The following is a 71,169-nucleotide window of genomic DNA, read 5'->3' as shown; positions in this document are numbered from 1 at the left end:
CACCTACCAGATTCTCCTACTTAGGAATCTGTGTCCCCAGCCAGAGGGGTGGCTCATGTATTCTGATGGATGCCCTGCCCGACTAAACCTTGCTGTCTCTCACTGCTACTCTGTCTTGCTTCTAAATTCTCTGTGTGTGAAGACAAAACGTCTCTTCAGCCATCTCCAGTAATACGTTTGGCAGTACCAAGGAAACACTCAACAACAGTGGTAAGTTATGACCAACTTTGCTTTGAAGATGCTCCATGTCCAGCCTTCTCTAGTGGCAGCCAAAAATCTCTGTAATCATGACTAGTTGAAAGTTTTGTCACCCACAATGTGGTTCTCAAAAATGTTTATGCCTGCTAACAAAGCATTGTTGGTATTATTCTTTTTTTTTATAAGATGCATTTATTTGAAAGGCAGAGTTTACAGAGAGAGAGGGGCAGAGACAGAGATCTTCCACCCGCAGGTTCACCTCCAAATGGTTCATCTCCAGTGGCCAAAGCCGGGCTGGTCTGAAGCCAGGAGCTTCTTCCAGTTCTCCCACATGGGTGCAGGGGCCCAAGGACTTGGGTCATCTTCTGCTGCATTCCCCAGGCACATTAGGAGAGAGCTGGATTGGAAGAAGAACAGCCAGGACTAGAACCAGTGCCCATATGGGATGCCTGCTTCACTGGCAGTGGCTTTACCAGCTATTAATGCCACAACCCCGGCCCCTGGTATTATTCTTAAATAAATTATTTTCTAGGCTAAATATTTCCCTGAGGCTCCTAGGGTTTGCAACACCTTGGTAAAGTAACTTAAATTCTCCAGTGTTAAAAAAAACTGCTTTAATGTTTTCAAAATTCAAACGCTGCTTTAAAGTACCTGTGGGTTAAAATTCTGCGTGTTCTCTTACAAGGTATTTTCCTCTTAATTTGGAGGCATTCAGGATTGTTTCTGATGTGAACTGAAGGAACCAGTAGGTAGCAAAGAGGTTGTGGAGAAAGCTTTAAGCATGAGAATGTTTTTTTTTTTTTTTTGACAGGGAGAGTGGACAGTGAGAGAGAGAGACAGAGAGAAAGGTCTTCCTTTGCAGTTGGTTCACCCTCCAATGGCTGGTGCGCTGCAGCCGGCGCACCGCGCTGATCAGATGGCAGGAGCCAGGTGCATCTCCTGGTCTCCCATGGGGTGCAGGGCCCAAGCACTTGGGCATCCTCCGCTGCACTCCCTGGTCACTGCAGAGAGCTGGCCTGGAAGAGGGGCAACCGGGAAAGAATCCGGCGCCCCAACCGGGACTAGAACCCGGTGTGCCAGCGCCACTAGGCAGAGGATTAGCCTAGTGAGCCGCGGCGCCAGCCGAGAATGCTGGAAGATTAAAAGGATGTTCTGATAGGAAGAGGAACTGAAGGAATGAGCATGCCGTAGGAGGATCTTGCAAGTTGAATGCTGTGTGAGATCAGTTTGGATGAGATTAGAAGGAAATTATTTTAAAGTTAGCTTTTCTAACTTGAAAGATAGCAGGATGCTCTACTTCTTTGTTCCATGACACACTTAAATTTATAGGTTCCTATGCCCATGTCACATGCTAACTCTTTTCATTCAAGGTTTTCCCATGTTTGTAACTGACCTAGGTAACAAAATTGAGTCTCAAGGAAGTTTCATGTGCTTTGTGTTGTCTTTATTTTAATTGCTTGGGCCCCTGTACCCATGTGGGAGACCCAGAGGAGGCTCCTGGCTCCTGGCTTCGACCTGGCCGAGGCTTGGCAGTTGCAGCCATTTGGACAGTGAACCAGCAGATGGAGGACCGATTTCTCTCTCTCTCTTCCTTGCCCTCCCCAACTCTGCCTTTAAAATAAGTTTATATATATGTAAAAAGGGCCAGCGAGACTTCTCCACTCTCCTGAGGTTTCCCCGAGGGGAAGCTCCATGAAAACCGGAGCCTGTGCAGAATCGAGTCCCCTGGACGGATGTGGCCCTTGTCACTCTGAGGATGGTCCCACTTGTAAATGTCACACACAGTTGGTAGCCACGTGCCTCTGGAGATTCCACTGGGCCAATGCCAGAATCCACTCAAGCCACCCAAGAACCAAGGTCTGAAAGGGGCTCTTTTGGGGGTTCAAATGCAAAGGGGAGAAAATTATCATGGAGAGGCTCCCATAGATCCCTGAGGATTGTTAAACTTAAGGGTCAAGGCAAAGATGTACAAGGAGACTCCTGTGGGGCTGGCGCTGTGGCACAGGGGGTTAAAGCCCTGGTCTGAGGCGCTGGCATCCTACATGGGTACCGGTTCTAGTCCTGGTTGCTCCACTTTTGATCCAGTTCTCTGCTGTGGCCTGTGAAAGCAGTAGAAGATGGCCCAAGTCCTTGGGCCCTGCACCCACATGGGAGACCTGGAAGAAGCTCCTGGCTCCTGGATTCAGATCGGTGCAGCTCCGGCTATTACAGCCAACCGGAGAGTGAGCCAGCGAATGGAAGACCTCTCTCTCTGTCTTTACCTCTCTCTGTAACTCTGTCTTTCAAATAAATAAAATAAATCTTAAAAAAAAAAAAAAATGGGGAGACTCCTGTAAGAGAACACGAAGAAGCAGGCTAGGGGGAGAAAAACTGGAGACCCTGCCTAAAGATGGTAACCTTACACGTTGGACCAAAAGCCAACACTGGAAGTGTCTAATCACGGGACTGTCAGTTAAACCAGCCCCAGCAACCAGGAGTCAGGTCAGGAGGTGTCCCAAGAAGTCTAAGACTTTATCATTGGATTAATCCAAATATATTCCACATTGAAGCTATTGGGCCTGGACTCTTGCCTAGAAAGCCCCGGGAAAATTACAACAGTAGGGGCAAAAGTCGCCTGATCGAATAGACAGACCTAAGGACCCTGTGCCGGACTCTGGGAGGGAAATTAATGTGCACAGGAGCACACGCAGGGAAATAGAGGCACTTGGGGAGTGTAGGGTCTTCCAAAGGTCCGAGGGAGCCTCCTCGGGGAAAGCCCCCGGTACTCGAGGGCAGCCCAGGAATCTCAGCTGTCAAGTCAGAAAGCCAAGGGGAATCGGTGCATGGGTGTTACAGAACCCTGGAGTGGGAAACTCCCTTCGTTCAAACAGGCCCCAGAGGCAGTGGAGGAAGGAGAGCAGCTCTTTAACCCAGCGGCTCAGTGGGAATCATTTCTCAAGGCCGAGCCCCGAAGCTAAGTTTCTTAGAATATCTGCAGATTCTTCAGCATCGTGCCTTAGCCGTTACAGCACAGGCGAGTTTAAACCGCAGCCTGCGTGCACTAGGACCACTTAGGGGGAACTGGGCTATGTGACTTGGGACTGCACTTCCAACGGTCAGTGGGTCTGGGATGTTTACCAAAGAGATTCCTGGGGCCGATTTATGGGACAGATTTATGACTGGAGTTACAGAAGGCAGAGCTTAGGGCATCTCCCCTTCCCCCCAAGACAGGATGACCGTGGGCAGCTGCTCCACCAGATAATTGTAAGCAGCCACTTTTCAAGGTTGGGCTGGGAGCCTCGCTTTCCTTCCTTTGTCTCTGGATGTGGCCTTATTTCCTCTTCACGGGCACTCCATAGGGCGGTCGCTGTCTGGAATTCTGGGGGTTTCGGATCACACCGAGGAGTAGCCTCGGCCACAGACCGTCAGTCCTCCTCCAGGATACCTCCAGTCACACACACCCACGGCGTCGTTCCAGAAAGGAACATGGAGGAGACAGGAGAGAGTAAATAGGAGTGACAGCCATTGGTGGTCTCTTAACCGCTCGGAAGGGACATCCTGGGCTTGCCCCAATAATATTGCAGGAAAACTGGTGGAGTGAATCCTGGGTTGTGTCCTTGTGTTGATGACGATTTATGAGACCAGACCCAATGGTGAGAGTAGAAGAAGCGAAGTTTTATTTAAGTACGAAGAAAAAGACTGAACAAATGGAGGGGCTGGTGCAAAGGAAGACCAAGCTGCTGGGGTCTTTGTGTGAGGTATCCGTATGTCCCCACCACGTTACGTCCGAGGGAGCAAGGAGGCGCTACCACACTCAGCTACTGCGAAGGCTGGGGGCAGTCCCAATGGGGCCTTTCCAGCTTGTTTTTTATCAAAACGTAGATCTTGTCATGGTTGCTAAGTATTTGTGACAGGGGCCTCCATGCTGTTCTGTTCAGCGTGTCCGTGCTAGGAAGGTTCTTGGAAGAGCAGTGAAAGTTTCCAAGAGTGACCTGGACCCAGAGTGGGTTGTTGGACAGTGCTCGGGTCTGGGGGATGGAAGGACAGGGCCGCGGACAGCTGGGGCGCAGAGGTTAGCGCCTGCACATAAGCTACAATGCTGGCCCCTCGATGGAGTGTCGGGCCACAGCACCCACTCTAGGGAGTGCTGTTTCTGAGGTCGCTGTATGATTACTAACTATGTGAGGAATAACTAATGAGGCTACTAACAAGCTATATGGCCATAGTAAGGGGTCTAACCATACCAATCCTGCTAAACAGTAATCTTGAATTATTTTTTTTCTCTATATTTTAACTTCCCGAGAGGCTGGTGGCTATGCAGAGGCTTGAACTGGAACTAGCTTGTGAATGGAGGTCAGTTGCCTCCTCTGTGGCACAGGAATCCCCTCAGAGGTGAGTGTGGCTGTGACATCGGGTCCCAGGATAAACATGGAAAAGCCCTGGGGCTTCCCAGGGGAACTGATTGGATGGGGAGGCAAGGAAAAGACCTCACATTCCCTGATGAGTGTACTTCAAAAAACTTGTGGAGCTGGCAAGGACATGGGGGGAAAGCTACCCTAACCCACTGTTGGTGAGAATGTAAAGTGGTGGAAGACAGAATGGAGATACCTCAGAAATCTGAATACAGATCTTCCATATGACCCAGCCATCCCACTCCCGGGAAGTTAGCCAAGGGAAATGAAATCAGCATAGGAAAGAGTTATCTGTACCCCCATGTTTATAGCAGCTTGATTCACAATAGCTAAGATATGGAATGAACCCAGATGTCCATCAACTGTTGACTGGATAACAAAATTATGGTGTATACACACTATGGAGTACTACTCAGAAATCCTGTCTTTTGCAACAAGATGGATGCAACTGGAAACCATTATACTTAGTGAAATAGACCAGTCCCCCAAAGACACCATGTTTTCCCTGGCCCAAGGTAATAATGCAGTACCTAAAATGTCGGGTATTGGCCTGAAAGGGACATTCTGAGAGTCGTGTTTACAGCCCTGTCTCTTCCGCTGAGGAGCAGTGTTTTCTTCTTCATATTGTTTGTCGAACTCTTTTACTTAGTATAGATTAACTTTGTGGTCATTAAATAAAACTGGAAATAGATCTTCATAAAAATTAAGAGTGGGAATAGGAGAGGGAGGAGGAAGAAGGGCTGGAATGTGGGCGGAGGGAGGGTAGGGTGGGAAGTAGCACTATGTTCCTAAATCTGTATCTATGAAATATATGAAACTTGTGTAACTTACATAAAATTTAAATAAAGAAAAAAAATTTGTGAAAGAGTGGAATTAAAAGATGTCTATTTTGACACAAAAACTTTTTTATATTCATGCATATGAGTCTTCAAAAAATCATGAAAATGCTTATTATGAAAAAACTGTGTGGACTTAAAAAGCATTTTTGCACCAAAGTAGAATCACTCTTAGTTCCATTTTCTATGGTGTCCCCTTGCACCAGTGTTCGCTATGCCGGGTCTCAGGCCTGCGCTGAGCGCTGGGACCAAAGGAAGACTGGCTGCATGGGGTCCCTGCCACCAGGATGTTAGAGTGTGTGTGTGGGGGGGGGGTGCACCGTGCTCTGCAGAGAGCCTCCCTCCACAGTCTCTGTGTCCATGCCGAAGTTTGAGTGTATCCCCAGAGCTCATGTGTTAGAAGCATGTTCCCCCGTGTGTCCGTGTTGGAAGGTGGGGTCTCTAAGAAGTGATTGGGTCATCAAGTGGTGCTTCCGGGGCGTATTGATGCCATTATCATGGGATGGGCTTGTAACCACGGAAGTGGCATCCTTTGTGAGGATGAGCTTGGCCTCTTCTGGTTTTGCTCTTCATGTGATGCCTTTTTAAAGATTTATTTTATTTATTTGAAAGATAGAGTTACAGAGAGAGGTAGAGCCAGAGAGAGAGAGAGAAAGAGAGAGAGGTCATCCATTCCACTGGTTCATTCCCCAAATGACTGCAATGGCTGGAGCTGAGCTGAGCTGAAGCCAGGAGCTTATTCCAGGTCTCCCACCTGGGTGCAGGGGCCCAAGGACTTGGACATATTCTGCTGCTTTCCCAGGCCATAGCAGAGAGCTGGATCAGAAGTGGAGCAGTGGGGACTCGAACCAGCACCCGTATGGGATGCCGGCATTGCAGATGGTGGCTTTAACCCGCTGCGCCACAGCGCCGGCCCCAGTGTGATGCCTTTTGTATATTGTAATGCAGGAAGAAGGCACTCACCAGATGCCAGGGCAGCCCTGTGGGACTTTCCAGCCTCCAGGACAGGAGCCACTAACTTTTCTTCTTTTATAAATGACCCAGTTACAGCACGAAACAGATGGAGACAAGCTCCTTCATGGCTCTGTCTGCCTGCCTGATACCTGGACTAGTAGCTTCGCTCTAAATCAACTAGTATCTTTTAACATAAAAGGAAAACCAGCATTTTACTACTACAATAAAATAAACACCTAAATGTTGAAATAAAAAAAGGTCACCTATGGAGTAGTCTACACCATAACTAACTTGATAAACACTAGGGACACCTCTGGGAAAGTGAACTTTGTAATGAAATGCTCATGACATATCTGTGAGATTGTTTTTATAAAATGATTTATTTATTTGAGAGGCAGAGTTACAGAGAGAGATAGAGAGAGAGAGAGAGAGAGAAATCTGAGGCTGGCACTGTGGTGTAGAGGGTAAAGCCACCGCTTGAAGTGCCGGCATCCCCTATGGGCACTGGTTCAAGGCCTGGCTGCTGCACTTCCGATCCAGCTCTCTGCTGTGGTCTGATCCAGCTCTCTGCTGTGGCCTGGGAAAGCAGTGGAAGATGGTGCAAGTCCTTGGGCCCTGCACCCACGTAGGAGACCCTGAAGAAGCTCCTGGCTTCAGATCGGTGCAGCTCTGGCCGTTGCAGCCATCTGGGGAGTGAACTAGCGGATGGAAAACCTCTCTCTCTCTCTCTCTCTCTCTCTTCCTCTCCTCACTGTGAAATTCTTTCAAATAAGTAAATGAATCTTTAAAAAAACTTCCATTTGCTTGTTTACTCCCCAGATGGCTGCAGTGGCCCAGGCAGGGCCGGGTTGAAGCCAGGAAGGAGCCTGGAACGCCAAGTCGCAGCCATCTTCTGCTGCTTTCCCAGGTGCATTAGCAGGAAGCTGGACGGGCAGTGGGCAGCCAGGACTTGAACTAGCACTCTCAGGTGGTGGCTTAACCTGTAGCATCCCAATGGTGGCCCCTGTGTGTTCTTTTAACTTCAATTGTCCTTTTGGAAAAGTTGGGGTTAGGGAAAGGGAGGTGGCATTAGGAATGTAATTAGGGGTAAGAGCTTACAAAGTTACTTCACTGGGTCCAGAGAAGGAGAGGGTGCAATTGGGAGGGCCTAGGGTGGGCCAGCGAGTTCCGAGAGGAGCTGGCTCTCCATGCTGCCACTTCTGCAATGCCTAGCTTGCCTAGCTACTGTGTACAGTTAGCTACATTTTCAGGGAACACTGTCAGGCTTGTGCCATGGAGGTAAGCTGTGGGTGGCTGTGTGGTAGAAAGAACCCTGTATTTTTTCAGACCAGAGACTGTACTAACTTTTTCATAAAACCATTTTACTTGCTGGTTTCAATGACCGATGCTCCACCTGCTGAGGTTCACAGTCTGTTTTCACAGTAGGAAAGGCCTATTGGTAATGTTTTTCATTTGCTTTTATTCCTCAATTGTTCTTAAAGAAGAGACACCAAGAGGGAGAAAAGAACGAGAGCCCTCAAATTAGTGTCATTTATTCCAACCCACTGTTTTGTAATAGGGATGATTTCCAAATTATCAATCAGAAAACAAACAAAACCTGACCACCCACAATAAAGATTGAATTATTTTCCAGTTCTCCCTATGGAATGAGACATTACAAAATCATTATCATGTGAAGAACATGGCCAAGAATATGTGTTACACATGACATTATACATGGGGGCAGCATTACACAGGTGCATTGGACAGCTAACTGGCACATTATGTTTTTTCAGCTGTTCTATGTTTGTGCCATTTTCTAGCTTTTTAATATTTGAAATTGTGATTTTTTTTCATTCTGGTATTTACTTTTGTTCTTTATCTTGTGTCACACAGATCTTAGTTTGTTTTCTAATTCTTTGAAAAGTGTTACTGGGACTTTGATGGGGATTGCATTGACTCTAAACCACTTCTTTCCATTTTGTGTCCTCTTACATTTCTTTTACCAACGATTTATAGCTTTCCCTGTAAATGCCTTTCACCTCTTTGGTTAAGCTTATTCCTGGTATTTTTTTCTTTAGCTATTGGAAATGGGATTAATTTCTTGATTGCTTTTTCACTATGGCTGTGTACCAGTGCCATTGATCTTCACACATGGACTTTGTACCTGCAGCTTTGTGGGATGTACTGGTTTTTTATTTTATTTTATTTTATTTATTTATTTATTTTTTTTGACAGGCAGAGTGGACAGTGAGAGAGAGAGAGAGAGAGAAAGGTCTTCCTTTGCCGTTGGTTCACCCTCCAATGGCCGCCGCGGCCGGTGCGCTGCGGCCGGTGCACCGCGCTGATCCGATGGCAGGAGCCAGGTGCTTTTCCTGGTCTCCCATGGGGTGCAGGGCCCAAGCACCTGGGCCATCCTCCACTGCACTCCCTGGCCACAGCAGAGAGCTGGCCTGGAAGAGGGGCAACCGGGACAGAATCCGGCGCCCCGACCGGGACTAGAACCCAGTGTGCCGGTGCCGCAAGGCGGAGGATTAGCCTAGTGAGCCGCGGTGCCGGCCTGATGTACTGGTTCTAACAGCTTTTTGGTGGGGTCTTGGGGGTTTTCTATAAATATGATTGTGTCACCTGCAATGACAATTTGACTTCCTCCTTTCCAAGTTGGAGACCCTTAATCTTTCCTTTTGTGTGATTGCTTTAGCTAGGACTTTCCATGCTATGTTGAACAAAAGTGAAAATGTTCATCTTTGGTTCCAGGTCTTAGAGAGAAATCCTTCAGATTTTCCCCAAAGGATGTTACCTGTCACATATGGCTTTTATTATGTTAGTATATGTTCCTCTAATGCTTAATTTGGTCACTGACTGTATCATGAAGATGTTGAATTTTATCAAACCCCTATTCTGCATCTTTGAGTAGATGATATGAATTTTGTCTTTCACTTTGTTGATGTAGTATATCACATTTATTGATTTGTGTATGGTCAACCAAAACTGTATCCCTGGGATGAATCCCACATGATCATGGTGGATGACATTTTAAGTGTGCTGTTGGATTCAATTTGTTAGTCTTTTGTTGAGGATTTTTACATCCATGTTCATCAAGAATGTGGGCCTGTAGCTGTATTTTGTTGTTATTGTTGTTGTTGTGTCCTTGACTGGTATTGGTAATAAGGCAATGAAAGTCTCAGGTAATGAATTTAGGAGAATTTCTGTCTCTTCTATTTTTTGAAATAATTTAAGAAGGATTGATGCTAATTGTTCTTTAAATGTTTAACAGAATAGAGCGGTGAAGCTATCTTGTTTTGGACTTTTCCTTGATGAGAGTTTTTAAAATTATTATTATTGATTCAGCCTCACTCTGTTTAGGTATTTTATTTCTCATGCTTAAGTTTTGATAACATGAATATATCCAGGAATTTGTCCATTTCCTGTAGGCTATTGAATTTGCCACCATGCATTTGTTCATAACAAATTCTAAAAATTTTTTGTATTTCTGTTGTGTCAGTCATAATGTCTCCATTATTATTTCTGATTCAATGTATGTTTTTTTTTTTAGATTTTATTTATTTTTTTTTACTTGAAAGAGTTACAGAGAGGCAGAGGCAGAGAGAGAAGTCTTCCATCTGCTGGCTCACTCCCCAGATGGCCACAAAGGCCAGAGCTGAGCTGATCTGAAGTCAGGAGCCAGGAGCCATAGCAGAGAGCTGGATCAGAAGTGGAGCAGCCGGGACTCGAACTGGTGCCCATATGGGATGCCAGCACTGCAGGGGGGTGGCTTCACCTGCTATTCCGCAGCGCCCACCACTTGTTATTTTTTTAAAGATTTATTTACTTATTTGAAAGTCAGAGTTACACAGAGAGAGGAGAGGCAGAGAGACAGAGAGAGAGAGAGAGAGAGAGGTCTTCCATCTGATGGTTCACTCCCCAATTGGCTGCAATGGCCGGAGCTGTGCCAATCTGAAGCCTGAAGCCAGAAGCCAGGAGCTTCTTCCAGGTCTCCCATGTGGGTGCAGAGGCCCAAGGACTTGGGCCATCCTCCACTGCTTTCTCAAACCATAGCAGGGAGCTGGATTGGAAGTGGAGCAGCCGGGTCTCAAACAGGTGCCCATATGGGATGCCAGCGCTTCAGACCAGGGCGTTAACCCGCTGCACCACAGTGCTGGCCCCCCCTTGTTATTTTGTTAGGATTTATTTATTTATTTGAAAGTCAGAGTTACACAGGGAGAGGGAGACAGAGCTCTCTTCTGGATGCTGGTTCACCCCCGACTGGCCACCACGGCTGGGGGCTGGGCCAGGCCAAACTCAGGAGCCCAGAGCTCTGCACAAGGTTGCAGAGGTCCAAGCCACTGCTTTACCAAGCACATTAGCAGAGAGCTGGATCAGAAGCGGAGCAGCCAGGACTTGAACCAGCACCCATATGGGATGCCGGTACTGCGGGTGGAGGCTTAACCCACGACCCTGGCCCCTTCTACATATTTTTTCTTGGTTAGTCTAGCTAAAGGCTCATCAGCTTTATTTTTTCAAAAAATAAACTCTTCATATTACTGATTTTTTTATATTTCTTAGTCTCTATATAACTCATTTGTGTGCTGAGTTTTATTCTTTCTTTCTACCAATTTTTTTTATTTGATTTGTTCTTTTGGTAGTTTCCTGAGGTACAAAAATAAGTTATCTGAGATCTTTCTGATTATTTTTTTTTTTGGTGCAATCATTGATTGTTTTATTTTCTTCTAGAGATTTATTTATTTATTTGAAAGGCAGAGATACAGAGAGCAGAGGCTGAAAAGGAGACAGAGAGAGAGAGAGAGAGAGAGAGAGAGAGAAAGACTTCCATTTAAAGTTCATTCCCCAGATGGCCGCCATGCCTAGAGCTGAGTTGTCAGAAGCCAGGAGCCAGGAGCCTCCTCCAGATCTCCCACATGGGTGCAGGGGCCCAAGGACTTGGGCCATCTTCTGCTGCTTTCCCAGGCTATAGCAGAGAGCTGGATTGGAAGTGGAGCTGCCAGGACTTGAACCGGTGCCCATATGGGGTGCCGGTGCTGCAGGCTGGGGCTTTAACCTGCTATACCACACCGCAGGCCCCTGATTGTTTTAAACTTCTGATTTAGTACTGTTTTAGCTGTATCCCCTAGGTTTTGGTATATTGTGTTGCCACTCTCATTCCTTTCAAGAAAAATTTAAATTTTCTCCTTCTTTGATCCATTGGTTGTTCAGGAGTATGTTCTTAAATTTCTGTGTTTTGTGTAGTTTCCAAAGTTTTTTCTATTATAGACTTCTAGTTTTATTGCATTGTGATAAGAAAAAGTACTTGATATATAAGTTTTATTCTTTCAAATTTGCTGATACTTGTTTTTGACCTATCATATGACCTATCCTGAAAATGGTTACATGTTCTTTTGAGACAAATATATATTCCGGATAGAAAATCCTCTCAAAAAGAGTGGAAAGTTCTAAAGATGTGTGTTAGATCCAGTTTATCTAGGCTATAATTTATCCCTGCCATTTCTTTGTTGATTTTCTGCCCAGATTGCCTGTCCATTTCCGCCAGTGAAGTGTAAAGTCCTGTGTTATCACTGTGTTGGAACCTAGCTCCCCCTGCAGGTTTATTAGTGTTTGGCTTTGCCCTGTATTTGGGTGCTCCAATATTGGGTTTATATGTATTTCCAAGTGTTATTTCTTCTAGCTGGACTGAATACTTTACCACTATATTATGATCTTCCTGGTCTCTTTGTTCTGCTTTTGATTTGAAACCTATTTCTATCTGAAAGAAGTATTGCTACTCTGCTTTCTCTTGGGTTCTGTTTGCATGGAGTATCTCGTCCCATCCTTTCACACTCATTCTGTGTGTCATTAGAGGTGAAGTGAGAGTTTTGGTAACCAACAGAGAATTGGGTCCCAATTTTTAATCAGTTTAGTCACGCCATGTCTTTTAATTGGAGAATTTAGAACACTGATACATATTTTATTGAAAATATCTCGTCCTAGCTGTTGAAGTCTCAGACTTGCATCCAGCTTGATTTGCTCCGGCTGGCGTGAAACAGCCTCCTTATGAGGAAGCAGGACAGTTCCGAGCATCCTAACGGTCTGAAAGTAGCACCTGTTGCCCGGTGGCAGCTACACGTTCCCTCTTGAGTGTGATGTCAGCAATGAAGAACTCCAGGGAAAAGGGTTGGGGTGGGAGAACAAGTCAGAGCCTGTTTGGTCTCATGTTTCAGAGCCCGCCAGGCCACAATTCTCCACAGCTGTGCAGACAGCAAGGTGGTGAACTGCCCCAGAGAAGTGAGGAGGCTCTGAACTTGCTCCCTACCGGGAACTTGCCATATTTCCCAAGACGGAAGGAACTTCTTCCTCCCTCACAAGGTACCAGTGGAATCTTTTATACTAAGCATTGTAAATCACAGGTTCTTTTTTCCTTTTTTGTTTCCTTTTTACCCTTGAGGACTAGGGAAAAGGAATAAGACAAAAAAAAATGGAAGTCCTGCCATGGTAAGAGAAAAAGACACCAAGGAATCCAGCATTTGACGTTGAGGACTATTTCCACTCACAACCGCATCCGACTTCAGAAACTGATCTTTCCAGCTTTGTGGGCCTCGCTGGTACTCAACACATGCCCTAAAAACACTCTGCTTGCAAATTAAGGCATCCCTCATCTCACTCCAGAGGTCGTGCCCCTGTGGTGACAGAAACTGAAAACACAAATACTGTGTTACATCCGGTATGAAAGAAGAAAACCTGGAAGTGTGTTGGAGATGGAAGCTTGGCATGCCCAGCCTGAGGGGCAGCAGGTGGTTTTGACCTTGGCTGTGGGCTCTGCCTCCTGCTCTGCTCTATCTCTAGGAGGCTCATTTTCTACACACAGGTCCTTTCAGGGGAGTTTTGCCTTTGTGTTTTGCATGCAGGGCCTTGTCTTCCTCTTCACTGGAGGATCTATCATCCCAGTCTTCATCACTGCTGGCATCCAGTTGCCCCATATCCTCAAAATGACTCATATCACTCTCATCCATCCCCTTATCTTCCACAAATTCTCTTTTCCCCGCATCTTCGTCATCTTTTCCCTCTCCGCCTCCTGTTGCTCCAGGGCCTTGTGGAAGGCATGAATGGGGAGGTTGGAGATGCTGCCATACGTATCTTGTTGCAGTCTTTCCAGTATTCCTTTTCAATGGCATTGTCCAACCAGGCAGCGACTGATGCCTTTTTCTCTCCTCTTTTCTCCCTACACCCACCTTCCTACTCAAAGAAGCAAGTTCCCTTTGTCGTCTTAGTGTAAGTTTTCTAACTTGACTTAGGCACTGGGTTTTCTTGGTGAATCTCTGCTTACACTTACGTCAGATGAAAGGGACCACTAAACGAGATTCTTGCCTTATTTGCCCCAGTGCTTTCTTGTAGTTCTTACTGAGCCCCACATTCACCTTGGAAAAGCTGTTCCTTCTCGCTCCTTCATATGCAAGTAGCACTGTCCTTTCTCTCTTTGAGAATAGCATACTGGCTATTTGCTAGGGAGCAAGGTGACTGGTTGTGTTAGGTAGGAAGTTAGGTATGAGCTTCTGTGTGTGTGACAAAGGCCTCCGGAGAAGACTTCTACATCCAGCATATATATCTACATCTCAAAGTCATCCTGATAATGCTTCAGGGGCAGCCCAGTGTTTGCATCCTGCCCTGCCCCCTTCTACCTGATAACCTGCCAGGTGGGGGTCCCAGCCCCTTCTGCTGACAAATCTTCCACAGTCTCCCAGGTGCAGCCCAGTATCTGCACTTCAAACACCCTGCTCTGGATCCCCATTCTCCAGGGGGTCCTGCTCACCCTTCCTCTGAACCCAGGATGGCGCCAGCTAGGCTTCCTCCTGTCTGGTACCTTCAAGAGAAAGCTCAGATAGGAGCTTCTTAATATTTACAGCCATAAAATCCTTTGTTTCAGGAGATGTGTGAAGACAAAGACCCATCTCCTTAAAAACCCCCGGCCTCAACTGGGCAGCACGCTTAGCCCTCTGCCTCTATGCTGAGTTGCCCGCCTGGTCTGGCCAGGTGTAATCTCTCTACTCAACCATGTAACTTCGCCCCCCCCCCCCCAATTCAAGCGACTGGGCACCCTCTCAGGCTCTGTCTGGAGAGGTGCCCATCCATCCTTACGGATGTCCCTTCCCTAATAAACCTTGCTATTTTACCTCCCACTACTCTGAATTCTTTCTTGCGCGAAGACAAGAACCCTGCAGTTTCTCCGGTAACAGTTGCATGGTCCCGTCATGCTGTATTCATTTTGGCAAAAAGCCTGTGTCTTGGTTCTTATTCTGAAGGAACAAAATCGCCTGTTTCCTAGTGTATCTTAGATAACATCGTCCAGCTGCACGGTGTTGGCTGCTCAGTGTGCGGTGCCTGGCCAGACCTGGGATGCCCACCTGCAGTCAACTGAGAGCTAAGGCACTTGTTTATAGGAAGATCTTCCCACTGCCATTTCATGCTTATTGGTATTTTTGTATTTTCTGTATTTCTTTCTGACTCTGTTAATAATCTTCATGTGGTTACTTTTTTTCAATGTATTTATTTATTCATTTGAAAGGCAGAATTACAAAGAAGCAGAGGCAGAGAGAGAGAGAGAGAGAGAGAGGTTGCAATGGCCAGAGCAGCGCCGATCTGAAGCCAGGAGCCAGGAGCTTCTTCCAGGTCTCCCACACAGGTGCAGGGATCCAAGGACTTGGGCCATCTTTCACTGTCTCCCCAGGCCATAGCAGAGAGCTGGATCAGAAGTGGAGCAGCTGGTACTTGAACCGAACTGGTGACCACATGGGATGCCGGCACTGCAGGCAGCGGCTTTACCCACTACGCTACAGCGCTGACCCCTAAATGGTCTTACTTATTTCCTCTAGCTATGTCCTTTGGTTCTTTGCTTATTATTTTTAGTATTTTTTTAGAGATTTCACTCTTTGGTTACTATGAGTTTCACAAAAACTTCTTTTGACTATAATAACTCTCTTGAAATGATAAAAACTTAACATTGATTATAAATATAGAGAAAGAGATAAGGACAAAAATAAAAAGTCAAGAAACCTGGGGTAGGCTTTGTGGCACAGTGGATTGAGCCCCTGCGTCCCATGTCACAGTGCCAGTTCGAGTCCCAGATATTCTGCTTCCCATGCAATGTGCCTGAGCAGCAGAGGTTGATGGTTCAGGTACTGAGTCCTTGCCACTCACGTGGGAGAACCATATGGGAGTTCCTGGCTCCTGGCTTCAGCCTGACCCAGTCCCAAGCTGTTGTGGGTCATCTGGGGAGTGAACCAGCAGATAGAGGATCTGTTTCTCTCTCTGTTACTCTGCATTTCAGTTGAATGGATAAATCTTTTAAAAAAAATCCCAATCATGCATTTTACATTTTGAAAAATGTACTCTCCACATTTTGAATTTTTGATGTTATGTTTGGCCCATTTCTGTATTGCCAAACTCCCTTTAAAATTTATTATTGTTAACAATAGTTTACATATTTATGGACTATACTGGAATACTTTAATACATTTATACAAGATGTACTGATCAAAACAGGGTAGACAGTTTTTCCTTCCTTTGACAATACTTTATGATCGGATACATGGAGATTATCTATTTTTTCCTATAATATATACTAGGCTGCTGTGAATTATAGTCTTCCCATTGTGCTAACACCAGGGGTTTATGCCTTTGACCTGACTCTGATTGGTGCCTGCTATTCAGTCTTCTTCTACCCTCCCCCTCACCAACCTCTAGTAACCATTCTGTGTTCATATTGAATTTATTTTACCTCTCACATATGAGGGAGAATATGTAGTATTTGTTTTTCTGCATCTGGCTCATTTCACTAAACATGATGTCCTCCAATATCTCCACATTTCTGCACGTAACAGGATTTCATTTTTAAACAACCAAATGGCATTGTGTGGGTCTAGGTGTTGGTTTTCATGCCAGTACCATGCTATTTTAATTACTGGAGCTCTTAGCACTCTTCAAAATCAGACATTGTGATTGTAACACATGAGTCGTACTTTGGAAATTTATATTCATTAAATAAAAGATAAAAAAAAAAAAAAGCAGACATTGTGATTCCTCCAGTTTCGTTGCTTTTTCTTTTGCTGAGGCTCACTTTAGCTATTCTGGATCTTTTGCGATTCTATATGAATTTTAAGACTTTTTTTCTAATTCTATAAAGAGTGGTGTTAATAGTTTTACAGGGATTACACTGAATCTGAAAATTGTTTTAGGGTATATTGACATTATAATGATATACTCTTCCAGTACATGAACAAGGGATTTTTTTTCTTTTTTTGGTGTCATTATTTCTTTCATTGATGTTTTATAATTTTCACTGTAGAGATCTACTTCTTTGGTTAAATTTGCTCTTAAATGTTTAATATCCTATATCTACTTTAAAAACAAAGATTTATTTATTTATTTGAAAGAGTTAAACAGAGGAGAAGTAAAGACAGAGAGAGAGAGAGAGAGAGGTCTTCCATCCGATGGTTCACTCCCTAGATGGCCGCAATGGCCGGAGCTGTGCCGATCCGAAGCCAGGAGCCAGGAGATTCTTCTGGGCCTCCCACATGGATGCAGGGGCCCAAGGACTTGGGCCATCATCCAGGCCATAGCAGAGAGCTGGATAGGAAATGGAGCAACCAGGTCTTGAACCAGCGCCCATATGGGATGCCGGCGCTTCAGGCCAAGGCATTAACCCACTGCGCCACAGCGCCAGCCCCTCTTGTACCTACTATGAAGGAGATTTCTTTATTGATTTTCCTTTCAGCAGGATCATTACTTTTTTTAAGATTTATTTATTTATTTGAAAGGCAGATTACAGAGAGATCGTCCATCTTCTGATTCGTTCCCCAAATAACCATAATGGCAGGGGAAGGGCCAGGCTGGAGCAGGAGTCAGGAGCTTCATCCAGGTCTCCCACACGGGCACAGGCGACCAAGCACTTGGGCCATGTTCTGGTGCTTTCTCAGAAGTGGGGCATCTGAGACTTGAAGCAGTGCCCATGTGGAATGCTGGCATTGCAGGCAGCGGTTCAGCCTGCTGATCACAAGGCCAGCCCAGCAGGATGGCTTACAAAAATGTTAAGTTGATTTTTTGGTCTTGTGTCCTTACTGAGTTGCTTTACCATTATAACAGCTTTTTGGTGAAATAGTTAGTTTTTCTTTTTCTTTTTTTTTTTTTTTTTTTTTTTTTTTTTTTGACAGGCAGAGTGGACAGTGAGAGAGAGAGACAGAAAGGTCTTCCTTTGCCATTGGTTCACCCTCCAATGGCCGCCGCGGCTGGCACACTGCGGCCGGCGCACTGCGCTGATCCGAAGGCAGGAGCCAGGTGCTTCTCCTGGTCTCCCATGGGGTACAGGGCCCAAGTACTCGGGCCATCCTCCACTGCACTCCCAGGCCACAGCAGAGAGCTGGCCTGGAAGAGGGGCAACCGGGACAGAATCCGGCGCCCCGACCGGGACTAGAACCCAGTGTGCCGGCGCCGCAAGGCGGAGGATTAGCCTAGTGAGCCGCGGCGCCGGCCTGTATTGTTTTTCAATATGTATCTTTTAGCAGCAATACAAATATTTGCTTCTTTAGAAAATGTTCAGAGACTGGTGGAATAGGAACAGAACTCATGGTTCTATTTTATTGTATTTTCTGGAACAGAAGCTTATAGTTTCCTAGGTGATTCTTTGCAGATGAATCCAGAAAAACAAAAATGACGCATTTTTAGATGTTGCTACATTCTGTGTTTAAAAATTTTACCTCCTAGAAGCATTATTATTGGAAGTCCAAACACTAGAATGTGTCCAAGTTTAGCTCAACTCATATTTACATTTATAATATCAACATACCTACCCATGTAGCTAATTAAAAATGTATCTGTGCATTATTTGTGTAGAAAAAAAACCCAGGCCGGCGCCCTGGCTCACTTGGTTAATCCTCCGCCTGTGGCGCCGCCACCCCGGGTTCTAGTCCCAGTTGGGGCGCCGGATTCTGTCCCAGTTGCTCCTCTTCCAGTCCAGCTCTCTGCTGTGGCCCGGGAAGGCAGTGGAAGATGGCCCAAGTCCTTGGGCCCTGCACCCACATGGGAGACCAGGAGGAAGCGCCTGGCTCCTGGCTTCGGATCAGCGCAGCGTACCAGCCATAGCAGCCATTTGGGGGGTGAACCAACGGAAGGAAGACTTTTCTCTCTGTCTCTCTCTCTCACTGTCTAACTCTGCCTCTCAAAAAAAAAAAAAAAAAAAAAAAAAAAAAGAAAGGAAAAGAAAAAAACCCAAAAGATTCTTTATTATTTGTTTTAAAAATAATTATTTATATTTGTTTGAAAGGCAGAGAGACAGAGACAGAGAGAGAGATCATCCATTCACTGGTTCTCTTCCCAAATGCCTGCATCAGCTGGGGTTGGGCCAGATCAAAGCCAGGAACTTGTAAGTCACCTGATTTCCAGGTCACAGTAGGAGACCCAAGTCCCTGAGCCACCACCTGCTGCCTCCGAGGGTGCGCATTACCTGGGAACTGGAAGCAAAACAGCCACGTCACTGGGGCTGTGGCATCCCAAGCACTGTCTGAACTGCCGCACCAAGTACCCACCCTGAACCGTGGCTTCCTGAACAAAGGAGATAACACCACTGGTAGCATGCTTACTTCCATCCAAGCCAAGGAAGTACATTTTATTAGGTTCTGATTTTGGAATAAATAAATAACATATTTAGACTTGAGATAATGTTGCAGAATTTGATGACCAGCACTGCAGGGAAACTGAGGCACTGGGCCCTCAGAGCAGACGGGGCGTGGTGGCTCTCGGGTGCAGGACGCGGCCTCCCCAATCTGCCAGGATGGACGCCCCTGCTGTCTGTCTCTGCTCCATATTGAGAGTTCTCACCACAAGCAAATCAGAACCTGCAAAACACGTGACAGGAGGCTCTGACTAGGAGCGGTCATGGCCTCACTGAGCGGATACCTTAAAAAAAAGTTCCAAAGCTGTTTGCTGGAAAAGTAAATACAGCGTGTGAGAACAGCCCAGAAAATGAGCTGTACTCGCTATGTAAGAAAAACATCTCCGAGAGCTGTAACAAAGCTTCCTCTTTAGCCATCCAAAAGGGTGAAGGAAGATTTTTCCCCTGTGTAGACAGGACCCCCTCAAAACATCCAGTGGGAGAGGGAGCGCTGTCTCCACCGTGGAGGAGCGAGCAAGCCGGGGAAGGTCGGTTCTGTTGCAGTTTGCCTGCTGGCCTCCAGGGCACGGTGCTGGATGCCCCCAGCGCGCTGCTTCGGAGTGGGTCCCCCCCCCCCCCCCCCCCCCCCCCCCCCCCGCTTACAACCGCTCCTCTGAGTCAGGGAAATTCAGTGCACAGACCCTGTGATGCAAATGCGAACCTGAGTGAAGCCTGCTACCCCAAGCCTTGATTAGAATAGCGCCCTCCAAACTGAAGCACTTGAGTCTAAACCCAACAAAATACGAACAGATAGGCATTCTAGAAAGCACAGAAACCAAGTTGAATGAAATAAATCAAAATTTAAAGAAGTGCAGAGATATTCCTTGTTCATAATACTAACGAGTAATGAAGTTGAAGAACTTACACACCTGGATTCCAGGGCTTACATTACAAGGAAAATGCAATATTGGTAAAGGAATGGCTACATAGAAAAATGAAACAGAATAGAAAGTACCGAAATAGACCAACGTAAATACGGTCAGCTGATTTTGTCAAAGGAACGGAATCTGTTGAACAGAGAAAAGATATCTTTGTTCACTAATGGTGATGAAACCAGCGAGTGGCCACATGTAACAAGGTGAATGTAGAAAATAAACTTCACGGCTTACACAAAAACGTATCGAAATTGTTCTCAGATTTAAAAGTGCAAAGCTGTAAAAATTCCAGAAGAAAATCCCTCTGACCGTGTGTTTGGGGATGAGATTTTACATACAACCCCAAAGCCAGTCCCTGAGGGGCTGGTGCTGTGGTTCAGTGGGTTAAGCTACTGCTCGCAATGCCGACACCCCACACTGGAATGCCCACACCCCCCAGGGGAGTGCGGGTTTGAGTAGGGCCTTTCATCCATGTGGGAGACCAGGATAAGGTTTCTGGCTTCTGGCACTGGTCTGGCCCAGACTTGGCTGTTGCAGCCAGCTGGGGAGTGAACTAGAGATGGAAGATCTGTCTCTATTCCTTTCAAACAAATAACTAATAAATAAATAAAATTTTTTAAATTACCACCCATGAAAAGTACAATGGATAATGTACACTTCATTAAAATGTAAAATGCCGGCCAGTATTGTGGCCTAGCAGGTAAAGCTGCTGCCTACTATGCCAGCATTCCATATGGACACCAGTTCATGTCCTGGCTGCTCCACTTTCTATCCAACTCCCTGATAATGACCTGGGAAAGGCAGAGGAAGATGGCCCAGTGTTTGGGCCCCTGACACCCACATGGGAGACCTGGAGGAAGCTCCTGGCTCCTGGCTTCAATCTGGCTCAGCTCTGGCCATTGAGACCATCTGGGGAGTGAACCAGCGGATGGAAGACTTCTGTGTCTTCTCTGTAGCTCTTTCAAATAAATGATAAAATAAACCTTAACAATGCAAAATGTCTCAAAGATCCTGTTAAGAGAATGAAAACAAGTAATAGACTGGAAGAAAATATTTTTGAAAACTTGTATCTGAAAAAGGCCTTATCCAAAATACACAACAAAACTCTAAGACTCAGTGAGCAGAAAACAATCCAATAAAAATGTATAGCCATATGAGCAGACATCTCACCAAAGAACTCAGACAACACACAAGGGGCCAGGTGCTATGGCATAGCAGGTGAAGCTGCCGCTTGTGGCTCAAACTGTCGGCTTGAGTCCCGGCTACTCTTCACTTCCGATCCAGCTGCACATGTGTCTGAGAGACAGCAGACGATGGAGTTCCTTCCACATGCACGAGAGATCCAGATGAAGTTCCTAGCTCTTGGCTTTGGCCTGGCCTAACCCCAGCTGTTGTGGGCATCTGAGGAGAGAACCAACAGATGGAAGATCTCTCTTCCTCTGTCTCTCACTCTCAGTCACTCTGCCTTTTAAGTAAATAAATTTTTTTTAAAAAAAAAAGTAGAGCAGAACGAAACTCAACAGCATTTGTCATTAGGCAATTGAAAATTGAAGACAAAAGTGAGAGCTTGGGGAGGCCAGACAGCTACTGAAGGTGCTATTGAGGGTGCTTGGAGAAAAGCATTTCAATCAATAGACTAAGAAGACAGGTCTTCATCAACATTGGGTGGGCATCACTAATTCACGGAAGATCAGGTAGAACAAATAGGGAGAGAAAGGACAATTTTTCCCTCTCTCTTCTTCAGGTGAGGGGTTCATCCTCTCCTGCCATCCTGGTTGTTGGGCCTTCAAGTCTTTTTTTTTTCTTTTCTTTTTTTTTTTTTTTTGACAGGCAGAGTGGACAGTGAGAGAGAGAGACAGAGAGAAAGGTCTTCCTTTGCCGTTGGTTCACCCTCCAATGGCCGCCAAGGTCGGCACACTGCGGCCAGCGCACTGCGCTGATCCGAAGCCAGCAGCCAGGTACTTCTCCTGGTCTCCCATGGGGTGCAGGGCCCAAGCACTTGGACCATCCTCCACTGCACTCCCGGGCCACAGCAGAGAGCTGGCCTGGAAGAGGGGCAACCGGGACAGAATCTGGCGCCCCGACCGGGACTAGAACCCGGTGTGCCGGCGCCGCAAGGTGGAGGATTAGCCTAGTGAGCCGCGGCGCCGGCCAACGATGCTAGCCCCAAACTTTTCTTTTGATTTCATTTTCCACAAACTTTTGTTTGAACTGCCCTCCAGCACTCCAGTAGTTTTCTTTTTTCCTTTTTTATTTTTTTGGAGAACTCTAACAAAGATAATATTTCACACCTATTAGAATAATGCAAATCTAAAAATGACAGTAACAAGTACTGTGGGGGATTAGCAACAACAGGAACGTATTCACTGCTGTGCAAGACATGATGGTACAAGCCACTGGTAGTACCAAGGGTGCTTTTGTCTGAAAGCTAAACATAGTTCTATTGTAGAATCCAATGACTGTGTTCCTAAGTATTTAGACAACTACTCTGAAAATTTATGTGCAGGCCGACACAGCAGCTCACCAGGCTAATCCTCCGCCTGTGGCGCCAGCACCCTGGGTTCTAGTTCCGGTCGGGGCACCAGATTCTGTCCCGGTTGCTCCTCTTCCAGTCCAGCTCTCTGCTGTGGCCTGGGAGGGCAGTGGAGGGTGGCCCAAGTCCTTGGGCCCTGCACCCCATGGGAGACCAGGAGAAGCACCTGGCTCCTGGCTTCGGATCAGCATGGTGCACCGGCCACAGCGCACTGGCCATAGTGGCCATTTTGTGGGTGAACCAATGGAAGGAAGACCTTTCTCTCTGTCTCTCTCTCTCTCACTGTCTAACTCTGCCTGTCAAAGAAGGAAGGAAGGAAGGAAGGAAGGAAGGAAGGAAGGAAGGAAGGAAGGAAGGAAGGGAGAGGGAGGGAGGGAAAGAGAAAGAAGAAAAGAAAGGAAGGATGGAAGGAAGGAAGGAAGGAAGGAAGGAAGGAAGGAAGGAAGGAAGGAAGAAAGGAAGAAAGAAAGAAAGAAAGAAAGAAAGAAAGAAAGAAAGAAAGAAAGAAAGAAAGAAAGAAAGAAAGTTTATGTGCAAACAAAATCTGCATTCAATTATCTACAGCAGCTCTAGGCACAACATTGTAGGGTATTGGGTTAAGCGGGTACCTGCAGTGCCAGCATCCTTTATGGGTGCTGGTTCACTTCCTAGCTGTTCCAGTTCTGATCCAGCTCTCTGCTTTTGCCTGGGAAAGCAGTAGAAGGTGGCCCAAGTCCTTGGGCCCCTGCACCCGCATGGGAGACCCAGAGGAAGCTCCTGGCTCCTGGCTTCAGGCAGGACCAGCCCTGGCTGTTGTGACTACTTGGGGAGTGAACCAGCAGATCTCTCTCTGTCTTGCCTTTCTCTCTCTGTAACTCTGCCTTTCAAATAAATAATTCTTTAAAAAAGAGATGAATGATTAATCAAAACATGGTACAACCACACACAGGAACACCATTCACTGCTAGACAGGAACGGACAATTTAATCAAAGACACAGAATGACTTTAAATATGAATTACTAAATCGAAGACGCCAGACTGGCAGAGGCTACATACTGTCTGATTCCATCTCTACGTCATTCTGGAAAAGGCAAAACTACAGAGCTAGTGAACCAATTGGTGCTTGCTGGTGGCTTATAAGGGCGAGTGATGACCGGGGGAGCAGGATGGCTGGGGGTCCGATGGACTCCCCCTGGTTGGTATGTGTGGGGAAGCTGGGATGTCAAGGATTCTGTGGAGAACAAGTAGCTTGTCTTCCATCTCAGGTGGAGGTCTTTCAGGGCTCTGTGTGATTCCTTTGCCCCGAGGGGAGGTGCGCCATCATGGCCAGCTGTCCCTGTCAGGAAGGGGAGGGCTAATATCGGGACAACTTCAGCCTCTGGTGTTCAGTTTTTTTCCAGGCAAGTCAAACAGCTCCTTTATTGCATTATCTATTTTCCAATTTCTTTTATCTTTGTTTCCTGCTCTTCAGGGAGTCTCACATGGTCGAAGCAGTTCCAACCGCTGGGACCCATCCCAAGTACCCCTCGCCTGTCACTCTTGGTTTCCATGGTGATAGTAAACCAGTGACTTATCGCTCCCTTAACCCTTTACTTCCCATAAGTATGGCAATTATGTCTTCGTTGGCCTTAGTTACCATGGGTTTTTCTGGTGGGTTTCTGTTTATTTTAATCTTTATTTTAGTAGCAGATAGTCAAATTTGTCATGATGTTTATTAATAGCAAGGTAGAAGGTGATGAATACGTCACAAAAATCCTTATGCTTCTTACAGAAGTTTAAGCTGTGTGTATGTCAAAAAAAAAAAAAAAGAAAAGAAAAGAAAAGAAAAGAAAAGAAAAGAAAAGAAAAGAAAAGAAAAGAAAAGAAAAGAAAAGAAAAAGAAAATTAAAGTGGCGGAAGAACACATCCTCCAGCAAGTCCCTTTCATGCCAGCTGCTCTTCACTTCCGAGATGCATTAGAAGAGCTGGGAGAGCCAGCTGAGGGTGCGGGAAATGTCTGCCCGCGGGCTGATCCCCACAGGTGTAGGCCGTCTGATGGCTTCCATTTCTGCCAGTTACTCAGATTAGCCCCTCTGCTGTGAGTGAAAGGCCCCACAACTGAACTAGTAACATGTTGGTGAGGATGGCAAAGCATGCTTTTTTCAAAAAGCCTATTTCTGTATTTATTTGAAAGGCAGAGACATAGAAGGAGAGAATGATACAGAGAGAGAGAGAGAGAGATGGAGAGAAAAATCTTGCATCTGCTGATTTACTCCCTAAGTGGCTATAATGGCCAGGGCTGGGCCAGCCCAAAGCTAGGATCCAGTAGCTTCTTCCAGGTCTTCCACGTGGGTGGCAGGGGCCCACGCACTTGGGCCACGCGCTGCTGCTTTCCCAGGCGCATTAGCAGGGAGCTGGATGGGAAGTGGAACAGCCGGGCCTAGAACTGGTGTCCGTATGGGGTGCCAACGTCACAGGCAGAGGCTTAACCTTCTATGCCACAGCGCTGGCCTTTGAAGACTCAAACCGTCTCCATTCCCGAGGGGCTTTCCTGCAAGGCATCCGAGTAGTCATCAAGAGGGGGAATCAATTGCAACACGATCACCCAGTCTTCCACAGTTTTCCACCAACCGTACAGGAGATGAGCTGGGGTCCAGAATGCTCAGCTCTACAAAGAGCCATCGAGTTCCTTTAGAGCTGGGCTGTCTGGTTCCTGCCTGTCAGTGCTCCTCACCCAGGGTTCGGGGCCGCATCCGTATCACTCTCACTGTGGCCAGGAGTGGAGAGTGCCCAGCCCTGGGCTGTGTAAGGCCCGTGAAATCGTTTGCCCTGGTCCTGCCAAGACAACTGCAGACCAGACTAGAAGCTCAGGAGATCTATAGCAGGCTAATTTTGCATGGCCCCTGAGTGATGTTATAAACACCCAGATGACCCTTGGCAGGAAACGAGACTCCTCATCCCTGAAAAGGACCTGATTCACAGGAGTCCGAGTGACATGCGTGCTCTCTGTCGCCACTTGTAAGTGGGATGGGCCTTGGAGTCACAACTCGTCGATGGGGACAGGCCCTCGTTTAGTTTTGCCACACTCCTTATTTTGAAGGTGCCATGTGTGGGACACGTCCGTGTCTGTCCATTCTCTGTGTAATGCTAATGAGGGAAATGAAACTGTCGACCAGGCTCCCGCTATAGGTGTGACATAGGCGTCTTTCCAGGGGACCAGTGGGAGGAGGAGGACGCAAACAGAGGCCAGTGGTACGGGGGAGTGTGGGACAGAACCCAGAAGAACTGGAAGAACCCAGAAGCAGTTGTTCCAAGTGCGCACTTCCGAGAAAGAAACCCGGAGGTTCTAGGAGGATTGGAATTAAAGTATAATTTGTCTTTGGGGGAAACAAAGTGTCATTTTAAGGACATTAATAATTAAGGAAGTTGTGCGGGGTTTTTAAAATTTTGTTTTTCTTGAAGAAATGCTGTGGGAGCTGGCGCTGTGGCTTAGTAGGTTAAGCCTGCTGTGCCAGCATCCCATATGGGCACTAGTTCAAGTCCCAGCTGCTCCCCTTCCCATCTAGCTCTCTGCTATGGCCTGGGAAAGCAGTAGAAGATGGTCCAAGTCCTTGGGCCCCTGCACCTATGTGGGAGACCCGGAAGAAGCTCCTGGCTCCTGGCTTTGGATTGGCCAAGCTCTGGCCATTGCAGCCGTTTAGGGAGTGAACCAGTGGATGGAAGATTCTCTCTCCCTTTTCTCTCTCTCTGCCTCTGCCACTCTGTAACTCTGCCTCTCAGATAAATGAATAAATGTTTTTTAAAAAAATAAATAAATGGGCCGGCGCTGTGGCGCAGTGGCCTGAAGCACCGGCATCCCATATAGGCACTGGTTCAAGACCCAGCTGCTCCACTTTCAACCCAGCTCTCTGCAATGGTCTGGGAAAGAAGTAGAAGATGGAAGACCTTTCTCTCTCTCTCCCTCTCCTCTCTCTGTGTAACTCTGACTTTCAAATAAATAAATAAATCTTTTTAAAAAATAAAGATAAATAAATACAATGAATTAAAAAAGAGAAATGTTTGATTCTCAGTTCTAACAGAGGATATATAGTCTCTATTTACATCTTTTCTTCTTTTAGCACTTGAAAGTCTAAGCAGAGGGGCTGATACTGTGGCAAAGTAGGTTAAAGCCACACCTGCAGTGCCGGCAGCCCATATGGGTGCCGGTTCAAGTCCTGGATGCTCCACTTCCAATCCAGCTCCCTGCTTGTGGCCTGGGAAAGCAGCAGAGGACGGCCCAAGTTCTTAGACCCCTGTACCCCTATGGGACACCCAGAAGTTCCTGGCTCCTGGCTTCGGATCTGCTCAGCTCTGGCCATTGTGGCCATCTGGGGAGTGAAGCAGCAGGTGGAAGACCTCTTTTTCTCTCTCTACCTCTTCTTGTAACTCTGCCTTTCAAATAAATAAAATGAATCTTTTATGGCCGCAATGGCTGGAACTGAGCAGATCCAAAGCCAGGAGCCAGGAGCTTCTTCCTCTGAACCTTGGGGATGCAGAGGCCCAAGGACTTTGGCTATCTTGAACTGCTTTTCCAGGCCATAGCAGAGAGCTAGATCAGAAGTGGAGCAGCTGGGACTCGAACCAGCACCCATAAGGGATGCCAACACTGCAGGTGGCCACTTTACCTGCCATGCCTCAATAAAATAAATCTTAAAAAAAATGTTCAAGTAGCATTAGTCCTGCATTCCAATATCTTACTGCAATGTCTAGTTACCTAAAAAGCAATCATAAGCCTGGGTTTATTATTTCAAAGGAATATTATTTAAAATGTAAGTAACAGAGAAATAGTCAAACACAAGAAGCAAAATATTGGCTATCCCCGTCCACTTAGAGATAGGACGGGGTTTCTCATGGGTCCAATTGATATGGTATAACTAGTTAAGGTTGTATTACTGAAAAACAAATACTATATCTTTAACTATTAACTTGATATGCCCACGTTCCCAGGATGCATCTGTCGCATCCAGGCCCAGGGTGCACGCTAAGCTCCCACCACAGAGACACCAAACTGCCTGGCGTTTTTGGGTTAAGAGTCCACAGTAGGCAGAGCCTCAGATGAAGAAAGCTGTGCATGTGTGTAGACTTCGGGTGTAGGCTTTTCGTCATTTTGAAGGCAAGCAGGCATTTCTGTCACAGTTCCAATCCCATAGCACAGATCCTCTGGCCCTGCTTGGCAGCTTAAGGCACTTGCTCTTTCTTATCTTCTTTTAACTCAAGTCCCCCACTTGGTAGAATATCAAACAGTTGAGGTGTAAATCATTATATTTTATGGTTTCTAAATTATTTTAATTTTTGTAAAGATTTTATTTATTTATTTGAGAGGTAGAGTTACAGAGAGACAGAGACAGAGACAGAGAGAGAGAGAGAGAGAGAGAGAGAGAGATCTTCCATCCACTGGCTCACTCCCCAAATGGCTGCAATGGCTGGAGCTGGGACAATCTGAAGCCAGGAGCCAGGAGCTTCTTCCAAGTCTCCCACATGGGTGCAGGGGCCCAAGGACTTGGACCATCTTCTACTGCTTTCCCAGGCCATAGCAGGGAGCTGGATCGGAAGTAGAGCAGCCAGGACTTGAATCAGCACCCAAATAGGATGCTGGTGCAGCAGGCAATGGCTTTGCTGCCAGTCCACAGCACTGGCCCCTATCAACAGCCTTTTTATTAGCCATCTTTCACACCCTGTAGGAATCATTTTTAGTCAGGGTTTGTCATTGGTTGTTGGTTTGCTTTGTAATTTTATGTTCCTGGTGCTGTGATGCAGTAGGTTTTAAGTTGCTGCCTGCAACACCACCATCCTGTAGTGGGGCACTGGTTTGAGGCCCAGCTGCTCTGCTTCCAATCCCGCTCCTTGCTAATGCACCTGGGAAAGCGGCTGAAGATGGCCCAAGTAGGCCTGTGAAACACACGTGGGAGACCCTGACTGAGCTGTAAGCTCCTTACTTTGGCCACATTCCAGACATGGTGGCCATTTGAGGAGTGAACCAAAGATGGGAGACCTTCTCTCTGTATCTTTCCCTCTGTGTCACCCTGCCCTTCAAATAAATAAAATGAATGTTTAATATGTATAGATTTTCATCTTTCTCTTGAAAATTGATTTGGATGTTAAATTTTAAATTTATTTTTCCTTGTGCTTTTCTCTTAAATCAGTTTCACGCTGCTCTCCGTTGATTATTAGAAATGATTATGGGTTCCCGGGACTAAGAGGGCTGGGGTCTACGTCCAACCTTTTTATCAACAAAATAACTTTAACTTTGTGCCCATTTTGTTGCTTACTTAGATGTACTGGTACACACAAGAGCAATCACAGGGTGGACCCTGTGGCGTAGCAGGTAAAGCCACCACTTGTTGCGCTGGCAGCCCATGTGGGTGGTGGTTCGAGTCCTGGCTGCTCCACTTCCGATCCAGCTCTCTGCTGTGGCCTGGGAAAGCAGTAGAAGATGGCCCAAGCCCTTGGACCCCTGTACCTGCGTGGGAGACCCAGAAGAAGCTCTGGGCTCCTGGCTTCGGATCAGCATGGCTGATGGCTTCGGCCATTGCAGCCATTTGGGGAGTGAACCAGAGGATGGAAGACCTCTCTCTCTCTCTCTGCCTCTGCCTCCCTGTAACTCTGCCCTTCAATAAATAAATCTTTAAGAAAATAAATAAATTGTACTCTTTGATTTGATTACTCCAGCATTAGCACCTTCAGTGCAAACACAGGTCCTGTGTGTTCACTCCCGCAATGGCCAGAGCTGCACCGATCTGGAGCCAGGAGCCAGGAGCTTCTCGCTCTCTTGTGCAAGTGCAGAGGCCCAAGCACTTGGGCCATCTTCCATTGCTTTCACGGGCCATCAGCAGGGAGCTGGATCGAAAGAGGAGCAGCTCCTTTGAGTCTTGAAGGTCTCGGCTTCCCACGAGGGAAGTGGGCAGGAATGAGGAGTTCAGGCAGGGTGCTGACAAAGACTGGCTTCACCAGCAAAGCAGCTCCTATAGACACCAAGGTGCTAGAAAGCCCTACCCACGGGGTGTTTTTCATAGGAGCTTCTATCTTTTCCATCAGATGAACGTCTTCTAAACCGTCCCTCTATTCCCAGGTGGCTCTGAGTTTACCATTTTTTTTTTACCTCTGGACACCATTGCACAGCTGTTCCTGGGTAGGGAATTGACCCCATCCAAGTCCGCCCCAGCAAGCTTCCTTCCTCTCATGTTCTGGAATTTGGGATATTTGTTTCCCTGGGCTCATTTTTCTTGTTGTTCTAGATTTTACTTCCGTCTCCTCACCTCATTTGTTATCTATGTTTAGGAACAAATACATTTCACTAGGATAAAATATTCACCAATGGATACTCTTACTTTCACCTACAGTTTAATAGCTTTGGGGCCAGTGCTGTGGCACAGCAGGTTAACTCCCTGGCCTGCAGTGCTGGCATCCCATATGGGTGCCGGTTCGAGACCTGGCTACTCCACTTCCGATCCAGCTCTCTGCTGTGGCCTGGGAAAGCAGTGGAAGATGGCCCAAGTCCTTGGGCCCCTGCACCCACATGGGAGACCTGGAAGAAGCTCCTGGCTCTTGGCTTCAGATCGGCACAACTCTGCCCGTTGAGGTCAATTGGGGAGTGAACCAGAGGATGGAAGACCTCTCTCTCTCTCTCTCTCTCTCTCTCTCTCTCTCTCTGCCTCTGCTCTCTGTGTAACACTGACTTTCAAATAAATAAATAAATCTTTTAAAACAATAATTGGTAGCACTTTATCCTTATTTGTAGCAGTATAGGAGATTTTTCCTTACTAGAAGGCATTGTGCAGATATTTTCTTACGGGAACTTATTCATGAAGGTATCCCTCCCTTTCTGTGTCGGCCTCTTCCTCATATCTTCTCCACTGAAGGAATGGCTTGTAGTTCTCGCCTGATGAGAAGGATTCTCTCAGAGACCAGAGGAGGGAGACAGGACGGGGTGGGGGCTTCTTCAGCCGGGGAGGACTGAAGGAGCAAGGTGCACATTTACTTACCTTTCCATTATTGCCACAATAAAAATTAATTCAAGCTATTTATGGAGAAAGAAGATTTATTTTGGCTCCAGGTTTTGGAGGGTCACATAGACAAAGATAGGGTGGCCCCGTTGGTTCGGCTTGTGGTGAGGGTATTCTTGCTGGCAGAGTTCCAAGGTGGTGCACGGATCACCACAGCAAAAGGGGGTGCTCATTTCTGTGTAGCCTGTGAATGCAGACACTGGATCCTCCCCTGGTGTAGATGTTGCATTCCTGTGCAGCCTGTGAGAGCAGACACTGGATCCTCCCCTCAGTGTAGACACTGCATTCCTATACAGTCTGTGAGTGAGACACTGGATCCTCCCCTGGTGTAGACGCTGCATTCCTGTACAGCCTGTGAGAGCAGACACTGGATCCTCCCCTCAGTGTAGTCGCTGCATTTCAGCCTAACACAATGGATCTCAGCAGTGGCAGGAGGGCCAGCGGGATTGAGGAGAGTCAAACTGATACCCGTGGAGGACCGCAGGAGTCGACTCCACCCACCCTTAACATCACAGCAGAGGTGGGGACAGGGACGCCGTGTCTGATGGCTCCAGTTGACTTTTGATTCTCCTCACCATGGACACCATTACTCACAAGGACAGGTTTACCATCAGCTATCCTGAGGGAGACACTGCATTCTTGATGTGTGACGTTTTGTAACTGTGCCTCTGCCACGAACCACGCTGTCCATGGGACCCAGAGCCAGGCATTGTCCCACACCTCACTCTGTAGTTACAATCAATGAATTCTCCCCAGTGAGGAAGCCCAAGCCGTCAGAAAATTTCCTCTGCAGGCCATGTGAGCTACAGGAAGGAGAGGGGGCCACCCTCTGGTTAACAAGCTGTGCTTTATTTAGAAAATTAAAAACAATTTTACACCACCTATTTGGAAGTCTCTCCCATTCTGTTTAGTCATTAACTCAAAATAAATTCCACAGCTGTTGCTATGGGAAACAGTAGCCCAGAGAAAAGTCCCGAACAACCAGAAAGTGCTACGAGCTGTTTGCTGTTTTCTGGCCTGGCCACACTGTGGACCTTCTTCCTGGATCATACTGAATTTTTGTTGCTTTGGACACTGTCAGGTGTGTGCCTAAGGACGCCAAACGCATGACTTCACAGGCAGAATGGACTTTCTTCCTAGTGGATTCTGTCCACTTTTCTCTGCCTAGCAGCGTCCCAATGCAGCACAGTCCCTCCACATTCCAGACATGAGCTCAGATGGACCTCTGCTGTCCAGGACAAAGTCCAGAGGTATACAGGCCAGGAAACTCGCATCAAAGACCTGGTTTCCAGCACCCTGACAGCACTGTGGGCATCAGTGTCTTATTGTTCTGCTTGCAATGAAGTCTGTTTTTGCAAATTTAACCTGATGTGGGCAATGAATATATAAATCTTAATCCAGGTTCTTGCTTTCCACAGAGATAGAAATACTAAGAGGAGACCTGTATTGTGTGCAAATAGAAACAGAGGTTATTTAACAGTGAGAGAATAAGTATATATTCAAACTCGAGCATGGGTTGCCCTACACTGAGAAAAACCCAAGGTGAGTAAGCCAGAGAGTTGCCTGTTAATGAGAAAGAGAAAAACTGGAAATGATACTTCAGTGGGAGAGGTCAGGTTGGCAGTAGGAGTGTGGCAGAGGGCCGTCTGAGACCAGATGTGGCATAGAGAGAAAAGAGATCACACTTTAAGTGAGGGCTGTGGCAGAAAGGGTGCTGTCTTCCCTTTCTGCTCATTTATAAGCAAGAGGGTGTTACTGCAATCAGATACACAAATCGAAGGGGATCTTCACATGCACTCTAGTGCCAATATGACAGGTGCATCCTGGGAAGGTGGGCTTAGCAAACTAACAGCTAACAAACAGCATTTTTTTTTTTTGGCGGGGATACAAGAATGCCAGTTTGCCTAAACTTTAACCAGTTATACCATATCAAGTCTTCTTTCTCCTTTTTACTTAGTATGGCATCATTTTGTGGATTTTCATACTGTGTATTCAACCGAGATCCATGTAAAGATTGCTTTAGGAGAAAGAATGTAGCAAATGGAAGGGCAACCCTTGAATACCTCTCTGATAAACTGAAAACTACTTAGCAGGACTTAATAGTCATTTAAAATATGAAACAAAGTAGGACTGATGCTGTGGCATAGTAGCCAAGCCTCTGCCTACAGCGTCAGCATCCCATATGCGCACAGTTTCGTTTTCCGGTTGCTCCTCTTCCTTTCCAGCTCTCTGCAATGGCCTGGGAAAGCAGTAGAAGTGCTTGGGTCCCTGCACTCATGTGGGAGACCTGGAAGAGGCTCTTGGCTCCTGGATTTGGATCAGCTCAGCTCCAGCTATTGCAGCCATCTGGGGAGTGAACCAGTCTCTCTCTCTCTCTCTCTCTCTCTCTCTCTCTCTCTCTCTTCCCTCTTTCTCTCCCTCTCTCTCCTTCTCTCTCTCCCTCTCTCTCTGTAACTCTACATCTCAAATAAATAAATAAATCTTTAAAAATACAAAACAGTGTATTTTCTACATTAATTATCACAGTTACACCAACTAAGGAGTTTTTAAAAAAAATTGTATTACTATAAAGAGAACAGCTTTTATGCGTTCCTTAGGTACCGTTCCCAGAAGGCAAGCACACTTCGCTTACTACCCTGCTCCCTGACGCCCAATTTCTCTCCCTCTCTCCCCTCTCTTCATCAGTTTTTGCAGGCATCATGTTTAATGTGAGCATTTTTATATAAAAGATTTGAGAGCATAGTGATACTTCCCACCCTACCCTCCCTCCTGCCCATGCTCCTGCCCTACTGCCACCTTTCTTGTTCCTTCTTTTAGTTTTTACAGTGACCTACTTTCAGTTTATTTATCCTCATAAGATTAACCCCACACTGATTAGAAATTTCAACACATAGAAAGAAGAAAAGAACACCGTTCCTCAACAGTGGAGACAAGGGCTATAAACAATCATCGAATCTCCAAAATGTCAATTTCAATCATACGTATTACTTTTTTTGTACTTCATTAGTTATCACAGGTCAGGGAAAACATATGGTATTTGTCTTTTTGGGACTGGCTTATATCACTAAGTATAATCATTTCCAGTTACATTCATTTTGTTGGAAAAGAGGATTTCATTCACAAAGACATAATTTTAATCCACTGTATATTCACAGGCTTAATTCGCCACTAATCATAATATTAAGAGTAGGAATACCACAGTTCCACAGGAGAATAAACAAAGGCAAAAAAATAGTGATCATGTCCCCAAATGACCATTTCATTCCTACACATTTTTTGTATTCTATATTAACTGCCACATATCAGAGAAAACACTGATATTTATCTTTCTGAGATCAGCTTATTTCACTAAGCATCATGGTTTCCAGTTGCATCTATTTTGTTGCAAAAGAGAGGATTTCATTTTTTTATGTCTGAGTCGTATTTCATAGGATATATATATCAAATTTTCTTTATTTTTAAAAAAGATTTATTTATTTATTTGCAAGTCAGAGTTTCACAGAGTGAAAAGGAGAAAGCGAGGGAGAGAAAGACATCTTCCATCCACTGGTTCACTCCCCAGATGGCTGGGGTTGGGCCAGAGCCAGGCTGAAGCCAGGAGCCAGGAGCCTCTTCCAGGTGTCAAACACTGGTGCAGGGGCCCAAGCACTTGGGCCATCTTTTGCTGCTTTCCCAGGTGCACTAACAGGGAGTTGGATCAGAAGTGGAGCATCTGGGACTTGAAACAGCGCCTATATGGGATGCTGGGACTGCAGATGGTGACTTAACCCACTACACCACAGCACCAACCCATCACATTTTCTTTATTTAGCCACCAGTTGACAGACGTCTGGGTTGATTCCATATCTTAGCCATTTTGAATTGAGCTTCAATAAACATGGAGTTACAAATAACTCTTTCATATGCTGATTTCATTTCATTTGGGTAAATTCCCAGGAGTGGGATGGCTGGGCCATATGGTAGGTCTATACTCAGATCTCTGAGGTATCTCCATACTGTCTTCCATAATGGCTTTACCCGTTTACATTCCTACCAACAGTAGATTAGGGTACCTTCCCCATATCCTCACCGGATTGTGTTGTTTGTTGATTTCTGGATGAGAGCCATTCAACTGCACTGATGTGAAATCCCATGGTGGTTTTTATTTTCACTTCCCTGATGGCTTGTGATCCTGAGCATTTTTTCATGTGTCTATTGACCATTTGTGTTGCATCCTTTGAAAATTGCCTATTCTGTCTTTTGCCCATTTCTTAACTGGATTGTTTTGTTGTTGTTGAATCCTTTTCCAGTTTCATAGTTTACAAATATTTTATTTTCTCCCATTCTGTTAGTTGCCTCTTCATTTTGCTGAGTTATTCCTCTGCAGTGCAGAAGCTTCTTAGTTTGATTCAAGGCAGTTTCAATCAAAATGCTAATGACATTCTCAGATACAGAAACAAGTGATACCCAATTCATATAGAAACATAAGAGACCACAAATAACTAAAGCAATCTTTTTTAAAAAAGGATTTATTTATGTATTTAAAAGGCAGAGTTGAAGAGAGAGAGAGAGAGAGAGAGAATGAATCATCCATCTGCTGGTTTACTACCCAAATGGCCATAATGGCTGGAGCTGGGCTCATCTGAAGCCAGGAGCCAAGAGCTTCTTCCAGGTCGCCAACATGGGTAAAGGGGTCCAAGGACTTGGGCCATCCCTCACTGATTTCCCTAGGTGCATTACAGGGAGCTAGAACATAAGTGGAGCAGACAGGACTCAAACAAGTGCTCATATGGGATGCCAGTGCCGCAGGCAGTGGCTTTACATGTTACAATGCAGCGCCATCCCCACCAAAGCAATCTTCAATAACAAAAATCAAGCTGGGGACACCAAAATACCAGATTTCAAGACAAAGTGCAGGGCAGTTATAATCAAGACAGCTGGTACTAGCATAAAAATATACGTGTAGAGCAACGGAGCAGATTAGAAACCCCAGAAATTAATCCATGCATCTACAATCAATTAATCTTTGACAAAAGAGCTAAAATCAATCCCTGGAGTTAAAATCAATCTTCAACAAATGGTGCTGGGAAAATTGGATCTACAGGTGCAAAAGTATGAAGCAAGACCCCCACCACGCCTTACACCTTAGACAAAAATCAACTCAAAACGGATCAAGGATCTAAATGATACCATGATACCATCAGATGACTGGAGGAGAACATTGGGGAAACTCAAGACATTGGAACAGGCAAAGGCTTCTTGGAAAAGGCCCCAGGAGCACAGGCAATCAAAGCAAAAATAGACAAATGGGATCGCATCAAATCTAGGAGTCCTAATACAAAATATAGAACCTGAGTTTCAGCAAATTTTAGTTTTTTCTTCAATGCCACTCTTTTACTTCCTCAGTGCACTCATGAATGATGAAGGAAAAAAGGAGAAAATTAGAATAAAGGGAGGTATTTTATCATTGATACCCGATAAATTGAGTAGACTATGTGTTTTATGTAACTTCTAGTTGGTAGAATATTCAGGAAAATTCAAGTTCCAACAAAGGCAAAATGTGTACTTGTGAGGTAAGAACAAAAATAGTGATAATGAAGGTATCTTAGTGTCTATAAAATGTATTAGTTTGTTCAATTTAAATAAAGATTTACTTTTGCATATAAAATACAAGCCAGACTTTCACTGCTGTGTGCTTTTGCCACCTGCTGGCAGAACTTGTCCCCTCTTACGCTGATGGGGACAGGTGGAGAGATTCTGGAAACAGGAGCCAAGTGGCGCCGACAGGTACAAAGTAGAAAGGAAAGAGCAGTGGTCCGCCCTTAACTCCAGCCCTCCAGGCCTTACTGGAGTGCATGTACCGGTAGGAAAAGGACACGCTGTCAGGGTGACAGCATCTGACAGCCAGTGCTCGAGAGCTCAGAGAAGCAGGCTAGAGCCAGGACTCTACAGCCACAGCCCACACCAGGAAGAAGCCAGGATTGCTGTCTTGTGCTCATTGGCCATGCATACTTCCTCTGCCAGGCACTGAAAGCTCTGAACTATGCTGACTTCATTGTTCAAACTGTAGTATTTTTAAAAATAATTTGCAAGTGGTGATATTAAATGCATTCATAATGTAGCATAACCACCACCAGTATATATACCCCAAATGCTATAACCATTACCAATTAACTCTCCCCTTCTCCCCTCTTTAGCCCCTGGTAACCCCTTTTCTATTTTCTTCTCTACAAATTTGCTTGTTCTAGGTACCTTATATGTGTATTCTATGTAGCCTTGTGTGTCTAGCTTATTTTGCTAAGCATAATGTTTTAAAAAGCCCTCTATATAATAGCATGTACCAAAATATTACTCCTTTACGGATACGTAGCATTCCACTATATGTAAATGCCATTATTTTGCTTATTCATTCTTCTCTTGATGGATACTAGGGTTGTTTCCATGCTTTGGCTACCATGCATACTGCCCCTATGAACGAGGCCACGTGGAACTTCCTAAATCCTTAACGACAACAGCACCATGAGTTCTAACCCCTAAGGACCCAGCCTATATGGCCTTGCTGTTCAACACTGCGCGGCTCAGTTTTCTCAGCTCTAAAGCAGTTTCGATTAGTACCATTTTAGCTGTTACAAGTATCAAGGAGCCTACACTGTGTATGCCACCTTTTGTTTTAAGTAGTGAGCCTCTCATAAACTGTTCAAAAATAAGTCCCATAATATTTTCTCAACAAACGGATTTGGGTGTATCAGGCTACCCTATTTCATTTTTATCATTCTATAGCGCTCCCTGGTGGCCACACCAGGAACTGTCCTGTCACCCTCACGTGTTCCAGAGGTGCCTGCCAGGTCCTGCGCATCTGTAAGAACAGGGCTTGTCCTTGTGCTGGGCCTCTTGATGCCAGGAACAGGACTCCTCTGCTCAGAGCTTGCACCCTGGCAGAATCTGTCTGCATTTAAACTTGCCAGTGTGTGTAGGACAGAAGAAATTAACAGCAGGAAGGGGGTGGCTTCCATCATCAGTGACACGGGCCACATGGTTCTGGACCTGAATAACAGCAGAGGCAGCTCGGCAACAATGCTGAAACAAAGGCAAGCTATTTTATGTGTGCACTTGTTGTTTAATGCTTATTTTGTTTTCCAGGACTCTACAGAACTTGCCAAACTGTTCAAATGCGGGAGCGCCGCCTCGTCATCCGTCACCCCCAACCTCCCTCCCTTCCCTATCGCAGCCATGCCCTCACTGCCACCTGTTTCTCTATTCCTTTGTGGCTGGCATCATTTGTTACTTTGAGAAAGCCATTCAGGGACAGTCTGGTTAAAATCCAGTATGGAAAGTACCCTTGGGGGCTGGCATTGTGGTGTAGTAGGTAAAGCTGCCCTGCGATGCCAGCATCCCATATGGGTGCTGGTTTGAGTCCTGGCTGCTCCACTTCCAATCCAGCTTTCTGCTAATTCCCCTAAGAAAGGCAGTGGAAGGTGGACCAAGTGCTTGGGCCCCTGCCACCCATGTGGGAGACCCGGATGAAGTTCCTGGCTCCTTGCTTTAGTCTGGCCCAGCACTGGCCATCGTGGCCATCTGGGGAGTGAACCAGCAGATGCAAGATCTCTCTCTCTCTCTCTCTCTCTCTTCTTTCTCCCTGTAACTCAACTTTCAAAATAAATCTTTTTTAAAAAGTCCCCTTGGGAGAAAGATTTACATATGAGAAAGATAATGCCACCGAGTGTGGTCTCTCTGGTTTGGGGCAGCATAGTGCGGTCTGGAATATACACTGGGGCCAATGTCTGAGCGGTCACCTTGGCTGCCAGATGTTACGTAAGTGTCAAATATACAACAGCCACGCCCACACGCTCCTTAAATGGCAGCACGGTCTCCGCTATACCAGCATGGGCGCAGATTTCTGCAAAGAACTTTCGCATGCTCCCGGAATCGGCCCTCATGGTGGCGCTGTGCTGCAGGGTGCACTGTATTCCTGTTACTGAGCGGGAGCCGCATCACCCAGGGCCCGCCAGCTGGCGCCCAGAGCTGCGCTGAGCTCCGGCTGTAGGGAGGGAGCCTTCTACGTGCCCCACCTCTGGGACCAGGGAGGCTGTGGCGTTGCTGGACACCTCACCCTTCCACAGAAGATACATCAGGGCCGTATGTCTCCTAAGACCCCTGCTCCAGGGTCTTCAGGAGAACGTGTTCCTGAGGACAAAGTTCCAGCCACCTTGGGCATCCCTCGAGACACGCAAGCAGTAACCTGGCAGGTGGGGCCGTAAAAGCGGCTCCCTGAGGCTGTCTGACACTCTGGGCCTCGGCAGGACTCAGCGCTGTGCTAGGAGCCACTGGGAGCGTGAGGTTGTGCAGAGCTGACTCACAGCGGAAGCCCGAGCTGGCACTGCTGGGAGAAGCGAGAATGTCCAGTCCACCGCTGCGGGCATCTCCGACCAGGCCACGACATGGGGGGGGGGGGGGGAGCGGCCCTCTAGCCTAACAGCTGAGCGGGCCACGTGAGTTGCCTGGTGCACCCTGACCCAGTCATTCACTCGAACTTTGGTGCCTTCAGTGAGGCAGGTGGTATCAGCCCCATTCTATTGGTGGGTAAACTGAGGCAAAATGAAATGGAACAGTTTGCTTTTAATGACAACATACAACTCCCGGAGAAGGCTTCCCATTCAGTCCCCTGTTCCTGGAGGCAGCAGAGTAAAAATGAGTTTCTCCTCTTCCTTTTCCGCCCAGGAAGAAGATCTTTAAACAAGAGGCCAGACCCTCTGACACCGCTGGGACTTCCAACAAATCCCGCGGCAACAAAGACCCAGCTTCCGGTTTATTCCCAGGTGGGCAGGGGCACCCCCACCTGGAGGAGAGCGGGATGCCTCTTATCCCAGTTTCCAGGCCGGGCTGGGCAGCCGCTCACTGCAGGCCGAACCAGCAGGGGGCGTGCCAGCCGAGACGGGACCAGCACACGCAGTTCCCTGCCAAGAGCTCCGGGAGACAAAACACCTCGTGCCCTGCTCCGGCCCCTATGAGCTAGCCAGCTCCCTGCTCCGGCCCCTACGAGCTAGCCAGATCTGCCCAGAACCTTCCTGGGAGGGTGCCAACCCCACCCCACAGACGACAGCCTGTGGCAGAAACCCCATTCTTCCCCTGCCGACCCCGTAATCCCGCCCACCTGCCCTAGGAACCCAAATTCTGCGGTCAACCCCGCCTCAGCTGCTGTCTCTGAGCGAGAGGCGTGTGTGCTGATGGCGTTCTGTGGACGCGGAAGGCATTTTTAGCTGGTTCGGGGCCCGAGTGCTTGGCTCAGGCCTTTCTGGAGAACCGAGTGTGGGGCGTGGTTTTCCCAGCCCAGGGCGGAGTCATCAAACATCAGATACGCCCATCTCTGCAGGGTCCCATCCTGGCAAAAACCCGCCAAGTCGTCGGAAGGGGTTGGGGTAGCGGGGGTTAGGGGCACCAGCTGGTACTGACCAGCCTGCCGCTTGTCACAGAAGCCCTGGGGCCGGTGGCAGTGTCAGTGGGCATTTGGTGGCCCTCCAGGGGCTGGACAGGGCCAGGGGCTCTCTGCACATAGCTAGGGCAGCAGGGTGGGTTTCTGCACAAAGCAGCGACAAAGTGACCTCGGCAAAGTGTGCCTAGGGAGGGAAATTTCCATCTGCCGTGTTCAGCTTCAACTAGAACCTGGCCATGGCGGCGCATGCCAGACAGGGAGCCAGCACTCAGACCGGTGGTGCTGGGCCAGTGGGCCCCTCTGCCGTGCTCCCAAGAATGCCTGGCTGCTGGGGGCTGACCGAGACCTCTCCTCCTCGGCCCCCCAGTTCTGGGGCATTTCTGTCTTCAGTGAGGAGGAGGAGGCAGGTGGGAGTTCTGCTCCAGGCCAGGTGTTGGGGGTAGAGACGGAGCGAAAGGACGGTGACCGGCTCGTCGTGCGTGGGCGAAGCTCGGCACCGGCCATGCTGTCCCTTAGGAGCACTTGTGGAGCCGTGGGATATCTATGCCAGGGAGTGGTCACACCTGCGGAGCGCCTCAGGAAAGGTGGGGGTGTTGGCTCTGTTGTCACTGGCCACGGCTCCCCGCTGGTCAGCTCCCCCTTCCCGCAGGGTCACGAGGACACTGGGGTCACTGGTCTCGGATTCTGCCCCGTTGGGTGTCTGTGGGGCGATGTGCGCACTTGCCGGGATTTCCTCCCAGGCCAGGACTGTCCCGGTCCTCTGCCCCACGCCCCCACGGTGCACACGCACAGAGCGCAGGGCAGTCTGGCTTCTGCTGGCTTCTGCATGAAGGGACTCGGACAGCTGCCTGCCAACCACGCTGCTCTCCGGCCCGCGTCCGCCAGCTTCTGGGTGCGCGGGGAGCGGTCAGAGGTGCATTTCCCCGGGCAGCAGGTAGATAAAGTCCACCTCTGGAAGACAGCGCGTCGTTCTCGAAGCAGCCGAGGCTGCAGACCCCACGCTGAGGCGTGTGTGGAGCGCTCCTTCCTCTACTCCTCGCCGAACACCCGCACAGGCGATGCGAGATCCACCTCTGTGCACGTCGCCAACGCTGGCCCAATATTCCACTTTGGGTGATCACGCGTCACCATTTTTATGCTTCATGGCCAACGTAAATGTGTGATATTAACACAGCTGCGCTGGACTGCTCTTGCTCTGACACAACATCCAGTGTCAGATTAATGTTCCTGGGCCGGCGCTGTGGCGCAGTGGGTTAAAGCCCCGGCATGCGTCACCCGCGTCAGCATCCCATATGGACGCCAGTTCAAGTCCTGGCTGCTCCTCTTCTAGTCCAGCTCTCTGCTGTGGCCTGGGAAAGCAGTAGAAGATGGATAAACATATATATTTAGTTTTACACCAAGGGACCTTCTGTAATTTACTTTTTTAGTGACCATTTCATCATGTACATTTATTTGTGGTGGAGAACCAACCACGAATTCTTAGTACTCTGTTGCGTGGATGTATTGGGATTTGCCTAACCTGGCCTCTCAATGAATGCCTCCCCTTCACTGTTATGATGAATAAAGTGGAAATAAACATTGTCGCCTCACACACCTTTGGACAAATGTGCCCCTTTCCCATCTTTTAGCTTTGCGTGTGTATTTTATTTAAACTATGTGGTCAGATCTGACAGTGGTTTCTGTTGTGTCTTCTGCTGACTTGGAAAAGAGGCTAAAGATTCATCCGTGCTTTCTTTTTTTAAAGATTTATTTTTACTTGAAAGGCAGATGACAGAGAAGGAGAGAGAAAGGGAGAGACAGAGAGAGAGCTTCTTCCACCCACTGGTCCACTCCCTCAATGGCTAAGGCCGGGAGAATGGCAGGAGCCCTGAACCCCATGGGGCGTCCCCCGTCGGGGGCAGAGACCCTGCCATCATGGCTCTTGTCCCAGGCATTAAAGGCTGCCGGATCGGAAGCAGAGCTGCAGGGACTTGAATAAGAGATGCCCGAGCCAAGCGGTGGCCTAACCTGCCAGAACACTGGCCCCTCGGCCATGTTTTCCACCAGGGCTTCCATGGTTGCCCTTTCACAGCCTGCCCACCCCCGCGGCTGCCAGTGTCTCCTAGTGTGGGGGTGCGGTGGTGGCAAGAGCTCGTAGGAGACACGGGGCTGGTAGGATGCTGGAGAGCCCACCTGCCCAGAAACTGCCTGGAACAGCTGGCGAATCACCCATGCTGCCAGCAACCCAGAACTGCGCAGTGCAAGTTAGCATCAGTTGTTGTGCGCCCTCTGCCGTTCACGTCTGACACCATTGCACGAGGTCGACCAGATGTCCCTCATGCCTTGCCCTGGCCCTGCTGTCCTGTGGAGGGTGCTGGAGGGCTGAAGGTGGACACTGGTGAATTGGGTGCAGGGTAGGAGGTGAGAAGTAAGGGGTCAGGTGTGTGACAGAATCTGAAAGTTATAACAGTAGTATCATAAGTACTATAATTTATTTACATAAAATATGTAAATACATAAATTTACAAAGGCATAGAAAATGAAGAATATGTAGCATAAATATATTAATTTATTCAGAATATATATATAGACTCTACAAATATGAATATTTACATAAATTATGTTATTTTTGTCACTGTTAACACTAATTATTACTACTGTTATTGATTACATGAGGTGAAGTTAAAATAGCAGTCGTTTTTGTCAATAAGACACTGAAACAGGTTATCCACGAATGGTGTACGACTGACTGAAAACCACAAAGGAGATTTCGGGGGGATCTGGTCGGGTCCAGGCCTCCGCTCTCTGCAGAGGCTCCCACACCCTTGCAGCCACCGCCCTCCTCGTGTCCCTGCTGAGAGCTTCCTGCAGCTCTGCTCTTCTCCCTTCAATGTAGGACCTGCAGGCCAGCTCCAAGTAGGCACCTCTCCCACTACCCGAGGATGCCCTCTTTCTGATCAGCTAGCCATCAGCTCCCCCAAGCACCCTACAACCTCTCATCAGCACGTCCTTCTCCCTCATCCACCAACAAAGCGTGTCCACTCCTCCAGCCTGACTTTGCCAAATGCAAGCCAGTGGTGGTAGGGGTAGCTGGTTCTCTTGAGACTGCAGCAGACTCTCATTTGGGTGGACAATGTCTCCACAGGTTGCAAGAAGCAAATAAAGCACAGAGTGTAGTATCTGTATCACATGTTATCTCTTGCTCTCATTTATTTTTCATTGCATAGTGTGAAAATTGAGACAATGTATCTTTTCTAAAAGTGTACCATCCTGTGATTTGTAGTCCATTCACAAAGCAGCGCAACCATCCCTTCCATCTAACTCAAAATATTTTCATCACGTGAGGAAGAACTCTGTACCCGCAGAGACGATTCCCATTCCACACTGCTTTATTGCACCACCCCACCCTCCCCTGGAGATCCCCACCCAGTGAGGCCGTGACTGCTCCTAGTCAGAGCCTGCTGTCGCGTGTTTTGCAGGTTCTGATTTGCTTGTGGTGAGAACTCTCAATATGGAGCAGAGACAGACAGCAGGGGCGTCCATCCTGGCAGATTGAGGAGGCCGCGTCCTGCACCCGAGAGCCACCACGCCCCGTCTGCTCTGAGGGCCCAGTGCCTCAGTTTCCCTACAGTGCTGGTCATCAAATTCTGCAACATTATCTCAGGTCTAAATATGTTATTTATTTATTCCAAAATCGGAACCTAATAAAATGTACTTCCTTGGCTTGGATGGAAGTAAGCATGCTACCAGTAGTGTTATCTCCTTTGTTCAGGAAGCCATGGTTCAGGGTGGGTACTTGGTGCAGCAGTTCAGACAGTGCTTGGGATGCCACAGCCCCAGTGACGTGGCTGCTTTGCTTCCAGTTCCCAGGTAATGCGCACCCTCGGAGGCAGCAGGTGGTGGCTCAGGGACTTGGGTCTCCTACTGTGACCTAGAAATTCAGGTGACTTACAAGTCCCTGGCTTTGATCTGGCCCAACCCCAGCTGATGCAGGCATTTGGGAAGCGAACCAGTGAATGGATGATTGATCTCTCTCTCTCTCTCCCTCTATTCCTCTCTCTCTCTCTCTCTCTCTCTCTCTGTCTCTCTGCCTTTCAAACAACTAGAAATAAATAAGTAATTTTTAAAATAAATAATAGAAGTTGGCACCGTGGCTCAACAGGCTAATCCTCTGCCTGCGGCGCCGGCACACCAGATTCTAATCCCAGTCAGGGCGCCGGATTCTGTCCCGGTTGCTCCTCTTCCAGTCCAGCTCTCTGCTGTGGCCCGGGAGTGCAGTGGAGGATAGCCCAGGTCCTTGGGTCCTGCACCCGCATGAGAGACCAGGAGAAGCACCTGGCTCTTGGCTTCGGATCAGTGTGGTGCGCCGGCCGCAGCGCCCCAGCTGCAGCGGCCATTGGGGGGTGAACCAACGGCAAAGGAAGACTTTTCTCTCTGTCTCTCTCTCTCTCTCTCACTGTCCACTCTGCCTGTCAAAAAAAATAATAAATAAATAAATAAATAATAGAGACCAGCACTGTGGCGTAGCGAGTAAAGCTGCCGCCTCCTGTGCCGGCATCCCATATGGGCACCGGTCAAGTCCCAGCTGCTTCACTTCTGATCCAGCTCTCTGCTATGGCCTGGGAAAGCAGTTGCAGATGTACTTGGGCCCCTGCACCTGCATGGAGACCTGGAAGAAGCTCCTGGCTCCTGGCTTCAGATTGGCTCAACTTTGGCCGTTGCAACCATCTGGGGAGTGAATCAGCAGATGGAAGACCTCTCAGTCTCTCTCTCTTTCTCTCTTTCTCTCTGCCTCTGCCTCTCTGTTACTCTGCCTTTCAAATAAATAAATAAATCTTTTTTTTAAAAAAAGATAACAATAACAAAATAAGATTATTTTTGCTAAATGTGCCATTCGCTGTTGCAGGCTCAATTCAATTTTTGATTATCTTGAAAAAATCTTACTCTCCGCTCTACCAACTGAGCTATCGAAGGAACCGCAAATCCAACTCTCTATAACTGATATCTGTCCTACCAAAAATTGTCACCTTAGGCAGACGTGAACTGAGCTGCAAAGCAGATGCTAGCAGGAAGCAGCTGGGTCTGTTCTCCACCAGCATCCCCACAAGCGTGTGGACTGCAACAGAAAATGCAGCCCCTTTGTTAGGAAGCCGAGACCCTGTGCGGTGAAGTCATGCCCTGCATTTCTGGCTGAGCTCCGGCATGTCCTCCCCTTGTGCCTCATGCACACGGCCACACTGCCATGGCTCCCCTGATGCCCCACGCAGTGCCCAAGTGCACCCAAGTCCTCTCCAGCCCCAACCCCCGTCCCTGCTGCACAGCCACAGGGCAGCTCTGGCACAATGTGCAGTGCCCTAGACTTTGTCTCTCTGGGCTGCTGGGAAGCCAAAGGTCATTGACTCTCTCACTTTGGTGTAGTTTTATTAAACATATGATAACTACAACAGTTGCCGCAGGAAGTGCTGACAATGCCATGGCAGCATGGGCATTTGCCACATGCGGAGTGCCTTACCGGTGCGGGCAGTAGTTGTGGTGCTACTCTTTACGGGAACTCGTGCCTGGTTGTAAGCTGTGCTTCAAACCTGCTTTTCCCACCTCGAGGCCATTTCTCTGGAGACCAAGGGCAGCATCTAGCGTCTAGTCAAAGGGCTTGTTAGACCACTTGGCACACGATGACTCCCAGTGCCTACTGATGCATCATTACAGAAGGCGAACATTTAGGGAACAAAATTGCCCAAGGACCCTGGCATGGGGAGGGGTGTAGGTGAGGAGGATGCCAAGGGTCAGGAAGCTGTTATCTGCGGATTCTCCCCTCTTCTCTCTCTCCTCTTCCTCCTTCCTCTTTGCTCTCTTGGTATTGCCTCTGTCTTGCTTTGCCTAGAGAATACCAAGAGAAGTCTCTTTCCCCCTCCACGTTCCGGTCTCTTCCTCCTGGATTCCACTTAGAGGCCTCTGTATAGACCTGGTGCTTACAAAAATGCCCAGCACACAGCGGGCATGCTGCAAGCATCTTTACCAATGAGTCTGCTGCTGACGTGGGCCATGCCTCTCTCTGGTGCCGTGGCAGCCTCCTTGTCTTTTGTGCTAAGAGCCTTCCTTGCCATGCAGTAGAAATAGTGTGGGCATGAGGCTAGTTTCCCACCTCTGGGATAGCAACTGCTGGTTTAATTACAGTCATTTTCATTAAGAGAAGAATGACAAGAAGTTTAAAGACAGCTCAGGATGGCCTAAAGGACAGTGGCATCTTCTTTCAGAAGAAATGCTTTTAAGTTCCCACTTAGTAGAATGAAAAGATAGGGCACACTTGCACTTAGCATGTGCTCTGTGATAAGTGTGTTTGCATCCCAGAACGCTACAATCTCATTTGAGAGGTGAAGAGTGGAGACCACGAGGTTGACCAGTTAATTAAGCCAGTCTAGAACCACTAGCAAATGATGCAACCAGTTTTTGTTCCAAATCTGTTTACTCCGAAGAAATTGCTGGTGATGGGTAAAAACAAATATTCAAGAGAGAAACTTGTAAAGGAAGCCTCTGAATCAGGTGCTGTTATAAACACAGTGACTTCCTCATGTGGTGATTTGTGGTGAAATGGCAGCAAGGTCATGTTCCCTAGGTAGTGCTAGATGGTTAGAGAAGCAAACAGATGGATGCACACACTGCATGGGGTTATGCCATCAAGGAAAGCAGGCACCCCGAGGAAGCGCAGAGCACATCTGTGTGTGGCCATGTACTTGGCACTGACACAGCCAGGAATGAAGAAAACAGAGGCTCATTCTGGGAGCTCTCATTTCCCAGAGGGATCTCAGCATAGCCAGTACTGAGCCATTGCAGAGCCCAAGAAACTGGGCATACGCAATGAGAGGGAGTTTGGCTCAGTCTAACCCCAGGGCTAGAAACACACCCAAGGCGTTTAGGCTTTCCCAGGAAGCACTGTTTATGCAAAGAAGTAGCAGCAAGAGGCCGGCACCACAGCTCACTAGGCTAACCCTCCGCTTGCTGCGCCGGCACCCCTGGTTCTAGTCCCGGTTGGGGCGCCAGATTCTGTCCCGGTTGCTCCTCTTCCAGGCCAGTTCTCTGATACGGCCCAGGAGGGCAGTGGAGGATGGCCCAGGTCCTTGGGCCCTGCACCCCATGGGAGACCAGGAGAAGTACCTGGCTCCTGGCTTCGGATCAGCGTGGTGTGCCAGCCGCAGCGCACCAGCCACAGCGGCCACTGGGGGGTGAACCAACTGAAAAGGAAGACCTTTCTCTCTGCCTCTCTCTCTCACTGTCCACTCTGCCTGTCCCCCCCCCCCCAAAAAAAAATAGCAGCAAAAGCAATGTCATCATCAACTACAACCTGGACTACACTTTTGTGCACAGACGGGGCCTGCCCTTTCAAAGCTTACCCTTGATCATTAATAAACGGACATGTTCACCGAAACTTGTCTCGGTGCTTCTTGTTGAAGAACGCCGTCGCCCCACCATCCCGGCAGGACAAGCCTGCAAAAAGAAGTTCTAAGATCAATCCCATTCCTTGCAGCTACAATAAAAATTAAATAGCTTGGGATAAATTTAACCAAGGGTGTCAGAAATCTCTAGGATGAAAACATCAAAGGAAGAAATAGAAGAAGGCACACAAAAAAATGGGAAAATCTTCCATGTTCATGTAACTGGAAGAATCCATATCATCAAAATGTCCATATTACTAAAGCAACTTATAGATTCAATGTGATTCCAATCAAAATACCAAAGACACTCTTCTCCCATCTAGAAAAAACGATGCTGAAATTCATATGGAAACAAAGGAGACCCAGAATAGCTAAAGCAGTCCTACACAACAAAAACAAAGCTGGAGGCATCACAATACCAGATTTAAAGACATACAAGACATACAAGATAGTTATAATCAAAATGGCCTGGTACTGGCAAAAACAAAACAAAACAAAAAAACCGATGGGTAGGCCAATGGAACAGAATAAGAATTCCAGAAACTAATCCCCGCATCTACAATCAACTTATCTTTGACAAAGGAGCTAAAATAAGTCCCTGGAGCAAGGACAGTCTCTTCAACAAGTGATGTTGAGAAAACTGGGTTCCACATGCAGAAGAAGTATGAAGCAAGACCCCTACCTTCCACCTCACACAAAGATCCACTCAAAAGGGATCAAAGACCTACATCTATGGCCCAATACCGTCATATTACTAAGAGAACATTGGGAAGACCCTGCAAGACACTGGCATAGGTAAGACTTTTTTGAAAAAAATCCCAGAAGCACAGACAATCAAAGCCAAAATTGACAAATGGGATAGCATCAAATTGAGAAGCTTTTGCACTGCAAAAGAAATACTCAGCAAACTGAAGAAACAACTGACAGACTGGGGGAAAAATATTTGTGAACTATGAAGTGATAAAGGGTTAATATCCAGAATCTGCAAAGAGCTCAAGAATCTCAACAACAACAAAACAAAGAGGGGCCAGCGCTGTGGCGCAGCTGGTTAAAGCCCTGGCCTGAAGTGCCAGGATTCCATATGGGCGCCAGTTCTAATCCCAGCTGCTCCTCTTCCAATCCAGCTCCCTGCTGTGGCCTGGGAAAGCAGTAGAAGATGGCCCAAGTCCTTGGGCCCTTGATGGCCCAAGTCCTTGGGCCCTTGCACCCATGTGAGAGACCTGGAAGAAACTCCTGGCTCCTGGCTTCAGATTGGCGCAGCTCTGACTGTTGACATCATTTAGGGAGTGAACCAGTGGAAGGAAGTCTTTCTCTCTGTCTCTCCCTCTGTCTGTGACTCTACCTCTCAAATAAATAAATAAAATATTTTTAAAAAACAATACAGTTAAGAAATGGGCAAAGGACTTGAACAAACATTTTTCAAAAGAGGAAATTAAAATGGCAACACACAGATGAAAAAATGCTCAGGATCATTAGCATTCAGTAAAATGCAAATCAAAACCCCAGTGAAGTTTTACCTCACCCCAGTTAGAATGGCTCTCATACAGAAAGCAACAAACAACAAATGCTGGCAAGGATTTGGGGGAAAAGGTACCTTGATCCACTGTCGGTGGGAATGCACACTGGTACAACCACTGTGGAAGACAGTATGGAGATAACTCAGAAATCTGAATATAGACCTACCATATGACCCAGGCATCCCACTCCTGGGAATTTACCCAAAGGAAATGAAATTAGTATATGAGAGAGCGATCTGCACCTCCATGTTTATTGCAGCTCAATTCACAATAGCTAAAGATAGAATCAGTCCAGATGTCCATCAACTGATAACTGGATAAAGAAATTATGGTATGTATCACTATGAAATATTACACAGCAGTAAACCAGCTGGTGAGGGTGTTTGGGAAATGTAGTCTACAGGTTTCTTGCTCTTTCCACATAGAAGAGCAGGAACAGATTTGGATACCAATCAGACAAATGCAGAAAATAAAGGGTGAAGAGGGGTGGGTGCCTGCAGGTGGTGTCCAAGGCCAGGATCAGACTCCCTGTGAAGGAGGTTTGGATTCCAGAACTCTGTCTGATGCACCACGGTCCCTCTGAGGCACAATGCTTCAGGGCATAGCTCAGGATCCTCACTGGCAAATTGGACAATAGCACCTACCTCAAGAATGAGGACGAGGTCTAGGGATGAGGCCAGCAGGTTCTGTGTTCAGAAGGTTGCCTGGGACATAAAGGCATTGAGCAATTGTCTCTTAAAGACTTCTTTTAAGGAGACAGAAAGAAAGGGAGAGACAGAGAAAGAGACACCATCTGTCCACTGGTTCATTTCTCAAGTGACTGCAATGGCTGGGGCTGGGGCAGGCTGAAGCCATGAGCCTGGAGCTCCATCCTGGTATCTGACATGGGTGCAAGAACCCAAGGACATATCAGCAGGCAGCTGGGTCAGAAGCAAGCAGCCAGAACTCTAAGCATTGCTCTCACGTGGGATGCTGGCTTCTCAGGCGGTGGCTTATCCCACTGTCCCACAACCCCAACCCCCAACACCTGTTTTTACTGTTGCCATCATTCACATTTCCATATGAAATCTTTGGTGAACCAAGGCGTATACACAGGTGCCCACCGCCAGGGGGCGCCGGAGGAACCGCGGCGTCCACGTTGCCCGTGGCAACTGCTGTCCTCTGCAGCGGCCTCTCTGGGGCTGGCCGGAGCGGCAAGATGGCCTTGGGCTCCTGGACTGCAGAGCTGGTGGCAGCGGAGCTCTGCACCGGCCCCGCCAGCCTGGGCTCCTCGGTGGCGGCCCGCGCACTGGAGCAGCCCTTTGCAGTGGGTGGAGAGGCCGTGGGGTGCCTCTGGGTGGTGGTGCCCAGCGGGAACTCTGCGCCCAGAAGGAGGGCGTCCCTAGGCCGAGACCGGGCCTTCTGCCCGTTGCAGGCTGGGGAGAAAGAGGCGGCGCGGAGAGGCCAAGCGCATAGCTCCCCGGCTCTGAGCGCAAGCGGCGGGGAACTTGACCCAGACCGGGTCTCCCAGCCGCGCTCGGCCTGCGCCCTGCGCCCTGCGGACTCGCCTGCATTTAGATTTGCATTCGACTTCATCGAGCTCTTCCTGCCTTTTCTTTGCCGGGGCAAACTGGGGAGTTGAACACGCAAATTGGAGAGTTAGTGTTTAGGAGGTTCCTGTTGCATTAGGCAAGGAAAACCAGACAGAAAGGACACTTAGGAGAGATTCTAACGGAAATGGCCTTGAAAGAAGCTAGGATAAAATATACTTTTCATACAGAACATATTTTTCCAAAGCATGCAAAATATTTTCTCTTGATTTTGATTCTTGCCTTTTTTTTTTTTTTTTTTAATTTGAGAGGCAGAGAGAGAGAGAGAGCACTCCTATGCACTGGTTCAATCCCCAGGTGACAGCCAGCTAGGCTGGGACTAAAGCCAGGAACCAGGAATGCAATCCAGGTTGTCCACGTGCAGGGCAGGAACCTAATTACTCGAGCCATTACCACTGCCTCCCTGGGTCTGCATTAGCAGGAAGAAGGAACCAGGAGCCAGATCAAACAGGCTCTCTGGTGTGGGACAGAGCGTCTTAACTGTTGGCTAAGTGCCCGCCCCTGCAGTTCCTTCATAACAAGAACTCGTACGAGTCCTCACATCTTAAGGTAGAAGGTGCTCTTGAGACCACAAGGTTTGAGAACCACTAAATTAGGGTTTGGGTTTTTGCTTTTTTTTTTTTTTTAATTTTGTTTCATCCTATATGAATATTTCATTTTACATGGTAGGATGTGAAAGCTCTGAACAGTTGTAGAAGGTAGAACTTTTGTAATGGAATCATGTTTTAAATGTGCCAACAGAGCTACCCAATGCATGTACTCATAGCAAATAAAATAGTAAATAAATCTACTCATAGTAAATGAAAACTACTGTGGAATTAAATAATTTACACTTAGAAATCTACACTTTAACATTGCCAACAATCTGTCCTTTTACAGCTTTTTTAAAAAGATTTATTTATTTATTTATTTATTTGAAAGGCAGAGTTTCACAGAGGCAGAAGAAGAGGCAGAAAGAGAGAGTGAGAGAGAGAGAGAGAGAGAGGTCTTCCATCTGCTGGCTCACTTCTTAAATGGCCATAATGGCTGGAGCTGAGACAATCCAAAGCCAGGAGCCAGGAGTCTCTTCTGGGTCTCCCACGTAGGTGCAGGGGCCCAGGGACTTGGGCCATCTTCTGGCCAGAGCAGAGAGCTGGATCGGAACTGGAGCAGCCAGGACTCTAATCAGTGCCCATATGGGATGTTGGCATTGAAGGTGGTGGCTTTACCCCCTACACCACCATGCTGGCTCCTTAAGGTTTACTTTCTCTGAATATTGAATTTTCTTTGAGTTAGGGATCCCCATATCATATAATCTTACAATATACCAAACCATTATATACTGTATAAAAAAAAAACTTGGGGCACATGGTTCTGCAAAACCTGAGATTGAAGATAAAATAATAATCTACATTTTTATGTACTTCATTGAGTGTCAGTTTCCAAGCTAAGTGCTTTATACACATTGAATCTCATACTCCTTAGAACAATCCTACATCAACGCTGCTAGTAGCATTTTTTTCTTTTACAGGCAGAGTGGACAGTGAGAGAGAGAGACAGAGAGAAAGGTCTTCCTTTGCCATTGGTTCACCCTCCATTGGCCACCGCAGCCAGTGTGCTGTGGCTGGCCCACCACGCTGATCCAAAGGCAGGAGCCAGGTGCTTCTCCTGGTCTCCCATGCAGGTGCAGGGCCCAAGCACTTGGGCCATCCTCCACTGCACTCCCGGGCCACAGCAGAGAGCTGGCCTGGAAGAGGGGCAACCGGGACAGAATCCGGCGCCCCGACCAGGACTAGAACCCAGTGTGCTGGCGCCGCTGGGCAGAGGATTAGCCTAGTGAGCCGCAGCGCCGGCCGCTAGTAGCATTTTTAATGGAGAATCAGAGGGGTCAGGTAAGGTGGCAGAGGTTAGCTAGTGGGCAGCAGAGCCAGGCCAGGAACATGAGTCTCTTAGACCAACACTGTATTGAACTACAGTATTGCTGTCAGCCAAAGCAGAAACCCCATGAGGCTTTGTGTTATAGCAGCTTTCTAATAAGGATTTCATGAAAATGTCAAATTTGACATTACCTTCAGTTATTCTTTAAAAATGAGATAATAACTTGCAGTTATTGATTCTATAATTATGAATTATGTTTGCCAGAATATGAAGGCCTTCAGAAACTTTATGGAAAATGGAATTAGATAAAATATGTTTGTTTTGGTGTAAGAAATTTTTGAAGTCCATGCATGACTTTTCCATGAGATACTCTTTCCGTGAACTCTTTGAAGAGCCCTTGCACCCTCACCATGCCTGCTTCCCTCTGTCTGGCTCTTCGGGCTGCCTCAGTCTCCATCCCAGCCCAGCGTTCTCTCCGCATCTGTGTATCTCACCGTCTCTAACATTTCATCCTTAGCTTCCTTCCCAGCTACAATGTTTGCCTTTGGGCAGTTTTGTTCACTTCCTAGACTTCCAGTTCTCCAACACCTGCTGCCCACTCCCAGATCTGGACCTGAATATGGGATGCCCACCCCACCCACCCCGCCCACCCCTCTCTCTCTCCGAATCTAACGGTCTTATTCCCAGCTGTTGGCTTTATTCATCTCTAAATGGCCCAGAAGTATCTCAAACTCAACGCATTAGATGTTCTGCCTTCCTAAAACACTCTGTCTTCCTCCTCTCTCATTCCTTAGCTTGGGTAACGGCATCAGTTAGAGGAACTTCCATACTAGAAAACTCTGTAGTTGTGTAACTTACTCCAGTTCCTTACTGCCCACACATGAAAACTACCCTAATGACTGCCTTCAACTGAGGAATTAAGGTGATCTCGCAGCGGGTTTTTGGTCTCCTGCACTTCTCTCCAGTCTGCCCCCACTAAAGCATAAGTCTGGCCGGGTCCTTCTCCTTCCAACCTGCCTTTGCCCATAGGATTAACTCCTGGGTTTTCTTTAACATGATGAAATCAAAAGTACAACTTTTAGAGCAGACACGTGTGGATGCAACATTTTGATAATAGGCTCCTTTCACTGTCCATTCTTCAGCAAGCCACGGGTGGTGACTTTAAAGCTGTTATAGTGGAAGTGTTGGGACATGCCCACTGCACGGGGACCGCAGGCCTCATAACAGAAGATGACCCACTAAGGGATGGCTTTCTTCTCAAGTGACTTCTCCCGTGACATTTAAGGGCTTTCTTTACAAGTAATTGCCATCTGTAAGTAACATATTCTCTAAATTACAAGGGTACTTCGAAAAATTTGTGGAAAATGGAGTTAAAATACAAGTTCTGGAAGCCAGCATATGAGGAGTCTTCAAACAGTTCATTAAAATGCATATTATGAAAAACTATGCATTCTTTTGAAATTTTTGTACAAATCAAAAAAAAGATTATACCAATCTTTTTTATTCCATTTTCCACAAAATTATTAAAGAACTTTTGTATGTGAAACCAGTAACTAAATGACATAAACATTAACTTTCATTCTTTCTAAAATAGTAGACCTTGGCTAGATATATTGTCATTATTCTCCTATTTGCAAGCATACAGCAGGATAAAGATTATTTATATCCAGCATGCAAAATGCCAGCAATTCAGAATACTTTTCTGGTTAATATATCAAATAAAACCTTAGTTACTTTTAAAATATTACTCTATGGTAATTACTGTAATATCTCATCTTCAAGGCTCTTTGAATTGTACATTGAACTTTACAAGTTCAGTGTTCGCAACTTCCAGGTTCTGAGAAAAACAGTGCCCTTTCTGTAAGCAGTACTGTAAGGAAACAGATCAGTACTCAACACTTAGCACAAATACCCTGGAAGCATGGGGTGCAGTGGGCTTCCTGAACCGCTGGGATGCTCAGCCCCACACCTGCGGGTCCTGGAGTGTCACCGACAGATGCTGAGAAGACCAGCCACTGGTCAGACGTTTGCTGGGACTCCACAGTGTTCACAAAAAGGATTGTTTCTTGCATGATTGAAATATAGGTTCACAGTAGAAATTGGCCAATGAACCATTTATATTTTAAGAGTAAGTCTTATGCTGTCATCAGCTGCATGAGAGGTAGACTTAACACATGGAAGAAATGCTCACTGTTGGCACCCTCACTAGTTAATACTTAGCTGTGAGCCCATTTGAGGGGCAGACGTTGGGCACATGGCTGAGTTTACCACTAGGAAGGATGGCATCCTGTGTCATTCAGGTCCAGCTCTTACCAGTGCACATCCTGGGAGCAGCAGGTGATGGCGCAGGCACTTGGGTTCCTCCACCATGAAAGACTGCAGTTCTAGACTCCTGTTCTAATCCTGGCCCAGCCCTGGCTGTTGCGGACATTTGAGGAATGAACCAGTGGATGGAAGATCTTTCTCTCTCTGCCTTTCAAATAAAATGAATAAATATCTAAATTTAAAAAAATTGGTCAGTACCACTTATCAGAAATCGGACCATTAAAATAATGTTTTGTTTAACAAGAACTCAGTAGCTTCTTGTGTGAGGCAGATATAGCACTTTATTTCCAAGCACACAGAAATCAAAGTAATTAATTGTTGTAACTGATCATGTCACCCAGGAAGTCTGTACAGAGCTTATTCATTTGGTGATTATAGGAAGGTTATAAGGTTAATGTTTTGATGTTCCTATTACACAAAACAGTTAAAATGTTTTTCAGTCATTTGCTATAACATTGGGTCCCTCTGCCTTTCAACTCTTAAAAGCCACAAATTCCATTCCTCAGGACCCTGTTCCTCATACGTGATCACCTGGGGGTCTAAAATTGCAGATTTCCATTCGTCAGATTGGGGTGGGCGGTTCCAACAAGCGCCCAGGTGATGCTAATGCTGCACTCCATTGCAACTGCCTGTTTGGGCCAGGCTCTACAGGAGAGTCTCCCCTGCTGGGCAACTTCACCTCTTAGCTCTGTAACATGACAGCACTTGAAACACTAATAAGTTGGGGCTGGCACCCTGGCACAGTAGTTGTTCTTCAGCCTGCAGCACCGGTATCCCATATGGGCGCCGGTTCTAGTTCTGGCTGCCCCTCTTTCAATCCAGCTCTCTGCTGTGGCCTGGGAAGGCGGTGGAGGATGGCCCAAGTGCTTGGGCACCTGCACCCGCGTGGGAGACCAGGAGGAAGCACCTGACTCCTGGCTTCGGGTTGGCACAGCTCCAGTCATTGAGGCCATTTGGGGAGTGAACCGACGGAAGGAAGACCTTTCTCTCTGTCTCCCTCTCACTGTCTCCAATAAATAAAATCTTAAAAAAAAAAAGAACTAATAAGTTTGTTTTGGGGCAAAACATTGTTGAAATCCATGTGAAGCTTTTTCATGCTACACATTTTCCATAAACACTTTATATACATACATTTCAAATTTGAAAAAAACTTCTGGGGCCGGTGCTGTGTTATAGCGGGTAAAGCCGCCACCAGTTTGAGTCCTGGCTGTTCCACTTCCAATCCAGCTCTCTGCTATGGCCTGGGAAAGCAGTAGAAGATAGCCCAAGTCCTTGGGCCCCTGCACCCACGTGGGAGACCTGGAAGAAGCTCCTGGCTCCTGGCTTCGAATCTGCACAGCTCTGGCCATTGCAGCCAACTGGAGAGTGAACCAGCAGATGGAAGACCTCTCTCTTTATCTGTCTCTCCTTTTTTTGTGTGTAACTCTGACTTTCAAACAAATAAATAAATCTTTAAAAAAAAAAACTTTGTCATTTAATTCCACTTTTGATGCCAAATCCCCTTAAGCTGGGTGGTAAAAATAGCACTTCAAGTATTAAAGTGATCATATAGATAGGATTAAGTGTTTGGTAATGCTAATAGCTAGGAATCTATGAACTTTTGAAGAAACTTCACACACAAAAAGTCCATCAGCTCCCTGCCTGGAGGTAGAAGATAAAAATTGCCTTCAAGAACACAAGCAACTTTCCCAAGAAGAAACTTGGAACAATTAACTCACTCTCCTTTCAAAACAAACAAACAAACAAACAAACAAACAAAAAACCAGAACACTTACCCTGATCTCTCAGTAGGTCAGTTACCTATCTCACTCATCTGCCCAGCTTCCACTCTTATCTGCTGCTTAACTTTTACTACTCCTAGCATGCCATCCAGGGTTCTTCCTGACTTACTCAGTACCCTGTCCCAAAGCTGTCACGTTCACGTCCATGGTTTTTTCTCTTGTAGAGGGTGACACCTCTCAAATCCCTAAATCCTAAGGTCCCGGGCCACAGTGTGGGAGTCACTGCTTAGGGGACAGCTGCACTCACCCCTCACCTGGAGCGCGCCCTCTCCCCAACTTCTCTGACTTGATGAGGGGCATCAGCATCCACGGAGTCAGGAGCCAGAGGTTCACGACTACCTGCTCTCATGGCAGGAAGTCTACGGACTTGGCCAACACCATTCCTCCTCTCTTATCTACAACACTCTCCTCTCTGGGAAACTGTCCAGCCCCACCGTGCAGTCACGCGGGGTCTGCCAGGAAACCTGTGTGCTGGACAGATCTCTCCTCCAGGACCTACTATCTGAGAAATGATTGACGCTGACATAGCGATGGTGCCTGAGACCACCCTCCAAAATTTCTGCTCTCTCTACCACACGGCTGCCTTTCCTTTTGTTTGGGGCTGGCTACTAGACTGCTCTTTTTTTTAAAAAAAAAAAAAAAGATTTATTTATGTATTTGAAAGTCAGAGTTACACAGAGGAGAGGCAGAGAGAGAGAGAGAGAGAGAGAGAGAGAGAGAGAGAGGTCTTCCATCCATTGGTTCACTCCCCAATTGGCTGCAATGGCCAGAGCTGTGCAGATCTGAAGCCAGGAGCCAAGAGCTTCTTCCAGGTCTCCCACACAGGTGCAAGGGCCCAAGGACTTGGGCCATTTTCTACTGCTGTCCCAGGCCACAGCAGAGAGCTGCATTGGAAGTGGAGCAGCCGGGACTTGAACCGGCATCTATGTGGGATGCTGGCACTACAGGCTGCCCTTTTGAACTCCGAACTTCCCCTACCCTTCCAGTAAGTCCTTTTTGGTTACATGAGCCAGTGTCGTGTTTGTGTTGCTTATATCCTAAGAGCCCTAATCCATACACAGCCTCCTTAGAATCTTTTCTCCTGGGCTCTATTCAGTGCCTTTTCTTAACTGGTCTCCCAACTTCCACACTCGCCTCCTACAGTCATGCAAATCACATCTTTCATGTATCAGCAGCTTGTGTATCTAGTAGTTTGCTCGAGTGCTAATATTGTGGCAGAGCTGGGGAGATGAGCCCTGGTTGGTGTCCTGGTGTCGACGACAATTTATGAGACTGGACGCCACAGTGACAAGAAGGGAAGTTTTATTTGAGCAATAGACATAGAAGCTCCAAGCAAAAGGAGGGATGGGTAGAAAGAGAGACCAAGCCACTGAGGTCTTGCAGTCTAGGGGTATTTACGTCTTCAACACATCACCTCCAAACAGCAAGTGTGGTGGTTCCACATTAGCTACTGTCAAGGCAGGGGCCGTCTTAATGGAGCTTTTTCCAACTTGTTTTTTTGTAAAAACCTAAATCCTGTCCATTGGCAAATATTTGTTAGAATGGGCTTCCATCCTGTCTTGTTGAGTGTTGGGTGTGTACTTGCTGGCAAGGAGCTGTGGGGTGCATTAGGGTAGCCTGCTTCTAGTGCCAGGCTCCCTCATTAAGGGCTGGCCATGCAATAAAAAGCTGAACAGTGGGAGACAGGTAATACTTCATAGACAGTGGCTATATGCTAGCAGTGGAAAACCTGACACTAACGGGCAAACATGATCCAATGTGCGCACTGTGGGGCCAAGGGTAGAGGGTCAGCCATGGAAGACTTCCCCTGAGGGACCAACCTTCCTGTGGAACTAGGAACGGGGACAGGGGCAGGAACTAGAGCTTTCTTAGTGGCACCAAGTGTTGACGCCCTAAGATTAGATGTTTATAGGACTCACAAAAGGCCAATGTGACTACAGTGGAGTGAAAAAGAAGCAAAATAGTCCCATATGAGACTAGAGTGGACGCTGAGGTCAAACCTTGCCATGCCTTGTAGGAAATACTAAGGTGTGGGGTCCTCATTCCAAACTAAATAGGAACAGCCATGGGAAGGGTAAGTAAGTGAATGGCAATGACCATATTTTTAAATATTTTAATAAAGAACATCCTGCCTACTATGTGGAGTAGTGACATCTGTTAGGAGGTGACAGCAGGAGGAGAAGAGGTGAGACTCAGACAGTAGATGGGGCAGTGGAATAAATAAAGATATTTATTCACGCAAAGACATTCAGCAGGTGTGGCCACGATTGGACAGGTGGGCTGTCAGTGAAGAAGAGGCATTTACCAAGAGCGCATCCCCAGTGCTTCGATGGGAAGCTGAATGGATGAGGGTGCCATGTTCTGAGATACAGGATGCTGAGGTCAAGGTTTCCAGGGAAGCAAAGGAGACGGGGAGTTCCATTTGGGTCATGTGGAGCTTGAGGTGCTTTTGCACATCAAAGGGGATATGCCAAGTACCAGGGATATATGCGTCGGGCCAGAGATATAATTTGGAGTTAAGAATATTCAGTCCTCAAAGCCCTGGGTGTGAGATGTGGGAGGAAGTCCTGAGGAATGAAAGGCTGGGCCTTGATGGGCTCCAGCATCAAAAGGCAGGTGGAAAGGGAGGATCTAGCAGAAGAGAGATGCTGAGGCAGCGAAAGGCAGGAAGGAACTCGAGATGTCCTTCCTGCAAAGTTTTCATCAGTGGCCCTAGGAAGTTAGTCACCACCATAGAATTTCATTAACAACTCATCACCTTGTCCTTGCCTAAGACTGTAAGCTTCACCGGTTCGAGTCCCGGCTGCTCCACTTCCGATCCAGCTCTCTGCTGTGGCCTGGGAAAGCAGTAGAAGATGGCCCAGGTTCTTGCGCCCCTGCACCCACGTGGGAGACCTGGAGGAAGCTCCTGGCTCCTGGCTTTGGATCTGCACAGCTCTGGCCGTTGTGGCCATTTGGAGAGTGAACCAGTGGATAAAAGATCTCTCTGTCTCTCTCTGCCTCTCCTCTCTGAATAACTCTGACTTTCAAACAAATAAATAAATCTTAAAAAAAAAAAAAAGACTGCTGTAAGCCTCTTTGGACTGAGATCTTGTTTCCTAAGCTAAGCACAATGTTAGAAGATTGTAATTTGCTAAATAAATTAATTAATATTTTTGATAATTATCACTATTTTGATAATTAATCAATAATTTTATCTGGAGTGGTTCTCAGCTGGGATTGAATCTGAAGGGGACATTTGGCAATGTCTGGAGACAGTCTCAGTGTCACTGCTGGGAGAGGTGCCACTGGCATCTCTCGGGTAGAGGTTAGGGATTCTGGCAGCATCCCACGGGTGCACAGAACAACCTCGCAACGAGAGCCTCATGCCCTCAAGTGTCAGTGACGTCGAGGCTCAGGAACTCCGAGTCGGTTCACCACCTTTAACTCTCTTCCCTTCAGGCTTTTGATTTCCAGTACAAGATTTCACTGGGACTTAAGGCATCAACGTCATCAGGCATTCTTTAGAGCCCTGTTTATCAAACTTGACCGTGCCTCAGAAATCAGCACAAGGGACGCGGGGGTTGAGGGGGGCTTTCCACGGAGTCTCAGGTCCCCAGCTCTGCGTTAGGGCCCGAGAGGCCCCCTGGGGCTGCTCCTGCTGCTGGGTAGAGGCCCACGTTGCTTTAGCCCACGGCCCTGGGTTTACTGCAGGGTCTAATTACACTTTTGCCCTTGGAAGCCACGCCGGGAACCCGAGATGCGATTTCCTTGGGCTGTCGTGCCCACGTTCCCTGTCTCCCCACCAGGTATCTGGGGGCGGCGCAGTGGCGACTGCCTGGTGCACGCGCACACAGCACCTTAGGCTCAAAACCGGTCACATTCCCTAGAGCAGGTGCAGAACGCCCTCAGGCCAACAGCCCGCTCCCCTCTCCAGGCTCCTCCTGTGCCTGAGACCAGACACACAGCTGCACTCAGGTGCTCCTTCTCGCTAATGCTGGGGCTCAGTCAAGGCAGTCCACCAGTGGTTCTCAAAGTGTGGACTTGGAGAACCCCTACCACCTCTCATGCCAATTCTGCTGCCCCTCAAGTCTAAGGTTTCGGGATGTGGACTTCCACTTCAGGTTCTAGAACACCCACAGAAAGCGGAGCGCTCCTAGCAGGGGCCTTGCTGTAGGACCGCCGCCCCTGGCCCAGAGTGACAGTGAACCTCGTCGACCCTGGACATCTGGCCAGGCAGCGGTTCCTGGAGGGGGTTGCCCGGGGCCCTGCGTTCCCCCCAGCCCTGACTCTCTGGGGTTGGGAGAGGGGGTGGGGAGGTGACCCGGCGGGAACACGGCAGGCCGTGCCGGCTTTCCGGAGGGTACCGGGCCGGCGTCCCGCCCCGCGCGCGCGCTGCGTAAACACGCGGTTCCCTCGGCAACGCCGCGAACCCGCGCGCGCCCAGGGCTTCGCCGGGTCCCAGGCTCCCACCACCGCTCCGGCCTCGCCCGGCTCCCCCTCCGGCCGCGCAGCCGCCTGCCCCGGGGCGGCGGGATGAACAGACCCGCGGACGCCACGGAGCCCCATGGAGGAGCAGCCGCCGCCGCCGCCGGCCCGCCCACCAGCGAGCATGGCCTGGGCTGGCAGCCCGCCGCCCGGCGCCCCCTCCGCGGCCGGCTCTCCTGGCGGGACGCCCTCCGCGGCGACGGCGGCCGCGCTCGCCTTCAGCACCGTGGCGACAGCGGCGGCCGCGGCGCTGGGGAACCAGAGCGAGGGGAGCGGGGGCGGCAGCGCCGGCGCCGCGGGTGGCGGCGGGCGCGGCGGGCCCGGGGCTGCGGGCCCGGCGCGGGCGGCGGGGGCGGCGGGGAGGCCGCACGGCGCGGCGGTGGCGGTGCAGGCGCTGGTGCTGCTGCTCATCTTCCTGCTGTCTAGCCTGGGCAACTGCGCCGTGATGGGGGTGATCGTGAAACACCGGCCGCTGCGCACCGTCACCAACGCCTTCATCCTGTCGCTGTCGCTGTCGGATCTGCTCACGGCGCTGCTGTGCCTGCCCGCCGCCTTCCTGGACCTCTTCACGCCGCCCGGGGGCCAGTGGCGCGGCTTCTGCGCCGCCAGCCGCTTCTTCAGCTCCTGCTTCGGCATGGTGTCCACGTTCAGCGTGGCGCTCATCTCGCTGGACCGCTACTGCGCCATCGTGCGCCCGCCGCGGGACAAGATCGGCCGGCGCCGCGCGCTGCAGCTGCTGGCGGGCGCCTGGCTGGCGGCGCTGGGCTTCTCGCTGCCCTGGGAGCTGCTCGGGACGCCCCGGGAGCCGGCGGCGGCGGCGGCGGCGCAGAGCTTCCACGGCTGCCTCTACCGCACCTCCCCGGACCCCGCGCAGCTGGGCGCGGCCTACAGCGTGGGGCTGGTGGTGGCCTGCTACCTGCTGCCCTTCCTGCTCATGTGCTTCTGCCACTACCACATCTGCAGGACCGTGCGCCTGTCGGACGTGCGCGTGCGGCCCGTGACCACCTACGCGCGCGTGCTGCGCTTCTGCAGCGAGGTGCGCACGGCCACCACCGTGCTGCTCATGATCGTCTTTGTCATCTGCTGCTGGGGACCCTACTGCTTCCTGGTGCTGCTGGCCGCGGCCCGCCAGGCCCAGGCCTCGCAAGCGCCCTCGCTGCTCAACGTGGTGGCCGTCTGGCTGACCTGGGCCAACGGGGCCATCAACCCTGTCATCTATGCCGTCCGCAACCCCAACATTGCCATGCTGCTGGGGCGCAGCCGCGAGGAGGGCTACCGGACTAGGAACCTGGACGCTTTGCTGCCCAGCCAGGGCCCCGGGCCGCCGGCCAGGAGCCTCCAGCGCCTCCGGAACCGCTGCGGCAAGCGGCTAGGGGCTTGCAGCAGAAGGACCCCTTCCAACCCGGCCAGCGGGGCTGGAGCGGACGTGGCCCTGTGGGCCCGGAAAAACCCAGTTGTGCTTTTCTGCCGGGAGGGACTCCCAGAGCCTGTGACAGCAGTGGCCAAAGCGCCGAAGCCGGAAGCCGGGGATACCAGCTTCTAGCAAGGCCGGGGTGGACAAGTGCCACCCGCTCCGATACATGACGCGGGATCCCCGGGAGAATCGTGGCCGTCCATGAGAAAAGCCTTTAAAACTAAAGAGACAGAGGCAGAGGGTTACCGCGTCCCCGCAGCGACGGAGAAGACGGCGCCCGTTTCTTAAAAAGTGCCCAAAGGAATGTAAAATGCAAAAATTAAAAACCATCTTAAACCACACAACCAAGCTTGTGCGCTCGAAGTGCCAAAAATGACAAAAATAAAATTCACCACCACTGAAAAGTTTCTGTTGCAGGAATCACACTGTGAAACAAACAAGGAGTCGCGGAATGCAACCTTACCTAGGGTTTCAGGCGAGAACAGAGACGCCCAGAGCCGTTGAAGCCCCCTCTTAATCACCAGCATTCAACCAGACGTCAGATTGAGAACTCGCACCTCTGACACGTGCTTCGGGTGCTTAGGCCCTTACACACACCGGTGTATGTCTCCCCCACACACCTCCCTGATACTTGTGGGAAATTTTAAATTCAAATCCTATTTAAAGCCGTTTTTAGGATTTTTGAAAAGGTGGTCTGTTACTATGTACGATTCAGTCATCCGCAGGGCAAATACAAATGTGGGCATAAAGAAATGTGGCTTTTTTTTTTTTTTTTAAAGTATTTGCAGCCTTTCCACCCTCCCCGCCCCCACAATTACCTGCTTCTGGAAGCTTCCAGGCTTTAATGTTACTCTAAGCTGCTACTTTTTATTTCTGACGATTTCGGGGACGCCAGTCAGAATGCTTTTGCATTTTGAAAAAGTGATATTCAAAGCAGGAAAAAAAAAACCTCTGCCTTTTGAGGTAAGTTTTATTGTTGGGTACAGCCAAAAATGTTCATTTAAAGCTGAGTTGATTGAATAAGGTGAGTGATGCCACTTTTAGTGTTAAAAGACAGAGAGCACTCCGTGAAGTAACAGTGCGGCTGGCTCCCCGGCGGCTTCTAACTTCTAACTTTCGGGTGATTCCGAAGCGGAGTTCTAAATATATTTTGAAAAGAGACCATGTTCTTGGGTAACTCCTGAACTTTCCGAGAGAATCATACTTTCCTGCATTTGGAAGAATGGATATGTTGTTAGAAAAGAAAATAGACGAGTTTTGCTTTATAGACAAGTCTGAAACAATGTGGTCTTTATCAGAAAAGGGGAATTGGTGTGATGTTATTACATGTAATAGGGTATCAGAAAACACAGGCATAATGCCAGAAAGATACTTCAGGAAAACTGAAGGTACCTTCAGAAATGTTGCAAAACAAAAGTTTTTTACAGTAATTTAAAAGCACAATTCAGGATTCGTGTATGTGAAATTTCCAATATCAAATGCCACTATGAACAGAATCGTCTGCTCGGAACTTAAAAGATGGTTTGTGTATTCTCCCTCTTTCTGTTCCCTCCTGCACCCTATCCTTTTGTTTTTCAGTGTTTCACAGCCTTAATAAGTTTTTGGAGCTAGTTATGAAGACATCAGCTATCATATGAAAATTTCATTGTGAAATAGCCAGCGTTTTTTCTTGTGAAGTATTTGAAGATGTTTATTAATATTTAAGTCTTTGTGTGACAGGTGGGTATATGTCATTATTTTGTAATCAAAGATGGAAATACAATGATTCATGTTAGAGCAAAAGAAGTTTTATTTTTCCTGCTTCTCAGAGCATCATCACAATCAGAAACATTTCTTTTAAAGATTGTAATTATTTATTTGAGAGGTAGAGTTACAGACAAAGGGAGAGGCAGAGAGAAAGGTCTTCCTTCCATTGGTTCACTTCCCAAATGGCCGCAATGGCTGGAGCTGCACCGATCCAAAGCCAGGAGCCAGGAGCTTCTTCCAGGTCTTCCATGCAGGTGCAGGGGCCCAAGGACTTGGGCCATCCTCTACTGCCTTCCCAGGCCATAGCACAGAGCTGGATCGGAAGAGGAGCAGCTGGGACTAGAACTGGCACTCATATGGGATGCCGCAGGCAGAGGATTAACCTACTGCACCACGGTGCCGACCCCAACAATCAGAAACTTATAACAATAATTTTTTGCCACTCTCAGTATAGTACCAAGTCTATGAGATAATCTGTCCTGTCTAGCAATCATTGTTATGAAACATATAGACTTAATGCAGCTGACCTAACACTTAAGAGAGATCTGCAATATTTTCCTGTTAAAGGTCTAAAACGAAGAAGGGTGTATTTTTTGGCATTGTGAGAAAATGGGATGCCACTTATAGGATTTAGGGAGCTATTTGGATCTTCCAATTATGAAAAGTATCAAAAGACAGAAATTCTGCACTTGTGAATAAAGGGCAGGAGGAGACGGGCGGGTGCTGTGGTGTAGCTTGTTCAGCTGACACCAGTTTCCCCTGTGGAGCACCTGGGATCAAGTCCTGCCTCTGCTTCTGATCAAGCTTCCTGCTAAGATGCACCCTGGGCCACAGCAGGTGGTGGAGCAAGTCCTTGAGTCCTGTCACCCATGTGTCACCCAGATGGAGTTCCTGGCGCCTGGCTCTGGCTGGGTCCAGCCCTGACTATTGTGGTTAAACCTGCCTGGCGAGATGTGAGTTTGGGAGTGACAAGGTGATGCTGTGAAAGTGTCCAGGAATGAAAGGAATCCTATCCTACCTCTTCAGATGCAGGAAGTTTCAGGACAGGCGCGGCTTGTGCGGTGGGAATGGCTCTAAGAGCCTTGTTGGGATGAGCAGGAGGAGGAGAGGAATAACAAGGGAAGCACTGCTTACAGGATTGCGTTTTAGCTAGAAGCTATGCAATCATCCAGTGGAAGAGCTAAGAATTGTGCTGCAGTAGGATGGCCTCACATGGTCTATGAGTCGCAAGTCAAGAAGTTGCGGTTTCTGCTCCTACTCCCCCCCCCCCCTTTTTTTCTTCTTCTGCCATTTTTGTTGCCTACTTCATGTATGGGCAGCGTCCAGGGCGTTAATGCTAGTGACCGGTGAAAATGCCGGTACCTGCCTGCAGGGGGCCTATCACCCAACGGAGGAGCTTGTGCTGCATCGCCAGAATTGCTATCTGTGAAGAAGACGTGCAGCATTTCGGAAGAGGTGGGAGATAAATTTGGAAATGAAAGATACACAGACAAGGTCAGCGGCCAATCTGGTCCTATGAAAATACTTGAGACAAAAATGTGTCTCAAATAAAAAGTAAAGAATAATTCCCTAATAATTCAAGTCTTAGACTTTCCCTCATGCTTACCATAAATGTGCAGCAATAGTGACTTTGTGGGAAAAGGGGAAAGAGAGGACCTGAAATGTTGGGATGGGCTAAGTATCCTGTAATTTGCAAAGCCTACTCAGTGCGAGTATTTTATAGGAGCAACCACTAGTACTCTGTGCAGTGTTCACACTAGCTGACCCCCATAGCAGCCCTAGCGAGGGCATCCTATTTTCATTACTCTCTTTATTTTACAAACGGAAAAACTGAGGTGCAGAGGTTGGGCTGAGGTCACACAGCTAACTAGTGCTAAATGTGGATTTGTACCGTGTCGCTCCCCCTCTGCGTGGAGGAACAACACAGAACCCTGCGCTGTTCTTTCGTCTGCTCGGCCCTCCCCGGGTTTGCTGCTGGTTCTTCCCGGGTTGGCTACCGTCCCTTCCACCTCCGTGGAAGGGTGGTTCCCCCTGCCACTTTCCCCACTTCCGCGGGGGAGTGGCACACCGCCGGCCGGCTCTCTCAGGGGCTGCACAGGTGTTCCTTCAGATAGATGTTCCTGGTGCATGTTGTCTCACTCCTCCTTTATAGTCCTCTTCCACCAATCCCAACTCTGCTACCCACACACCGAGTACGCTGCTCTCCTCCAATCAGGAGCAGGTCCTGCTGTTTATTGGTTGAACTGGAGGCAGCTGTGTAGAAGCTGTTTCCTCCTCTCCCAGCGCCATATTGTGGGAGAGCAGATGCATAGAATAAGTCTTAATTCCAGTAACAGTCTAGTCCGAGTTGCTCCCCACAGATCCCCCTTTCTTTTTATTTTTTGGCGTTGATACATGCCTGTCTTCGGTGCCCCATGGCACACACTCTGCTCTGCTTGCTGGAGTTGCCCACAGGTGCTTACAAGCCCTACCAATCAGGCAAACCAAATCCGGGTCCTCTCTTCGCCATGCTGTGAGGAGGTTTTTAGGCGCTGATGCGTGCCTGTGTTTGGTGCCCTGCAGCGCATGCTCTGCTCTGCTAGAACTGCCTGCAGGTGCTTACAAGCCCTACCAATCAGGCAAACCGAATCCAAGCCTTCTCATTGCTGTCTTGTGGGGAGACTTATTGGTGTTGATAACGTGCCTGTCTTCGGTGACCTGTAGCGGGTAAGCTGCTAGCCGCCCACAGGTGCTTATCGTCTTACTAATCAGGCAGACCGAATCCAAGCTCTCTCATTGCCATGTTGTGGGGAGGCCTTATTTTTCTCTATTTCTCTATCTCCGGGCATTCCTATTTCTCCTATTTTACTTCTATCTGCCAGCATTCCTATTTCTCTCATTTTACTTCTAAACTTCTGTTTCTCTTATCCCTGCGGCTTCCCGGTGCCCACCCCGAGGCTGCTTCTCGGCGCCTCGCCCCGCGGCGGCTTCCCGGCTCCGCGCGCTCTGCGGTCTCCGCGCCCTTTGCGCCCGCACCATGGCCTTCGCACTAGCCCCGCGTTCCCTATCTATTAGCGCCCCGTACGCTGTCCCCGTTCGTGCCCTGCGCGCTCTCTCTGCACGCGGCAGCTTCCGCGAATCACACAGCCTAGCTTACGTTTCCACCACCGGTATTCAGTCTAAGTTCCCCAGGCTAACCTGGCGAATTCAACCTAGCTCACGTCTGCGCCTTTCGGTTTGGCTTCCCGTCTTTTGCTCCCCGGGCTAATCTGACGGATTCCAACCTGGCTTACGCGTCCGCCTCTAGTTTTAGCTTTTCGCCTTTTGCTCCCCGGGCTGACTTGAAGAATCCCAAGCTAGCTTACGTCTCCGCCTCAGCCTGCCCCCGCAGCTTCATTTTCCCTAACATTTTTCTCTACCCGGTATGTTTCCTAACTTTTCTTCCAACAATATTCCCCTCTCATTTCTCCTGGCTTCTCCCCACAGTCCGTATCCAAGTCTAAGTTTCTTCTAGGTTTCACTTTCACTTTCAACCCTAACGTCCAATCCTAACTTCTTTCCCACAGTCCGTATCCGAGTCTATGCCTAGGCTTTCGATAGCTTCTTCCAGCACCTTTTCTGTCCGGCTTTTCCCTAGGCTCTTCTAGTCTCACTCTCCGGTATTTTCCCGCTTCTTCCCGCTTCTTCCCTCCTAAGTTTCCTATCCGAGTCACGGCACCATTATGTCGCTCCCCCTCTTCGTGGAGGAACGACACAAGACCCTGCGCTGTTCTTTTGTCTGCTCGGCCCTCCCCGGGTTTGCTGCTGGTTCTTCCCGGGTTGGCTACCATTCCTTCCACCTCTGTGGAAGGGCGGTTCCCCCTGCCACTTTCCCCACTTCCGCAGGGGAGTGGCACACTGCCGGCCGGCTCTCTCGGGGGCTGCTCAGATGTTCCTCAGGTGTTCTGGTGCATGTTGTCTCTCTCCTCCTTTATAGTCCTCTTCCACCAATCCCAACTCTGCTACCCACACGCCGAGTACGCTGCTCTCCTCCAATCAGGAGCAGGTCCTACAGTTTATTGGTTGAACTGGAGGCAGCTGTGTAGAAGCTGTTTCCTCCTCTCCCAGAGCCATATTGTGGGAGAGCAGATGCATAGAATAAGTCTTAATTCCAGTAACAGTCTAGTCCGAGTTGCTCCCCACAGTACCGGGAAGACTGGGTGCCCAGAGTCTACTCAGCCACTACACGGCACTGCCTCTATCATTGTAAAAGACACTGGGAAGCAAGGAAAAGAGCCATGGAAGATAACGTCAGCTATGTGGTGGTGGTGGTGAGGGGGACTGGAGACCATAGGATTAAAAAGAAAGGATTTGTTTGATTTGGAGAGCAGTGTGAGAGGTTATTTTTCCATACAGCAACAGAGTTTGAGCAGTTGTTCCTTGAAACAATCCTAAATCCGGATGACCCCAGTTACTCTTCTCCCTTCCTGCTCCAGGGAAGCTGAGCACAACTAGAGGGAAAAAAAATATACACATATATACATATATATACATTCAGACCCATCAGTAGCTCTTCCCCTAGAGTTCTCAGCCTGCCCCTACTCTTCTACACTGCTTAGCAATCCGAGCCTTTTCCCTTGTCAACTCACTCTTGTCTGCTTCTGGGACCCATCACACACTCTGCACTCACACTTTTAACCAGTCTTAGCCTCTAAGAAGATGGCTTTGACACCTCCTTCTCTGTGAGAATAAGAGCCATCGGATATATATAGCCTCATTTCGACCACCAAGCCTAACAAATTACACCAGTTGGATTTATGCCAGTGTTCAGCTCTGCCTTTCCAGTTACAATAGAGAAACTCGTCCCCTCTCCGGACTCAGGAATCTCATGTTCCCTGGTACCCCTAGCTCTCTCTCCCACAGACCCAAATCTCCCCAGAAACACTGACACATGCTCTAATCTCCTACTTGGCGGAAAACAACAAAACCTCTTCCTCTCCTCCCACTCTGCTCAGTTCTGCCTTCAGCCAAGCTTGTACGTGTGCAACGGCTCTAAATCCCAGCCCGCAGTTTTAGTGGTGCAAGAAATCCATTGATGGGCAACTCAGTATTTTCCCGATCCCCAACTCTGACAGCTGATGATGTCTAGGTCCCAGGGGCCAAGTGAATGCCAATGCGTTGGTTAGCAGGAGGCCTCAGGTGTCATCTGTCTACACTGCTATCCGCCGAGGCCCCCATCAGTGTGGCTCTGGCCTTGCATCCATGCTTGCTGCATAACTGTCCCTCACTCCGGTCTAAGAGAACTCGGCTTTAACGATCCCTTGCAGTGCCAGCATCCCATATGGGCACCTGTTCAAGACCCGGCTGCTCCACTTCCGATCCTGCTCTCTGCTGTGGGCTGGGAGGGCAGTAGAGGATGGCCCAAGGACTTGGGCCCCTGCACCTGTGGGGAGACCAGGAAGAAGCTCCTGGCTCCTAGCTTCGGATCGGTGCAGTTCCGGCCTTTATGGCCAATTGGGGAGTGGGCCATTGGATGGAAGACCTCTCTCTGTCTTTCTCTCTCTCCTTCTCTCTCTCTGTAACTTTGACTTTCAAATAAATAAATCTTTTTAAAAAAGAAGCTGCTGATTCTCTGCTTCCCTTAGCTCCCACTCACAGGGCAGATGCTGCCTCAGGCGGGGCATGCTGGGAATGCCGGGGCCCTAATTATCCTGACCCAGCTCTTTCATAGGACTGAGCCCACATGTCAGAGAGGAGCAGCACCCCGCTACAGAAGCCAGGTGTCACTCTAAAGCAATCGGGCCATTGTCCCTGTCCCCCCAGCCTCAGAGCTGTGGTGCAGAGGGTTTGCTGAGGGCTGGAGGCAGGCTTTTAAACCAAGAGCTGGGAAACTCTCCCCAAAGGAACTAACTCTTTTTGAAACAGAGTGTGGCAAAATTCAAGTCCAAGGTCATTCTCAGAGACAATGGGGTTTTGGTGACGCGGCTCAGAGGAGGTTGGGTAACTTCAAGGAGATATACAAGCTGAATGATGGGGCAGCTAGTTTACCAGAGAGAAGCCGAGGAGAAGACAGCCGGGAAGAGCTCTCTTGAGGTCAGAGCAAACAAATTCTAGCCTTAGAAACAACCCATACAATTGGATCAGACTGTGGAGCAACTTATGCCCTTAAAAGTGTCAAAAATTATAAGAAAGGGGCCAGGTATGGCACAGTGGGTTAAGCTGCCACCTGCAATACCAACATCCCATGTTGGAGCTCTGGCTCGAATTCTAGCTACTCCACTACTGATCCAGCTCCCTGCTAATGTGCCCAGAAAAGCAGCAGAGGATGCCCAAGTGTTTGGGAGCTTGCTTACCCACGTGGGAGACCTGGATGGAGTTTCAAACTCCTGGCTTTGGCTTAGCCCAGTCCCATCAATTGTGGATATTTGAGGAGTGAACTAGCAGATGGAAGATCTCTCTTTCTCTCTCTCTGTCAAACAAATAAAACAAATCTTAAAACATAGATTTATATTGAATATAGGATACCTTTCACTCTGCTTAGTATTCTAAATATCCTGGAAAAGAGTATCTCTAAAATAACAACTACAGTTTGGTATTTTAAGTGCATTTAAAATGCACTGTAGCTTTGTAGGTCACTCTTATAATTTATGTATAGATTATGCATCTGAAAAGTTCAGACTAGGAAACCGAGGCAGACCTGGTATTGTGGGCATGGGTATATTCTAATCTTTTTCCAGGTCCTTGTCTTACACAAAGATAAGCATTGTAAGTTAAGATATGTGTAATGCACACAAAGTGTAAACAGGATTTATTCAAAAGGTGAGAAAGTGAACACACATACATGTCTGAATGTGTTTTGCTCCATGTGGAAAGATACCCATCATGAGTGGGCCAGAGCATTGAGGGGAAAGAGAAAGAGAGAGAGAGAGAGAGAGAGAGAGAGGAATCAAATAGCACCTCTGGCCACAGTAGATGGAGAGACAGGGTTCTTCCTATCTCTGGCTTCTTTTACTAAGTAGGGGGTAGTTCATCTACATGTGTGAAGCCACCTGGGAATTTAATGATACCTACATAAATTCCACCTGGAGCTTAATTTTCGTATTTTCACGCCCTCCTACCCCAGGTCCCAGATGAACAGAGGCATCTTGGGAAAGGGGGCATTTTGAATGACAGGTAAAGGGATAACATTTCATTGTGGCTTGCAGGTACTTCCAGCTCACCCACACCTCCACAAGC

General features: G+C 48.1%; 1 protein-coding gene and 1 pseudogene across 1 annotated transcript; one reads left to right on the top strand and one right to left on the bottom strand.

Moving 5' to 3' along the window:
* Window positions 1-13,200: 13,200 nt before the first annotated feature.
* LOC100357298 (protein MAK16 homolog pseudogene) lies at window positions 13,201-38,377 on the bottom strand (annotated as a pseudogene).
* A 22,373-nt stretch (window positions 38,378-60,750) lies between these two features.
* GPR135 (G protein-coupled receptor 135) lies at window positions 60,751-64,011 on the top strand. The gene is made up of 2 exons (XM_089327398.1): window positions 60,751-63,192; window positions 63,808-64,011. Exon 1 carries the CDS (start codon window positions 60,895-60,897, stop codon window positions 62,356-62,358), a length of 1,464 nt encoding a protein of 487 aa, XP_089183524.1. The 5' UTR covers window positions 60,751-60,894; the 3' UTR covers window positions 62,359-63,192; window positions 63,808-64,011.
* The last annotated feature ends 7,158 nt before the right edge of the window (window positions 64,012-71,169 follow it).

Source organism: Oryctolagus cuniculus, chromosome 2, assembly GCF_051225735.1.
Source record: "Oryctolagus cuniculus isolate XC-2025 breed Fujian yellow rabbit chromosome 2, ASM5122573v1, whole genome shotgun sequence".
Lineage (NCBI taxonomy): Eukaryota > Metazoa > Chordata > Mammalia > Lagomorpha > Leporidae > Oryctolagus > Oryctolagus cuniculus.
This window is presented reverse-complemented; position numbering and strand designations above follow the sequence as displayed.

Bases quoted from the DNA above. Each gene is read 5' to 3' on its own strand.
- GPR135 (XM_089327398.1), top strand. From the start codon at position 60,895: ATGGAGGAGCAGCCGCCGCCGCCGCCGGCCCGCCCACCAGCGAGCATG.